We start from the raw sequence: 52500 nt of genomic DNA, 5'->3' as shown, positions 1-52500 counted from the left end.
TTACATCTTGGAACACGCCTTCAGGCATTTGATACGCCTATTCATTTAACGCGAGAAATATAAATGACACAAACAGACGTCATAACAACATATCTTTCGCTGATTTTGTCCTTTTCCTTTTACATACTTGTTATCATTAGAGCCTTGCTTCGGGGATGGGCCAAAGGCCTGTCCGAGCTTCGCTTGGTACTGACTATGTCTGGTGTAACATATCATAGCTTTGATGCCAATTAAAAAAAATGAATTTGCACAAAACATTCTTTTAAAATCAAAGGCAGAGGAAGAAATCCGGGTCTAGACCCGTGCCATAGTGAATTGAGTTGTAGAGATATTCCGACCGTGCATTTGTGTAAAATGATTTGTGCATCTATTGTTGAGAAGCGGATCACACGTGCAATATGGACAATCTAGGATTGCGCATCACAATGAAAGCTGGGAAATCTGGTGACATTTTTTAGGATGTCTAAAGTGGAAAAATCAAATAACTTTATACTGTATATACTGTGTTTGAAACATATGTAAAAGTTTGTTATTTCAAGTCACAAATGACACAGACGAAGTACATGTACGAGGTATTTCGGACGATTGGGTGACTTTTAGACCGGCGACACGAGCAAACATTGAGTGGAACCTTAGAGAATTTTTCAGTTACCTTGTCCGTTGACCTTATAACTAAATGAATGATCAGGAATTCAGATCTTTATATAATAACATTTATTGAAAAGAATATACACTCAAATTCCTCTACAGAAATGGATACTAGTACTTTTCCCTGCAAGGGACCTAGGCATTTCAACCTAGACAATCGATAGGTAACTTAGAATTCCTGAAAATCAGTTTTCATTTGAAAGGAAAGAAAATGTTCTTTAATCTTAAAAACAAAAACAAACGAAGAGTATATACACAGGTTTGCAACTGTATTCGATCTCATCTGGTCCACGCGTTCTTTGTAAGACCGGTTTGCACATCTAAACTCGTTGATTAATCTTAATTAATTAAGTCATCAATAATGTTGCTTAATTTGATAGGTTTCGTCGACTAAATTCCCCTGATAAGCTTACCAATAAGGCGACATTAAGTTCCTCCCTAAGCTGTTATGTCAAAAATGGGATCGCTTGTGTTGCACGCTGGCAACCTTAGCTTCTAACTATAAAACTCTTTGTTAAAGGTCTTTTACACGGAGATACTGTTCAAAACCAAACACATTAAAAATTATACCTGCTAATGATATCGAAATCTTGGAAAAAACTAGGAACCTATAACTATATTTCTTTCATTAATCTCCTGAATGATAACTACTCACATGTTTACATGTTGTACAGATTCCATATATATGTATACGTTTAAGTACCTCTTGTACCACATGCAGTGTATATTGTTTGTTAGGGATCAAATAAATGAATTTGAACTGGAGTTTTGATGACAACTACATATCTTAATTAAGGGTTCCGCTATTTTGAAAATGGTTGTCCCGTAATTAATAGATTCAGTAACGAAATAGTTCAAATCAGATAGTGGTGTGTTTAATTAAGTCTGTAAATATTCCTTTCCTTTCCTTCCTTTCATGCATGTCCCGTAGGGTTCCAGCCTAGCATAGGCCTAAACTTTGAAGCCCTTCACCAGCAATGGTGACGTCTTCATGTGAGTGAAAATCTCTCGAGCAATATCCAACCAACCAACCTTTCATATCGAAAAGAAAAGAAAAAGAAAGCGACCGTGACATCTCCTACATGATGTTTAAAGAAGGATTTGAAACACATCAATTAGATATACTTGTGATTTGACTCTCTAGGATACTTTATTTGTCCTTAGAGACAGTCGGTAGTGAAACACGAATATATAGACTCAGGTACGCTCACCATCTTTTCACAAAATAGAATCTCAACTGTTACGTCTCCTGGGTATGTGAAATTGAACGAAAAAAATAAATTAGAAAAAACCCACATGTTTCAGATTCTAGCTCAAAACTCTCAAGCATTATGATCCAGCTGAGGGTCATGCTTTGCAATCTGGTCATAAACAACCTTTGTACGAAAATGAGATTGACCTTGATAAAATGACCTTGGTCCAGCGGTACACTGCATTACACATCGTTAGGTCATAAAAATCCCATTGCAAAGTTAAGGCTTACTTTTCTTACTGTTTATATTTGGGTGGTTCATGATCATGGCACACTTAGCTGGGCTGATGGTAAATGTATTTATTACGAAATTGTGACTCAGAAATTGATACGTTGCCTCTGTGCATTGTTCTTATCCTGCGCATGTATATCACAGGAGTGAAGAGAATGCATTGCCGCTTATTTTGAACAGGAGTAAATCTTTTATAAATACACGGTAGATTTGTAGAATTGGCCGGGTAGTTTTAGAAAAAAATAATACTTGAATCTTAAGAGGTCACAAGAGAGCGAAATATTTAGTCAAATAAATTTTTCACTGTCACCTTATCCCGTCATTAAAAAAACCCACCTGTTTACTTGTAGACATTTTGTGTATCGGATATTCTATAATAATTTCTTTCTATTCCAGATTCTTAAGGTAGTCAATTATTTCAATTATAGAACACTATTTATAGAAATTGATATATTTTATCAAAGTTGTATACGATCATATTGTGAACTATTTTTTCGTTCAATGTTTTTACCATTGAGATGAATTACACCAATCAAATTCAACTAATTTAGTAAAGCGACCTCCACATTTCTTTGTGAAATTCAAAAGTGATGGCTTCAATCGAATAATTTTGAGGATAAAAATATTTCGTTGGAAAATCTCGTAGAGAATGACGTATTTCTGGGACAGTCTAAATCATTTTTTTTTTTTATTAAACATCCTTTGATATAACGTGCCACTTTCAACCGAATATTACGAAACTAATCTAACAAGAAATCCATGGGCAGCATCTCTTATCTGAGCAATTGCATTTTCTTATGTATAAGCTTATATTCAGTTTGAACCCTCCATTTCACCGGAAGCATTAGTGCGACCATACCTAATGTGTAATATGGAAAAGGTGAAGATCAATCTCACAGACCGTATAGAGAATACAATACTGAGAAATCAAGGACCCCTGGAGATGGGATCAGCTGGCCAGGAGAAATAAACATCTCTGTCGTCAGCCCTAGATATCTTGATCGGGTGAACGGAAGAACTCGTAGCCAAAATTAGTATGTAAAGAACGGTCTAACAGTTAATAGTGTAACACGTCCGAGGATTGTTGTATTGTTATTGATTTGAAGAATTATATCCTTGTGGCGCTATCAGAGACGGCGAAATATTTGAACCCCTAGTGTGGTCCCGGCCTGTCCCTTTGCGTCCTGAATCTACACTACATGAAGAAAGTTTGCATTTTGATTTGACAAATTGTACCCCTGTGTTCCTGAAGAATATTTGAATCTTATTTTAAATCCCCCTTGTTCTTCAAGTTTCTTTGTGAACAAATCTAAATCCACACTACAAAATGATGCTGCATATTTTGACAAAAACATACCTCTCTGGATTTTGAAAAGAATTCAATGCAAAAACATTAAACCTCGATTGTGGCGCACCCTGACCCTCAGGGGCCATGGTGTGAATAAAAGAAGGAGGGTACTTTGACATTAGTCATTTGACAATTGTGGCTCTTGCAAATATTTACAATGACATCTAGAATATACAATGCTACATGTTTCACCGGTTGTGGTGGTTCAGTGGTTAAACAAATTGCTTCATGATCTGGAGGTTGTAAGTTTGAGTCCTACTCGTAAAATCTAAAATCGAAGACGTAAAATACGTAGAGCAAACACTCCGCATTCGGAAGTGAAAGCCGCTGGACTTCCGGATGAAACCCGTGTCGCGGCGGGCGTTAACACGATATAAATCCATCGTTGTAACTGCTTTGGGCACCATGCATACGTCAAAATTTGTGGCACTTCACCTACCGTTGGTGACATTTCTATTGATTGAAATTTTGATAGCATCGTAAATTTTTATTTTAAAATCAAATCAAATAAATAATTACCTGAATTTCTCTTCTATATTTATGCTAGTGGGCGCCTGTCGTAGTTAGAGCGCTTCCATTCCCCACCCCAGCGAAGACGTTTATAAGCATATAGGTAGTGATTGATCTTTACCGGCATTACAATGACCATAAACATGGAGGTAACTTTTGACCTTGGTTATGTTCAAAATGTTATATTTTGAAGGGGAAAAAATCCTGGTAGTTAAAGCGTTTAAAAGAGTTTTATACAGACCCAGAAGGGTTGTTGCATCTTATAGCACATAGTCGTTTAAAACATTTTCGTGGGGTCATATTTTCCTGGTTTCAGAATAGAATACATTTTCGCTAGAACTGGTTTTCGTTTGTTGTTTTACGTCACATTTTAGATTATTTCACTCATATAGAGGCGTCACCAGTTTTACATCAAGTTTGAAAATTATGACTTCTGTATTGCGTTCTAGGCCGTAGCAGAGAGGATTATCTATGTTACCAACACCTACAGTGACACATAACCTCCGTTTTAAGGCCACGTCCGAAAGACCCATTGCTTTCACTTATAATGTCAGCAGGCTCTCCAGCGGCCCTTAAATTCGTTAAAAACCATTTTTTTTAAAAATAAAAAACCTTGCTAAAATTCCTTTATATTGAATTTTTAATGTCGATTCCTATTACTGCAGCAATTTTAAAAAGGCATTCATACTGCATATATATATATATATATATATATATATATATATATATATATATGGTGTGCAGATCTTTCTTGCATTTTCCTTTGTGAAGGTCCATTTAAATGTCTAAAACTGCCATATTTTGGGTGTAAAATTCCTAATTTTAGGTCCCGTGAGGATCAGGGTTAGAATAGTATCCCTTGCTTGTCGTAAAAGGCGATTAAATATGGCGGTTCTTCAGATGAGACCGTTAAAAATGAGGCCCCATGTCACAGTAGGTGTGACACGATAAAGTTCCCTCCCAGTTCAAGGACAGCAGGCGCCGAGCATAGGCCTAATTTTTCAGCCCTTCACCGACAATGATGACGTCTCCATATCAGTGAAATATTCTCGAGATAGACGTTAAATAGTATAAAGCCAAATCTAATTATAACCCTAATTTAAAAAAGAAATCCCCAATATTAGCCCAAAGTTTTTGGTTAAAAGTGCTGGATAGCCTGTATCAGACGCTTGACAAGGGAAGGTTTTATGTTTAACGTGGCGCCGGGTTGAGAAACTCAGGACCTCCTAGTTTCGAAGCGAACGACTTGACCACTAGGCTACTTGTGTTCTTGGATGGAGAGTTGCTATTTTTAATCGTAGATCAGTTTCTCTCATCGACGGTATGTACATATGAAACATCGAAAACAAACCTTCGCGAGATTTATTGATTTTGCAGTGTGGTAAACATTTACAGACAAACAACGGACAAATTTCCATCAACAAGCGGATTTGAGTTGCAGACGAGATGCAAATGTTGAATAATACGTTAGACACTATGGTTGTCCCAATTGTTATTTTTAGAAGAAAAACTACATATTGTATATCCTCGAAGTAAGGAATTAAATTATATAATTTGATATAAAAGAAAGCTAAAATTGATTAATTACATTGTGTAATCAATTCGATAGTCACCTCTGGTGTCCAGGGGTCCGTATTTGCCTTACTCGTACAAGAGTTGAAATTTATCACTGTTTATTATCTTCACTTTTTCATAGTATCCAGAAAATTCTCCAGAGGGACGTTAAAGAAGATGCAATCAATCATAATATCTAGTAGGATGCATTTGTGTCGAGTAACATATCTTGCGTATATGTACAAATGTACAGTATTTTAGTCACAAGTACAAATTCTCAAACACTCTGGATCATTGTGATTAGCTTCCCGCCATACCACTCTAGGTAAACACGTTTCGGAAACCGTACCAAGCTAAAATTCCTACGTCATAAGGAGTATACTAGTATATCTTTGTCGAAAGTAGATTTTTATGATTTTTAGTTTTTATAGGACCAACAATACACAGCTACTATTAAGCTATAAGCAGTTATTAAGCATGCAGCAATACCACAGAATCACTAAGCAGCTCCCAAATCTAGTACCACTAACTACACCCATGGACTTCCAAAAGTTGCACAAACTTATCCAACAATACTCAAGCAATGTCATGACAATTTCACACTATTATAATGTTAAAAAATACTCTCTTTGGGAAGAGGAGAATTTCTCCTATTTGGACTGGCACCAATCTGAAGATATTTTGTGCAACTTTATATGAATGTTTATTAACTACATCAACTTCAACTACAGTTTACAGTATAAATAGATCACTATCAATATCACAAGTGTTAGTAAAACATGTTAATACAAATAGAAAATTTTGTTGATCAGTTTAGTAACAAAGTTGCAGACATGAAATATAGAAATTACGAAAGTGTTTATCTTGAAATAAAAACACTAAAATCACAATAAATTTCTCACATAAGTAAAATCATTTATAAATAATTAAAAATAAAACACACATAACATTCGATGAGAAAATGAGCATTTGTTATGTCTATACTCTGTTGATCTTCAGGTAAGGGTACCCCTACCCCTTTTGCTTCTAAACAAGTCATGTCCACTGCTTTCTGCAATTACTTTAAGTAATTCCGCATCAGTTTCCTGATAATTTCATCCTGGTCTACATATTCTAGTATATATGGTGCCTGCATCAGGATACCAATACTTCCAAAAATGGTAACTGTCAAAAACACGATTAGAAGAAGACGATCCAGAACGCTGGCCACGAATTTCCAGTCATCCAGTACCTGTAAATCGGAATGAATGCATAAAGATGGCATGTCTTAGTTTTCGAGTAGGATAAAGCACTTTACTACTTATGAAATAGTTATGTATTAGTTTAATCTACCAGCTTACGACATGAACGTACCGTGTCATATTCGTCTTCAGCTTTCAAGTGCTCAGTAATAAATTTCAGAGCCTCAGTGGCTTCCCTCAATGCAGGGGTCATCTGAAAAGGTTTATTTTGGGGGGCATGGTCCATCAAATGATTGACAGTTTGACGTGTAAGCCCAAGTAGAGGGGATCCTTCTGGAATGTTTCTGTTTTGACGACGGCACCCCGGGCGATGTTGTTCAGTCAATTCCTGGTAGTTTGGCAGATCTGTGGAAAAGTTGTTGGATTTGATGACATTACTTTGATTAAAGACAACACTTCCATCTTGTTCTTCCACTTTTTGGGCTGGTTTTTGCCATCTTTCCATGTGATTGGGTCGGGTCATCAGAAGTAGGCGGGGTAGGTAGTTTAGAAAAACTAATCGGATCCAATTGGGCATTTGATGCGTCCTGGGAGTACGGAAGTTTTTGTTGATGACAAAGACGGTCAAACAAATAGCAAGAATGTTCATGATAAAGGTAAAAAGTAGGTAATGCGCGATCAGTGGAATTTGCAGCGATGGAGGCAAAATTTTGGAAATAAGCAACAAAAACACAACCAGAGCCAGCAAAATAGAAATGCAAAGCGTTATTTTCTCACATGCGTCAGCTGGAAGCAAAAAGACACAGACACTCACAAATGATATTAATATACATGGGATAATCAAGTTTACTGTATAAAACAGAGTTTTCCTGCGCAGATGAAACTCAAATATGACCATCGCTTTAGCCTGATTGGACCCTGGATCTATTTCTGTGGTAATACGTCCTGGTCCAGCAATAATATCCCACGTGCCACTTTTAAGATAATCCGTAAAATCCAGACTGTTCATATTATTGTAAAACGTGAAGTTCAGTTGTTTATCCGTGAACGTCCAGGATCCAAATTTCATCTCACATATCTGTTGATCAAATGGAAAGAACTGTACATCTATAGTACAAGAGCTTTTGTAAATGGCGGGCGGTATCCAATACACCAGACTGTTGTATGATAAGAGGATGTTGGACTCGTACGATACCTCGTATTTCCCATCAGCACTGTGAGAAAATAAAACATGACAAGTGATTATGTCACAAATAAAGCAAGGCTTACATCATGAACAAGTTGTTACGTCACATCATGACAACCTGTTAAATCAAGAAATATCAATCACATCACCTATGCAAAAAATATACATGTGTTAGTTTCCAAATTCACAATAACAGCGTCATGCAACGACACCAAGGCATGCAGCACGAAGTATATATATCATATATATGGTTATACCAACACCAGTGATACAGCATCTAGTAAACATGCCACTACCCGGGAAAATGCTTCATTTACTATCAACCGCCAGTATAATCTAAAAAATACCAACAATTTCATAGAAGGTACAAAAGAAAAAATTGAAATATAAGCGATATAAGGCAGTTTATTCACGTAGTTTTCACCACTTTTTTCAAGAACACAAATAGAATAGTATATACAACACTTTTTATTAACAAGGTGCATTTTGATATATTGTGGCTGGGGCCACGTGTCCTTCCTTATTGAGTTTGTATTTGTCCATTATTTTGCTTAGCAATTCGTCTTGATCAATATTTTCTAAAATATAAGGTGCCTGAACCAGGATCCCTATAGTTCCGCACACAGTTACAAGAAGGAATATATACAGTAACATTCGGTCCACCACACTGGCCATATACTTCCAATCATCGGTCACCTGTAAAGGAATCAAGAAATATTAGCGAACATATATGACGCTGTACAGCTGAGTGAAACGAGATTGATCACTGTTCGTTATCTTCACCTTTCATATAATGAATCACTTATGAGTTTCTTTACTATTTAACCACATGGACTTTATTTTTGCACATAAACATTCAGAACCTGCCGCTTCTGCTTACGATATTTTGTTTTTAAGTTCAGCATGTTTATTTTTATTTATCTATTTCATTTTATTTTTGAATGGTGCCAAAATCATAATCATTAATCATTTTCATATCATTTTTCAAATTACTTCCAAGCAGACTTGGGGATAATTCTTGATTTGGAAAAGGAGACTTTGTTGAAAATGTGCTGTTCAGCGATGACCGAGTTTAATGGTTTCCTTTCTAATGTCTATTGGCAATATTAATTCAGCCTCAGAAACCAAATCGAAAACGCACCGAATCATATCTGTCTTCCCACTTGAGATGTTCCGTGATAAACCCAATAGCTTCCGTGGCCTCCATCAATTCAGCGCTCAGTGGGGCATAGCCGACCTCTGTCGTCTCTGAGATGTTGTGTAGTTGACAATTTCTTGTATGTTTGTTGCACATTTCTACATGTCTCTTCATGTCTTCATCTAAATTTTCCTCCGAATATACCCTTAATGGACTTTTCCATCGATTATCATGATTAGGGCGCGTCATGAATAGGAACTTTGGCAAATATTTCAAGAAGACGATTCGAACCCACTCTGGCATTCGATGCGTTCTAGGAGTTCGATAGTTTCGGTTTATAATGAACACTGTTGAACCAATAGCGATGATGTTCATAATAAATGTAAACAACAAATATTTTGCAATCAGTGGTATTGTCTTCGACGGCGGCAGCAACTTCGAAATCAGTAGAAGAAACACGACTAAGGCCAATAGAATGGAAATAATCAATGTAATTTTTTCACCGGCATCGGCTGGTAGCATAAAGACACATATACTAACAAATGAAATCAACATACAGGGAATAATTAAGTTTACGGTGTAGAACAGAGTTTTCCTTCGGATGATGAACTTCGCAATGTACATGCTGATCCGCCGCTTAGTTTCGGGGTCTGTGCAGATCACTATTCGGGCTGGACAGTCCACTATGTCCCAAGTCCCACTCTTAAGGTAATCCGTCATGTCCAGCCCGTAAAACTTGTAGTAGGTGAAGTTCAACTGGTCCTCCTCAAATGTCCAGGACCCGAACTTCATTTCACATTCCTGCTCATCGAAAGGGAAATATTCTACGTTGATATCACATGAGCTTTTGTAGATGGCTGGTGGCACCTGGTAGATGTTGGCGGCACCATCAGGCTGCATTAGTACTACATTTGATTCATATGTTACTTCATATTTACCATCAGCACTAAAAGATCAAAAGTGCAAGCATTAAGGAAAAATTGTATGATAATTAACACATTAGAAACAAAAGTTTAGATAATAACAAGATGCGTCGAATTCAAAAATATTTATTCAATCAACAACCACCTCTAGGAAAAAGGGTAACCATGTTTTAATCTAGAGACAAAATGAAATGAAAGATAAAATATATATGCACTTGAGAAATTCACAATTGGAGCATAAAATCATCTGAAAATAAAAGTTTTAATAAAATGGAAATGTGTCTGAAAATACACAATTTTACCTTTAGCACTCCTGAAAATATGCACCACATCACTAGGAAGACAAGTAACTAGAACATCACAATGTCCTATTTATACGGTACAATATATAAAATTTAATATGGTAGGAGATTAAAAAGAAATCTTGCTTTTGATGGAAGACAAATTGAAAATTGTTCATATACTCTACAAATTCACAAAAACTCATTATACATGAACAACAAGTACCATATCAAACAATGCATAGACACAAAGGGATTATTAAAACCGTAGTTAGAATCAGCAGGGACATTTACGTCATCAAAATATGCAGTTTCATATGTCAGTTTTTAATACTGAGTGTTCGGTTGGCTCGCTGGCCGGAAGTTAATTAAGGGAAGACATGAGTTTTTCGATGATGGCGTCCTGATCAACGACAGAGAAAATGTTAGGGGCCTGGAGGAAAATTCCCAAGGTGCCCCCAACAGTGACTAGGAGGAAGATGACCAATAGGAGACGGTCAATCACGCTGGCCACATACTTCCAATCGTCAATGATCTGTACAATAGAAACACATGGTTTAAAATATACAGACACCCGCATGACAATTAATCATATCGAGGACGTGATATGTGTTTAATATACGAGGATCTCTCTGGTTATGCAATGTATATATAATCAAAACTAAGGACCATCATTACTTTTACTCGTTAAATGACTGTAAATAAATTTTCTTGTTAGTCCAAAGTGTAGAGTTCACTATCAGTTCTGACATGGATTAGATTCTTTATGATAATAAGGTACTTACAGTGTCGTAATGGTCATGCTTCAGGGTGTGCTGTCGTATAAACTTGAGCGCTTCAGAGGCTCTCTGGAAATCCTCCCCAAACACATCAAAAGACGTAATGGTATCGTTTTTCTCTGTCAAACTGTGATCATTTGCCTGTGCAAGGTGTATCTTTTTAATTTCTAACAGTTTTCGCTCGATTTCAGGTGTTCTCTGTAAAGTTTGCTTGGGAGTGGTTTTTCTTGAATTCTCAGTAGCGTCACTCAATGGTCGATCCTGCCATCTTGTTTCGTGTTCTGGTCTGGTCATGAAAAGGGCTTTAGGGAGGTAGTTAAGGAAGACAACTCGAATCCACCTCGGCATGGTGTGAGTTCGAGGAGTCCTGTGGTTCTTATTAAGTACAAACACCGTACAACCAATGGCTATAATGGTCATGATAAAGTTGAACAGGAGGTATTTGGCGATCAGAGGTATTGTCAAAGCAGGTGGCAATATCTTGGAAATGAGAAGAAGAAACACAACCAGAGCCAGGAGAATGGATATACACATGGTGATCTTCTCTCCACCGTCGCCTGGCAAGGCAAACGTACAGATACTAGCAAACGAAATCAATACACAAGGGACGATCAGATTTACAATGTAAAACAAAGTTTTCCTCCTGACGACAAACTTTACGATGTACATGTCTCTGATATCACCAGACACGGGATCTTTCTGCTCTTGAATCCAAGCTGGACTGTCGATGATATCCCAGGTTCCACTACGCAGATAGTCAGAAAAATCCAATGTCCTTCTATTGAGGTAATATGTGAAGTACAGTTGATTTTTTAGAAACGTCCAAGATCCAAATTTCATTTCGCATTCTTGCTGATCGAACGGGAAGTACTTTACATCAATGTCACATGACGATCGGTAAATGGCGGGAGGTATCCAGTAGGTCAGACCGTCATAGTTCATCACCACATTAGATTCGTAGCTCACTTGGTACTTTCCGTCAGCGCTAGTAAAATAAAAAACGCGCTGCAGATGATTTTCAAAAAATTCCCGCGTTTGTTTTTGATTGGTTGGTTGTTTGGACCCTTTACTTTCATTTGTTCGGTAGAAAAATGAGATGTATAGACAGAGACACACACAATAAATGAAGCGTTTACTTTTAAACACAGACATATAAACATAATACTTAAAAAACCCAGTTAGATACAGTTAAGACAGATATATTTCAGGCTGTAACTTATGTTTAGTTACAAGTGAAGTTTACTGTTGCATATAGAATATTTCAGTAATAAAGGATCAAAAGTAAGAAATTCCACAATATCTATTCAGTCAGGGAGTCAGACACAAACAAACAGAGAAAAAACTCACTTGTTGAATAGGACAATATCCGGTCTCCAGGCCTTGGAGTGGTTTATTCGAATCGTCTTTATCCCGCCATATTTCTCTGGGTTCCAGGTGAGTTGATAGTCATACCAGTACTGTAAAGATAAACACAAACCTATAGTACTGTAAAGATAAACACAAACCTATAGTACTGTAAAGGTAATCACAGGTAAAACAAACCTATAGTACTGTAAAGGTAAGCACAGATAAAACAAACCTATAGTACTGTAAAGGTAAGCACAAACCTATAGTATTGTAAAGGTACACGCAAACCTATAGTACTATAAAGGTAAACACAAACATATAGTATTGTAAAGGTAAACACAGGTAAACACAAACCTATTATACTGTAAAGGTTAAACTTAATCATTTAGTGTGATTGTGTGCACACATAGCATGAAATAAAGTTATCAATCAATCTATCATCTTCTCTTAAATTATGTATCATGATACTTACCATTTGTAGCCAAACATTTGTTTTCATTATTTGATTCTTTTCATCCTAAAAGAAAAACACAGCTTTGTAACCATGTCTACGAACATATGAACTCATTAATTGAAGATGTTACATATGTAAGTAAGTACGAGCGGTTGACTTTTCATTCATCACATCGATAACTGAGAGTTCAGACCCGGAGCTTCAGTTGACTTACCACTTTGATGACCTGGACTTTATTCTAGTGATTACCCGACTAACTTAATTCTACCTTTCTAAGCTTCCCAAAAATCTATATTAAAATCTAGTTTCTATGCTGTACTGTAATCAAATATAGCATCAAGTTTTACTGTAGTTATTAAAAATACCCAAGGTTTTTACTTTTGTGAATGGAAGTTATAGATAGTCCATAAAAGGTTCAAAGAATTTGTGAATACATGTATTTTATCATAGTAAATCAAAGTATTTAAACTTCTCACTTTAGCTATTAAGATTTGCAAACCTTAACGTATACTTTTTCCATAAAATCAAAGTTTTCCCCCTGCTATATAGCTTATTAAAGTATCAATGCTTTTACTAGATAGTCAATCAACATGCCAAGTTTATCACAGTAAACTAAAGTATTGTGGTAGTTCAAAGTATCAAAACCTATACAATAGAAAAATACACAATACGTAATTAAACAATAAAGTACTGCTGTATTTTTGTTAAAGTAGGTAAAGTGACCTGTCTGTATGACATATTATTATATGTTATATTATCATATGTTATATTATCATATGTTATATTATCATATGTTATATTATCATATGTTATATTATCATATGTTATATTATCATATGTTATATTATTATATGTTATATTATTATATGTTATATTATCATATGTTATATTATCATATGTTATATTATCATATGTTATATTATCATATGTTATATTATTATATGTTATATTATCATATGTTATATTATTATATGTTATATTATTATAGATAATAACGTAAGTGCAATGAGCGGTTTCAGAAAATGACTTCCTTGATAAGTAACTAGCTACACAAATATTACATATCTAACTGGGTTAATCGTAAGTTTAGTAAACCTACCACACTATTGTTCTGTCTACATTTAGTGACGAAATTTGACTGAGTTAAGCCTACATTTAGTGACGAAATTTGACAGAGTTGAACCTACATTTAGTGACGAAATTCGACTGAGTTAAGCCTAGATTTAGTGACGAAAATTCGACTGAGTTAAGCCTACATTTAGGGACAAAAATCCGAAGTTCTGGATGACCCTAAGGTTAATAACTTACCACACTGATAAGCTGGCTGAGGGCCAAGTTAAACTGGACCTCGATGGACTCATTAATGTTCTTGACAGGGCGGATCAGCGGGTTGTAGTTTTTGTCATCGAACAGGTACTTAATGAGATTCACCTCGTCATCACTCCCCAGACCTGTCGTACAAAAGCACAAATATCATTATTTTAGGAAGTACAGGGACAGTGAAAATTAAGATAGCGAGCCCTACCTACAACAACCAGAATTATATAGACATCACCTAGACCAACCACAATTATATAAACATTACCTAGACCAACCACAATTATATAAACATCACCTAGACCAACCACAATTATATAAACATCACCTAGACCAACCACAATTATATAGACATCACCTAGACCAACCACAATTATATAGACATCACCTAGACCAACCACAATTATATAAACATCACCTAGACCAACCACAATTATATAGACATCACCTAGACCAACCACAATTATATAAACATCACCTAGAGAAAACACAATTATATAAACATCACCTAGACCAACCAGAATTACAAACACATTAAACCAGAAGTATACAGACATCGCAGAGACCAATCTAAATTATATACATATTACACATACTAGAATATTATATAGACAATACGTAGACCAACTAGAATTACAGAGACATTACACAGAGCAACCACTGAGATACTGAGCATTAGGAAGACCAGCCAGAAGTAAAAAGACAGTTAACATTATGAAGACATCCCAAACGTACATAGACAGTGAACATTACAAAAGTCAACCATAATTACATATATACCGTACACAGGCCAACCAGATATATATATATATACAGTGAACATTACAAAGGTCAACCAGAATTACATAGATACCGTACACAGGCCAACCAGATATATATAGACAGTTAACATCATACAGAACCAGAAATATAAAGACAGTTAACATTACACAGAACCAGAAATATAAAGACAGTTAACATTACACAGAACCAGGAATATGTAGACAGTTAACATTATACAGAATCAGGAATATATAGACAGTTAACATTATACAGAACCAGAAATATATAGACAGTTAACATTACACAGAACCAGAAATATAAAGACAGTTAACATTAGACAGAACCAGAAATATATAGAGAGTTAACATTATACAGAACCAGAAATATATAGACAGTTAACATTACACAGAACCAGAAATATATAGACAGTTAACATTATACAGAACCAGGATTATATAGACAGTTAACATTAGACAGAACCAGAAATATATAGACAGTTAACATTATACAGAACCAGGATTATATAGACAGTTAACATTAGACAGAACCAGAAATATATAGACAGTTAACATTATACAGAACCAGGATTATATAGACAGTTAACATTAGACAGAACCAGAAATATATAGACAGTTAACATTATACAGAACCAGGATTATATAGACAGTTAACATTAGACAGAACCAGAAATATATAGACAGTTAACATTACACAGAACCAGGATTATATAGACAGTTAACATTACACAGAACCAGAAATATATAAACAGTTAACATTATACAGAACCAGAAATATAAAGACAGTTAACATTAGACAGAACCAGAAATATATAGACAGTTAACATTACACAGAACCAGGAATATATAGACAGTTAACATTAGACAGAACCAGAAATATATAGACAGTTAACATTATACAGAACCAGGAATATATAGACAGTTAACATTATACAGAACCAGAAATATATAGACAGTTAACATTATACAGAACCAGAAATATATAGACAGTTAATATTATACAGAACCAGAAATATATAAACAGTTAACATTACACAGAACCAGAAATATAGAGAGTTAACATTAAACAGAACCAGAAATATATAGACAGTTGGCATTATACAAAACCACCAAAGTTCGGTGCTTACACAGATCAACCAGAGTACAAAGATAATGAGTATATGAACCATTTTTCATCGCCCCTTGAACCTACCGGGCATACAAAAAAATAGTAAACGCACTGCATGTTCTTGAAACCATAGTCGTATTCTGTACGCGATCTGGTGGAAGTAGACCCATCAATGTGTTGATAGTAGTGTAATAAAGCTTAGTAGCAACGTGGAAGTTAACGTCAATATCGAGAATTTGTATCATCTCCTACTAAATGGCTAAGATGATTCAATATACATGGGCCGCAGTTATCTTTGAGATTCATCTGAATCTCCAAATAATGCCCCCATATTTTGTGTTGTATCTCAAAAATGATAATTCTTGACTTCCAATCTTCTGTTTTATTAGTCAATATAACATAAAGTGCTCCATCATTTCCTTTGTATTTTGATCCTTCTGGGGAAAGAACTTTGACAGGGGGATTGAACCTTACCGGGGCATTCACTTTACGCAAAACAGACGACAGCAGATACATTGACATACGGGCAATTTATAATACAGAAGTGAATACGAAGGACTAGAAATCTCGTACAATGTACATCTATTATTTATAACATTCAAATACCGTACAAATATTAAACGTTATAGTGACAATGCCACTAGATACCAATGACAAACTACGACAGAATCATATTGTACTAATGCTTTAATACAGATGTCCAAGTCAGTTATAGTGATTGTATTTCTCTTCATGCACAGCTGTTTGATATTACTTGTATGTTCTCTGTCAATCCATTCCTCAAGAACAAGAATTTAACGGCAGGCTACATGCATAAATATTTCGATAGTTTACAGGGTTTATCTATTTTCATAATTCTGTGTCCTTTTTATGAATCAAAATTGATCTTTGTCTTAGTTGATTTTTAAAAAATTCCAAAATGCATTTACATCATGAGCACGGTTTTTTCTACCTGCATAATGTAAGCGTATGAATACATGTTTACTTAATTCAGTTATAAATAAAGATCAGTACACCGTTCTCCCTGTTAGTAAAGAAGCTAATCTGAATGCTGATAGTAAACACACATATTACACCGGCTCATCCTCACAGACTAACCTTCTACAAGCCAGAGACAGCTAAACCAGAAGAACGGCTTTAACATTAACTTTGAGATACACTCTAATTCTTGCATTAACACACATAAATCTCCATAAATTTTACATCATAAAGACGACATCTTTTGAACAAAGCAAAAAATTTCCTCAGATCTGCAACAGGAATGCCATTCATTGACCATAAACTCAATTCTTATTTCATCACGTTTTCCATACACAAGATGCTCTTCAATGCAGCCATGTGCTGGTTACGAGAAGTATCGAGATTCACGCGAGAAATCAAAGCGAACACCTTGATAATAAAGATCCTCATGTGTTTGTTTTATTTAAGTGTATCTGTCAGATATTTCTACAGTACACACTTAGTTTGGATGAACTCTTCAAACAAACACATTAAATCAATGGTTTGTAAGGACCTACCAGAGAGAACTCGGGAGCAAGAGCCTGACGGGGAGAAGACACGAAATTAAACAGGCAATACAACGGAGCGACCAACTACCCACAATAAACCTTGATTGAACCATGTGCCATCAGTTGATGACTGCAATTAATACAGCATGCAGGCGTCTCGATTTCAAGTTAAAACAATTCCATAAAATTACTTCTGCAGTGAATTTTTGGAGACATTTAATGAACATGGAGGTATAACCCACACGTACTTGATCATATGAGTATTAATCCTATCTTTATCATTATAGTACTCACCAGGGTCTATCGGAGACCCAACGACACCCCACACCAGGCCCATCAGGACCATGGACTGACTGGCAAACATCACATCAGCAACGACGGGGCCGAGGACTTGCGGGAAGTAGGAACGATCGCATTGTGACGTTAATTGTGGAGATCTTTACTTCCTATTGATAAATATTCTGTGTTCGCTGATCGATTTGAGTGGCATTATGAACATTTCTACTCTGTGTAGCATTGAGTTCCAAAATGTTATGTAAATATATCTACACAGAGGTCTCTCAATATAACCGATATTTGACAATTCTTGTCGATGCACTCTCGTTTTTAAAACATCTTGTTCACGCTCCCTACACCGCATTGGAATAAGAAACACTTATTCACCGATTATTTACCTTAAGAATCAGAGGAACTATTACAAAAGAATTTATTTAGCCAATCCCTAAAGAGACAAAAATACATATAAATTATGGCAACCACCATCTAAGATATCGAACACGGACTACTATAAGGTAAAAATCAGCCCAACATTGGTTAAGTTATATTGAGAGTGTACTAGGAACATGCTATGCTGTCATATGGATAATACATGAGATTAAAATTCATGGTATATTCATATACATGTATGTGAAGGATATCGGACTTGTTCATTACAATTTTTGACATAAAAAGGTGCTGATCCTTCTTGTCATGCCACCAAATTTGTATAATCTAAATCTTTCGTTTTTCTATTTATCAGGTAGAGGTACTTACAATAAATAACATTTTTCTGTAGATTCATTTAATTATTGTGCATGTTACCTGTTAATTCTCATATTACATATACTGTAATACCGTTAGGAGAGGGACTAGCAAGTTGTTCCTTTTGATTGACCACTAAATATGTTCAAAACAAATCTTCATAAAGAGCCCTATGATGCTGATTACCTGACTACACTATATCGCCTTGTCTCGCAATATCATGATTGGTTGTAGGGGGCGCTTTCTATTAGAGAGGACAACACATTAACAAAAAGTCATGATCCACTCTCTTCCTATTCTATATTGCATACTCCCGCTCACCATTACAATCGGCTTAAGATGACATTAGTGTAAATTGTCTGACACGCTTAAAGGATATTCTACTTTTCGTGGATCAGTTTAATGTACTAATAAAACAATAAATGTTGATGATATTTGACCTCTCTGAAATTTACACTAAACATTGACCTCACAAGGTCAAATACACACACGTTGTAAATGAATCCACAGTGTACGTACTTAGTTGAGAATCAAGGCTTTTAAGTAATTTATAACTAGAAATTTATATGTACGAACTTTCTACAGGACATGGTGGGGAAGACCCATGAGAGAAATATAAATGCTAAGATAATCACGAAAATTAGCATAATATTGTAAAAAAAAAAAAAAAAAAAAAAAAAAAAAAAATTCTAAGTATTACCCTAGATATCTTTTGGTGATGAAAGAATTGTGATATCAACATGCAACAAGAAGACTGCACATTCAAATGAAATACATTATTGTGATAAAATATACATGTAAATACGACCTACTGAAATATTTACACATCCAATGTTTTTGCCTTCAACATATCTACAAATTATAATGATAGCCATTTCATCATAAACACGTTGCAGTTATAAAGAATGCAAGTATATGAAAATATATACTAGTATTTATGTAACCATATTCTATAATCGCCTGTATATAATGTTTATGTCTCATCTGATTCGATACGCAAGAGTATGTTCTCCGTATGATCAGTGCAGGCTACTGACAAATGAATTGATGTTACAGGGATTTCAGCTGCCTCGTTTAAAGTCAGCATTTGGCAATATCTATGGTCGTTATAATGATCTAATTTTGTAAATACAAACTAATACTGGGTCAAATGCTGTATGCCTTGTTTCATACTAATTATTAGACCGTTCTTTTCATACTGGTTTTGACCACATATTACTCATTTTACCTGATCAAGATATAGGATTCATAAGCGAGTGGGACCGGTCAACAGGGGATGCTAACTTCTCCTAAGGACCTTATTCCACCTCTGGTATATCTGGGATTCGTGTTTGCTTGTCTCTTAATTTTGGATTTTTTATGGAATTTATGAGATTGATCACTTTTGATTTGAACATATTTTATTGTATATACTATATACAAAAGGATTAGAAACAATTCTTGCAACTTACGAGTTCTTCTCACTTTTCGTTATCTTCATTTATATACAAGGATACATATAAAAATAAAGTATTATATTTCAACGGCCAAGAATTCCAAGAGAAATAAAAAGCAGAATGTAAATATACAAAATGAGCTTCATTTTTGAAAATACTTGAGGGTATGAACTACACCGCTTCACGCCGCCATACTTTTCATGATGCGCTAACGCGCTTCGTGAAGTACGCCGGCGTGAAGCGTCGCATTTCATACCCTCAAGTATTTTCAAAAATGAAATTCACTTTTTAGACATGCAATCGTTCAAAAGGTCTCTATGTCGTTTTCGATTATATACATGTATTTTGAATAAGGATAGGAAGGTATGCAAAATCTATTTGACTGTTTATCCCAATTCAGCTTAAAACATGAAAGACAACTTCTTTACTAGGAAGGGAGGGGACTACACCAAAGCGATACAGGTACCTCCAAGATTCCAGACATAGATGGGGCAAGTGAACAACATTTACTAGTATACATTCACAAATTTCAAATTATGATAAATACCGGCCACCAATGTATGGATGTGTCCATTTTAGGACAGGACTAAGTATCCTTTAATTTGGACACGCAAACTGAGTATAACGACCACAGGACATCGATCACATGACCGCTGACCGTATTTGTACAGATGGCGCTGTTCACAGCATGTTGCCCGTATCTAATCTCTTCTTTTGTTTATATCCCGATATGTTACCGTAACGGTTTGCTTTATGAATCTGAGGTTTGAAATTTGACCTTGCTCATGTTGTGGAAGAAACAGTTATCAAGTCAAAGCACGTATTGATAAAAAAGTTTAACGCATTGATCTTTCTATTCAGCCATACTATATCATAGGGTTAATGAAATTTATACAAAAAGTTTTGTTTTTCTGTTTCTGAGTAAGATTACAAAAGTACATTTCAGTAGTCACATATTGATGACGATCTACTTATTGAAGCTAAAGATCTTCACTAAAAAACCGTTTTGCATTTATAAATGTTAGATTACTGCCAATTTGGCTGCATCATATAGGCTACTCGATTTATTTTATTGATATATGCAAAATTAATGAAGATGAACCATGCAAATAACTGAGTGCTCTTCGACAAAGATATCCGCTCCATCTCTCATTGTTTCCGTGTTTTGCTAAGATTCGGAGATTTATTGTAACCGGCTCGCATTTAGTTTCCAGCACAATGTCACGAAAGACGACCAGTGAGTGCATTTTGCAATACGAACGAATATCTTAAACCAGTGCCTTGATTTAGCTTTAAGATAGCACGGGGCCACATCTAATTTGATTTAAAGCCATTGGTTTTGATCTGATGACAACATAACGCAGACTAGGATTGAAATGACGTTGTATGCAAGACGTACGGAGATCGGAAATGTTAGAGTCACGAATGCTTACTTTGAGCCCAAAACCTAAACATCACAAAACCGATGTTATGACAAGGCTCCTAAATGATACATGTATACGTTGGTATCTAATTTACTGAAACCAGAGTTTACCTCTCGCTAGTGTTTCCTCCGATAAGTCTGTTGCAATTAGTAGCAAAAACACGAGACCTGGCAGCCATGTTGTCCATCCGCACGTCATAGTGCATGCTCCTACACAGAACCTGGTAACATCCTTTACCTCCGTATACCACTTAAAACCTATTAATACTCCCCCCAAAAAGGTTTTTTTTTTTTTTTTTTTTTATGTATTATCACTTTTCCGTTAGATGCAAGTCGCCATCACAGTAAATCACGCATGCGTAGTGCATCTCTCAAACTCTGTAATTTTTCCAGCGTCTTCAGCATATGTTACACCGTTCATCTACACGTGCTGTTGATGAAGCGACAATTTGCGGGTGCTTTCTATAATCCCAGCATTAGAATGTTTACATGGCGTTAGAACGCCCGACTCCGGCTCAGATACCTTGGTACTGCACGATTGATCAGGTGTGGAATTTTCTCACACAAATGACGGCTTCACATACATATATTACATTCCGAGGGTTTACTTTTACAGCCGAGATATTTAAAGAACAACTTCTTTCTCTCTTTTCTCGACAAACTGCTCATTAATTTTGTTTGATTGTGAACTCGCTCAAGTGCATGTTTATTCACCAATCGTCATGTCTGGCCACGCATATAACATTCTTATTAAGAGAACATGGGAACAACCAGAAACAAGTGCCCGTAGACATTTAATTAAGATGTGGTTAAGATTCATTTAAATTGAGATCGATTTGTTCTGAAAATGCCAAACAATTGCTAGTCTGTTGGCTGCGTTCGATTTACTGCTCAACAAGAAAATCTAATAGTCATGAATTTAAATGATTGTGTCCAATATTTCCAAATAACCTCACACGTCGACTTTCGATTAATCGCTCGCTATGACCTAATTAATAATTTCCTTAATTTCCACAACTTTTCTTTAATTATTTTTAAATAAAAGTTTTGCTTTGTTGTATTATTCTATAAGTGTAAAAAAAAAAATGTGTTACAAGTATAAATCCACACTGTGTGTGTGTTTGTGTGTGTGTGTGTTTTTTTTCCAATTTCTATTCCAAATAATGGCTTTCAAGCTTAAATGCCCTTTCTGTTTTCATTTCATCAATTCCAATAAGTTCCATCTTAAGAACATACATGTAGGTTACCTAAAAATATTGTTATAGAATTTCGTGAAATTATTTGCAAATGTTATAATATTGCTGAAAATTCATATTTACCATGTTCCTATGAAACCACCTTTATTTTTGCATTAATCACAAATCTTTACTTGAAAATTCAATGTAAAAATATTACTTTTTAAATTGAAATCCTTCGTAAATGTCGTTTTATTGGTGTATTTCATATATTGATGACCGATTTAAAGTTGTTTATCAAATAATATAAAATCTCATTTGAAACAGCAAAATCCTACTCCAATTGATGCGTCCAAAATCTTGGGTATCCCATATTCATTTGCATCGTAGTATTGTAAAATTATAGTACATCTTTATATCAAAGTAATTTTTGTACCAGTACAAGTATCCTTTTGGCAAAAATAAACTATCATAGTACAATTCAATGCATTCTCTTCAAATTGTTTTAGGGATGAGTGGGTTTGTTTTATATATACATGTATATATATATATATATATATATATATATATATATATATATATATATATATATATGTGTGTGTGTGTGTGTGCGTGTGTGTGTGTGTGTGTGTGTGTGTGTGATAAATAGTTTTTTCTTCAAATTTAGCGAGGCATAACGAAAGTTCATTCTTAATTGAATAATGTTTCGCGTTGATCGCAGTGATAAATAGTATTTTTCCTGATTTAAAGATTGAATCATAAATGACATAATATAGATAATCTCTTGTGATTATTCGTTCTCCGTCTGCCTTATGTGTTTACATACATCGATGACTTTGGAGATAAGACAGTTAGTTGTTTTTCTGACCTAGGTGAAATGAAGTTATTTGGTCAGCGGAATCCAATCAATTCATTCGATCAAGATACTATCGCAGAGTACAATAGACAAGGAGATAAACAAGCATATGTTTCAATGACACTCATTTTTTCTAGGGCTCTTATGAAAATAAGCAGAAATTTTAGTTCTTAATGGAATGAAGTATTTCCTTTAACTCACATTCGCACCTAAAGTTAGCTGCAGAACCATAGGCGTAGCTTGGGTTCGAATATTACCGAGGCAGGGGGTCTGGGGGGCTCTTTTACCGAGGCAGCTGCCTCGGTTGCCTCAATGGAAGTTACGCCACTGACTGAACTGTAGCTCTCTGAAAAAATATTGTGACGGATCAGAGAGCTACAGATCCACCCCTTATAAAAACCTTCGATTTATGGCGCACAAAAGAATGCGCACGGTTGAGGTCTCATATTGTTATATTCTTATATTGCCGTCTCATAAATTTACTATAAAACAATTCCTAACATATTTTCCTTCTACACTTGTGTCCAAACATACCTTCAAATATTCATTAAAGCCCCATACAACCCGAAAACTCGGAGCTTTTAATGGTTTCGTTCTTTGACGTGCCATATTTTGTACCCAGTCAATTCAAATCCCGGTTCATTCCCATACTTCCACAAAACGTCTAAATGTGAACTAGCTAATGTCCCCACAAATATTTTTCGTTAAATATTTAAAATAATAAATCATCCCAGTTCGGTTGAATAATGATTATTCAAATAGGTAAACTCAAAGCTACGCGGCTTTCATTAGCTGGTGCGGTCTCTATCCCCGCCACACGAGTATGAGGGATTAAACTCGGCTTTTGTAGCATTTTCAATTATCAAGAGCTTATTTTACCCTTAAATAAACTATATTTTTAATTTCTATTAGCTATTTGTATTTGTGATAAATCAAGACCGAATACATAACTTTTAACGAATATTAAAAAACCAATAACAACAAAATTGACTGGCTAACTAACGTGGTTACGTCAACAAACGAAATCCTTGAAAGCTGTGAGTCCTCGGGTCGTATGAGGCTTTAATGAATATTTGAAGGTATGTTTGGACACAAGTGTAGTAAGAAAATATGCTAAGATTTTTTTTACATAAAATTTATGAGATGGCAATATAAGAATATAGTGATATTAGGCCTCAACCGTGCGCAGCTTTTTGTGCGCCGTAAATCGAAGGTTTTTATAAGGGGTGGATCTGTAGCTCTCTGATCCGTCACAATATTTTCCCCAGAGAACTGCAGTTCTGTAGCTAACCCTAAAGTCGGTTTCCTAAATCACTGAATTTCTATATAAATCTTATTGTTATGTTTGTTGTAGAAGCATAGCTAGTTGTACGAGAAGAAAGCATTGTCAAGTTTGTACAAATGTGTAATTGATCATTCTAGAAAATGTGATGAAAACATGCGCGTATTTTTAAAGATTCAATATCTTATAAGTATGCAATACTCATAATTTTCAAACAAACAAAAAGTAATTGCAATATCACAAAGAATGCAAATACACCAAATAAATGGCTCAAATTTGACGTTAGTGTATGTAATCAAGGAGAACAATGCCAATGCCCCAAGAAATAAAACATTTTTCTATGGCTTCTAGAGGTAAATACTACATGAAACCTTTTCGTTAAAGATTATTAGAAAAGGGATTTCTTATATGAAACAACAATTCAGTTTATTGAAGGGGAAATCTTAATCGAAAGACGATATTGTGTCATTTTCATTATGATATTTTTGCTTCATTAAAGTTAATATTTATGTTTCTTCATCTTAAAGAAACCCATTACAACACACAAAACTCCAATCTGCCCTCCATTGAATTTTAAAGAAAATACTAGTACTTTAGTAATACCGGGGTTTAAAGCATTTGAAAAATTAATGTCTCTTTACTGAAATTCAATTGATTCTATTTTCATTACTTAAGAATACTGCTTAAGAATCGAGCCGATTGGCAGATGTCTTTCCGATTTTCATATACTGGTATAACTCAGATACCGATACTGCAATGGTATAACTGAAGATATTGACACTGCAGTAGTTTAGAACCTGTGGAAAAAATCAGGTCAATTTAGCCGAGGCTGAATTTTATGTATCAAAATGCCAAGTCTTTATTTTTCGTCTGTCAAGCTGAAATTTTGACTTGTATGCATTGGATTTATTTAGCATTTGAAACATGAATTATTCACGAATCATAAACTAAGAGAGATAACTCGTATTTACTTTGTTCAAAGCAATGTGACCGTAGCATAATATTTGATCTCTAACCGATGTCAAAATATTTTAGGAAATCCGATCATGACAAATTCTGATTTCTGTTGTGTATCAGCAGCAGATTGAGGGACACTGCATGTAGTCTCAAAAACCCTACCCAACCTTCCTACTTCGTTACAATAATCTTCTCTAATTAAACTTTGGAGTCTCAAATCAAACATGGCCCCGTCGTATCATTCCGTTTTTTAAATACAATATATGATTATCATTTACCTCAGTAGATGAGCGAAAAGAAATATAAGCTTAAGTATTGTTGCGGAGTTTTGAATCAGAATATTTTGGGATTAGATTTTCCATTTATTAAAAGTAGCACAAAAAGATTATGTCAAAAATCTAATTCACATTTCATTAAAACAAGAAATTATATAAACCTTTTAAAAGGACACTTTATTTCTATTCATTTATTTCCACTTCACGTTATTTAAAATTTACATATATACCATTTACAAAAAAATTGATTCGTTATTTTATTTTTCAAAGAGATCTTCATTAAAAAGAGAAAAAAAAACCCGGGGTTCCTGAAAATAACTGAAGAAAGTTATTTCAAAATTTTAGAAACCCCATCTTTGATGAAAGTAGATGACACCAAATAATTCATATCGCCAAGATCGGGGAGAGACAGAAACTTGTGCACAAGGCTGAGGGAGCTGATTAGCATCGTTAAAAACTGTACTTAACCAACGAAAAGGTATATGTAGCACGTAGTGGTAGAAATTTCAACGAAAGGACAGTGTAGTTGAATTCTGGACGAGTGTTCTAACGCTGACCTAGGGCAACACCGAAAATCAATGCAGCGAGATCTGACACCAAGGACCATCTACTCATAACAGGAAAACACAAAAGAACATCAATAATACAGACCCAGAAATATATATATATATGGAACATATGGGCATGACAAAGAAGCCACGATGCAGGGGAGGTAATGAGGAAATATTCACCGTATCATTACTATTCATAATATTCAGACGAAGCAACCTTACACACAAACATACTAACGAGATACCAAACACACTCAAAAGACAATGAACTGTTCTTAGTACGCTGTTACCGACAACTGCATAAAAGATTTCACTTGGTAGTATGCGTTATCAAACTGTATGCTTAAACTATTGATTGGTTTTAAAGAAGGCGTCAGAATAAACATTTATAAAGATATATAAAAAAGGCAACTCACTCTGTGCTGAGCCAAACAAAACTGTCAGTAGGAAAAGCATGGTTAGGGGGTGCCGCCAGGCGTTTCCTGGGAACTCAAGCCGGCGGATGTGGTGATGATGAGGACATATTTTCTCTTTCCCATGAATTTGACCGAGTCCTGTGTTTCTACATCACTATCGATCCCAGGCAGTCGGTAGACAGCGCGCGGCAAAAGTCGTTAGAATCAAACGAAAAAACACATCACAAGGATACATCAGGAATAGCTTGGAAAACAGACTTTTTTAAAGAATGTAGCGTTTGAACTGAAAGAATCGAAAATGTGCCTTCCATGAATTTTTCTAATACGAATTAGGACTCTGGTTATTGATCGGCGATTCCTTTAGCTTACAGCAAAATGATGTCTTGTATTGTACTGAGGAAAGGGGAAATATAAAAAAGAAAGAACATGTGTAGATACAATCTTATTTTGGGTTTCGGTCGTGCTTTCCTTTCAGTGATACATTTAGATTTTGGCTATTTTTATCCAACGCAGAACAATAGCGTAACCATCGTGTGACGTCATGGCTGTCATGGCGATGCTTGGAGGTCTCCTAACTGAAGTGCATGCTCTACACCCCTCGTCCTAAGGAGCCAAGAATCAGGGAAATTCTCCGTGTCAAAGATGCATGTTAAATAAGTGGTAGAGATAATGATCTTACTAATGAAGAAGACCATTACTCACCTCGATATCAGTTGCTAACATGTTAATTATATTTTAAAAGATTATCCAGTTAATATTCATGGTTTTGTTATCTTCTGTTACTAGATTTTAATTATTTATTTAATGCAGGTACGTGTATAGTGTGGCGTTTCTCTACTGCAGCCCGCCCATTCATATCTTGCTAAATTATATGTTGTTCACGAAACGTAAAAATTAGATTACTATTTCAAGAATTATTTACACCATTCGTGTACTATGCATTTTTCACGTTTCTACAATATTTCACTTGAGTATATTCCACCAACTGCAAAATTTTCAAACCATTAGGGATTATTTCAGGTTAAGATAGCAATGGTCGAGACAAAACATAAAAGGTAATACATATACAGGTTTATTAGAATGTTATGGTTCTCGGGAGTAAATAAAAATTATAATTTGTTATCACTAACTCCCTGTGTCGTTCATACAATATACGCTTACAGGCTAAATTGCAGATAGTTGATCATTGTCTTCAGGGACTACATGTATATATTCAAATTGTCCTTTCAATAATCAAGTAAGAACAAAATGCGTTATAATTGACAACTGTAAAGACTTGATGGGACACTTTAATGTCCGCTGTAGTACTCTAGTAATCGTGATTGATGAGACTTGTATAGATAATGACATTGTTAAGTTCTATAGTACTCTAGTAATCGTGATTGATGAGACTTGTATAGATAATGACATTGTTATGTTCTATAGTACTCTAGTAATCGTGATGGATGAGACTTGTATAGATAATGACATTGTTATGTTCTATAGTACTCTAGTAATCGTGATGGATGAGACTTGTATAGATAATGACATTGTTATGTTCTATAGTACTCTAGTAATCGTGATGGATGAGACTTGTATAGATAATGACATTGTTATGTTCTATAGTACTCTAGTAATCGTGATGGATGAGACTTGTATAGATAATGACATTGTTAAGTTCTATAGTACTCTAGTAATCGTGATTGATGAGACTTGTATAGATAATGACATTGTTATGTTCTATAGTACTCTAGTAATCGTGATGGATGAGACTTGTATAGATAATGACATTGTTATGTTCTATAGTACTCTAGTAATCGTGATGGATGAGACTTGTATAGATAATGACACTTATGTTCTACGTATGCACTTGCTGCATCGCCAAAAGAAGTAATCTACATGTGCACCTCTGACATCGAAAGAAAGGAATTTCAAATAACACACCTTGGCTGAAAAAAGAAAAGAAAAAGAAATTTGATACAGGTTTTATAAAATGAGTTTTACCCCCGAAGAAAGTTTTCAGGGGAATTATCGCAATATCTCTGACAATTTTACCAAAAATATAGTTAATCGAGTTATGTCTCTTTCTATATGATTTCGTTCAATAGCACTGTGAGGGAGTGGAAGGCAATTACTTGATATATCAACATGAATATTATTTCCTTCGGTACTTGAATAGGATTGGCTATGCCATTTATGTGTTATAGAATAGAGGAGGGAATTACAATACGCAACTTCTTATTTGCCCTCTATTGTTTGTTTCCTTTAGTTGAACCCTTCTTGGGTATGATATGGAGCTATAACACAATTATATCTTAACATTTTAGATTTCGCAATTCCATTAAAACATTTTTATTTTAACATTTTTGCTTCAGTTCATTTTGTGGGTTTTACATAGCTTGCAATTTTAGTTCTAAATGAATTAACAAATCTATATTTATATTAAGAAATCATCTATAAAAACAGAAATAAATCCGAACGTAAAACAATTCATATATACTGTAACCGTTTGCCATGTTGATATTAATTTTCAATTAATTAAATAAAGGTGAGGCTGGACATCTAGTTTCACTTTCAGTTTACGACTACCGACTGCAAGCACAGGGGCTAAGCCCGTTTTGGGTCCGAACCCTGTGATACCATAAATATAGACTTAGCCCCTGTGACTGCAAGGGATAGACCCAGATGCGTGTTGTGGTGAGGAACTTGGGATGTATAATTATTTTTACATTGTAAAACTCTAGCTTACTTTGATTGCACGATGGCATGACATCACCTTTACACAGCTTTGTACAAACTGAAAACAATTCCTGTAAAAGGAAAGCTGATCTGAAAAAAGTATAAAAATTTTTTATTGAAAAACACAATGTCTCCGGTGGCAACAAAGAAACGCTTTAAGGTCAAAAGACTAAAACAGTGGGATCAAAAGATATATTTTGTCACAAGGAATGCATATATGAAATATTACCTCTAAAGTCACTCAAAGTTATGAGCAACATTAAAGTTTCGGACAGACAGACAAACAGGCGAACAAATAAGACGAAAACGTAACTGTTGTTGAGTGTGTGGTAGTTGTTCAAGGAATGTGTATTTTTGTGTCCGGTCACATAAACCTGGAGATTATTAGGGATATTTCAATCTCTCATTTTTGTACAAGAGCTTTGCGGACGCTAGTGTTCGTCAATCGAGGTAAGTTGCAGGCTAGTTGTGTATTGATTATTACGTCGTGGGATATGAAAAGATAAACGTCACGTGATATGAAAGATAGAAATATCTGTCATACCTTTCTTTCATAGAATATCTGTATCTTACATACGTAGATATGAGAGAAAAAGGCAATAAATATGCAATATCGGAGAGAAAAACATTGATTTTCAAAACTTTATTTCAATTAAATAAGACTAGAGACATGGATTTGAATTCGGGATCTGCGGGTCAATAACCCGATATCTTATCCACCGAGCTACACAGATTTACAAACAAGTGATCACTTTGGCCCCACCCTGATAACAAAACCCTGACCCATGAGATCATCAAATTTACAAATTTTGGTAAAGAGTTGCCTACTCTTTCTAAATATCCATTTAGTTTCAATTCAGTATCGATAACACTAAAGAAGATGCTTTTAAAATGCTTTACACATATATACTGTATACCAAGTTTGGCCCCGCCCTGGAGTCATAACCTCTGCCCCGGGAATCACAAAATTTACAATTTTCGTAGAGGTTTTCCTGCTCTACACACTATGAATTTAGTTGTTCTTAAGATGTGCGGTTGTAGAGAAGAAGAGTTTTGAAAATTGGTCAAATTTTGACAGTTTTGCTCCGCCCTGAAGGCCCCATGGGTGCAAGAGTCCTCAAATTTACAAATTATGGCATCCGTATTTCATTGATGCTTCATACTAAATCTGAAAAGAATTGGAATGGTAGTCATCAAGAAGTTAAACATTTCAATTGTTAACACATTTAATCACTGACGATTTTGGCCCAACCCTAATACCAAAACCCCTACCCTTGGGATCACGAATTTTACAATTTTGATAAATGACTACCTGCTATTTTTAAATATCTATTTAGTTTCAATTTAGTGTCGATAGCTCTAAAGGAGATGTTATTTAAATGTTTTACACATTAACACTATATGCAAAGTTTGGCCCCGGCCTTGAGTCAGAACCTCGACACTGGGGATTATGAAATTTACAATTTTGGTAGAGGTCTTCCTGTTCTACATCACTATGCATTTATAATTTTTCATACCTGTAGATGTGCGGTTGAAGAAAAGAAGATTTTTGAAAATTGGTCCATATTTGCGCAGCCCCTAATGCCCAGGAGTGCAGGATTTGCAATTTCTGTCCGCCTTGTTTCAAAGATGCTTCATACTAAATTTGAAAAGGATTGGAATAGTAGTTTTCAAAAAGAAGTTAAAAATGTTCAATTGTTAACGCCCTATAAATCATTTCCCATATGGAAAATATTTTGGTGGTTTTACAGCATTATTTTGCACACATGTAATGGAAGTTTTAATGGAACATTGTTTTAATAATGAGTGTGCTTCACTTTACTACAGTATCAGAAATAAAAGTTTGTTGAATATTTCTAACCTGCATTTTGGCTATGAATAATTTAAAGAATTTCGAGTAAATATTCCGAAACATTACTTATTATTATTATTAGGTACTATATTTTGGAGGTAAATAGGTACTGAATTATTATGTATTTTGTACATTGTTATGAGCTTAGCTCTATCTTAGTTCCCAATCTGTTTCTAAGTATAGTGACTTTCTAGAGGAAATTACTGTAAAACTTGTAACTATTCTTGCAGCGAATAACTGAACTGTTTCTAATTTTTCTGTATCTACTTTTGTATACCCAGATCATACTTCAACAGCATACTGTAAACCGCGAGCGAGAATTTTTCGCTAGAATGGCGAGAACCAAATCATCGCGAATATTTCTTTCCACGTACCAGTCATTAAATGTCTTTTGTATTTCTTTCAGATAATCTCATTCGCGAAAATTAGTCACCGTGAGCCAGTCTATCACTGGTAAATCGCGAAATAAAGTAATCGCGAATAAAAGTTGGTTTATAGTATTCGAGTTATGTCTAATGATTGATTAATTGATGGATGGATGTTTTCCGCCACACTCAACAATTTTTCAGTTATATGGTGGCGCTCAGTTTTTTATTGGTGGAAGAGAGAACCCAGATACAATGTACCTAGGAAGAGACCATCGACCTTCCGCAAGTAAACTGGGAAACTTTCTCACTTACCGGTGCGAGCGGGATTCGAACCCGCGCCCAGCAGATGTGAGAGGCCGTGTTATAGTCTAATGAAAGATATATGCATTTCGGATAGAATATACCATAAAACAGATTTTTTTTTATTTTTTAAGTAATCCGAATTTTCTGTATGCTTTCTTCACAATGTCATCAATGTAGTCAGATCACTCTAGTTTTGAGGCCAACAGGAACCCATTTAGCATAATGGCCGTATTCACACCTATGTTTAATAATTGACCCGGTTCTCTGGCCGTATTCACACCTATGTTCGTATTCACACCTATGTTCGTATTCACACCTATGTTTTAACCAGGTTTACCCGTAAGAAGGGCTCACATTTTATAAACCTGTTTCACACCTGCTTTTCATGAGTGAGCTCATCTCAGAAATTAGGTGTAAACCTAAACCTGGTCTAGGGTAGGTTTAAATGTTAAAGGTAGTGTTATTCTAACTATGGAAGACCACATAGATGGAGTAGAAAGTGGATATTATCGACCAACTGTTTAAAACGACCTAGAACTATCCGTGATATGTTAGATCCATTTCTTTTTTATGATAGGAGGATTTTCGTATGGGATTCCGTTTTAGTAAACGTGATACTCTCAGTATAACGGACATGCTTAGAAATGATCTAGAATCAAATGCGAGAAAACCTTTTTTGACCCTACTGAATCAATAAGGGTACACTTTCTAGTTCTGTTGAATTTGGACCTTTCTTCCCAGCTATTGTAATACCAAATGAAAAAAAAGCAAACAGAACAGGGGTTCAGGTAACACCAGTTTTATTTTAAGTGTGAAACACAGGTAAGGTTTATGTGAACTCATTTCAAATGGAATTTAAACCCGGTTTACCTGAACTAGACTCACTCCATAAATCTAGCTTACCTAAGACACAGGTGTGAATATGGGCAAACTTTAAGTTCTTGAAACGTTCCAGTGATCAACTAGATTTTAAACATAATCCGACTTAACTCGCTTATGAGTTAAGTCGTGTTATTGAGATGAATTGAGCAAGACCAAGAAGGATAACTCGTAGGCATTCCTATTAGTTTCGCTTCGGTAAATGTCGTCACTTTCCGCAACCCTGGTTGCCACGAAGCATGCGCAAAACCTCCTTCCTTTTGGAAAATTCTAGAACAACGTAGAACAAGCAATTCGGAAGACCAGCTACTCAATCCAATATCATATCCTTTTTATTCTGTACATCAGTGCAGATTTTGGCTAAGTAATTTTACGTTCAATTGCGGTGAGTATTTACTTCCATTTATTTTCAATATTTTCTACTCAGATGACAGATGTTGCATATTTATGTCCGTGAGTAATTTATGCAAATCATGTAAACGGTTTAAAAATGTATATATATTTATTACATATATATAACGGCTCTTTATCTAGCTCATTCATACAATAAAACAGTGTCAACGCAGTAACATTTTACGCGATATAAATTGTTGAGACCAGTGAGTCCACTTAGCTTGCCTTTACCTGTGAGCATTTAGATCTAGGCCTTTGCGTTTTTATAACGAAATGTGCCTGTGGGGTTAATTTATGAATATATATTATTTTAACACCTGCATATCTCATTCCAGGGAAATTGATATATCAATATATATAATAATTAAATCTGCATATCGCATATCTTATTCCAAGGAAATGCTGCGCGCTAAATCAAAACGGAAGACGGCATCACCATATGCACACCAAGGGACTAGAACAAAGAGGACCTACCAACAGATAACTACAAGTACCACACAGGATCCAAGCGCATCCTATCCTTCCCATACAATGGCCTCCGGATCAACTGCCACAATGGTCTCCAGTTCTGCTGCGAGGTCTACTCCTGAGACATTCAGTACATCAGGTGCTGCTTCTCTTGCAACAAACGTGGCAATATCTGTCTCACCCTTAGACAATCCAATTCCTCTCATCAGTGTGTCAGATGAGTTGGGACTTCACGTGCCCCAAACAATTAAAGACAAAATATGGGGGAAAGAGTATATAGAACTAGCAAAGGTTTTAGAGTCCGAGTTAGACTCGGAGAGGGGTCAAAAATTTTCTATTGTCGAAGGACAATTAGTTATGCAACCAAAGAGTAATACTTAAAAAATTACGTCGATTGATTCGTGGACCGACGCCTTCCTAGTTTTTGTGAGTATATACCTGTCAAGACACCCTGCAGACATACAGGGCATTCTAAAATATGTATAAACCATTCGCCTTGGAGCTAGTCGTAACCCAACCTGTGCATGGTTGGAATACGACAAACAGTTCAGATTAAAAATCTCAAAAAAACACGTTTATAGCGTGGGGGTCAATCGATGCAGAATTGTGGTTACTTTATATGTCAAACCACCAAATCTCACAACCAACTCAGTCGACACCCAAATGCTATGACTATAATTATAAGGGCTCGTGTGCAAAAAATCCTTGCTTATATCAGCATGTGTGCATGTACTGTCACAAAAATCATCCACGCATACACTGCTGGTCAAATCAAACCATAGCATCATCTAACTAGCTACACTATTTGCATCTGCATTTGAATTGGCAATTTTTGGGTTACTTAGAGTTAGTGAATTGACAGTTTCTAGCAAGAAGGCAACAGTGCTATCATTTCGTGATGTCAGAGTATCCAATTCTGAAATTCAGTTGCTCTTAAAGGGTTCCAAAACGCATCAACTGTGCAAAGGTGCAACAATACAAATTGCATTCAGTAGTGAAACATCTCCCTTATTTAATCACATGCACCAATATTTCTCTGTAAGGCCCCATGATGAAGGTCCGTTTTTCTGCCATCTCAATGGTAACCTCTTACTTCATATCAGTTTACTGCAATTCTACACAAATCAATCAAATTTATTGGGCTCGACACTTCGACTTTTAAATCACATTCGTTCAGAATAGGTGGGGCTACTCATTTGTACCTAACGGGGGTTCCTGAAGAAGACATTAAGATCAAAGGTAGATGGAAATCAAACGCAATGTATTCTTACATACGGATATAATTGTTGTTTGTATAATGCACCTAGCGACGTCAAAATACTTTATGCTAACAAGTATACAAAGTTTGCAGGTGCAAATATCAAAGTATGGATAATTGCATCATCCTTAATTCATTACGCACATCATCATGCTTTCATCATTTATGCGGACCAGCACTTGCATCTACAGGCCCACAACATCTCATTAAAATGGCTTGGTAAGAGAGGCATGATTTGGGAGGACGTGGAGCCCAAGTTACGTGAACTCATTGGTCAGTTTGGATATCCCAATGTTTTAATGTTACATTGTGGGGGGAATAGCATTGGTACTAGTGATGGACAATCGGACCAAAAACCATAATCGATTATCGACAATAATCGGACACAAGTAATCGATTAATAATCGATTATAATCGGAATTGGCATTTAAGTGTTTTCCCCTCAAATTAGATGTAACAGAATCATTAAATGTATGGAAACAACATTTGAATTCTTTTTTGTTTCATTTGTTCACAGGTAAGTAAATCAGGATTCCAATATATAGGAATTTATCTATAATCTCAATGTATCAAAGATATCAGAGATAGGCTCCTTTATTTGACTGTTGAATGTCATTGTTTTTACCGTCCTTCATATCTCCCGCCATTTTGTTTGCTTATTTTTGATCGGGTTTGACATACAGAAAATAAAATTTGAACAAAGTTGAAGTGATTTCCGGATTTTGTTTAGTCAACGATGTCAGCGACTTTTATTTTGTAATCGATTAGTAGCATCGTAGGTCTCTGAACGACCGATAATCGATCATCGGCGACAATCGTTTCATCACTAATTGGTACTATGTCATTGCGCCATCTCCAAAGTTCATGAAACTTACAATTGTCAATATTCAAAACATGCTACCTAATTGTAGAATAATATGGTCTCAAATCCTTCCCAGAAAATATTATAGACATATGTTTTCACGTGAAGCTGCTGAAAAAGCACGGGCTCGAATAAACACTTCCCTGTCAAATTTCATTTTGGCAAGAAATGCAGGTTATATTAATTACCCAGACTTAAAGCAATGTACACTAAAATTGTTTCCAGATGGTACCCATTTGTCTGATGTAGCACAAACTCTATTTTTGAATGGCATACAGGGTGGCTTGTACGTATTATTTGTAAAAACGTCCAGATTTACCCACCCCCTTTGTAATGCAGTTTTGTCGTGGCATGGGCAAAATTTGCCCGCTTTTGGCGGATGTCTTCATGCATCTTTGCTACTGCTGCAGTTGCATGTCGACATATGGCCGAATTTTGCTTGAAGCGCCGCTGCAGGTTCTGTTATCTTCCAGGGTCTGCGGCCAATAATTGTGCTTCCGTCATTGTTTCATTGTCATTGAACATTCTACATCATATACTATTGATAAAGTCGATGTAGACCATTGTGTGTGAACTCGTTAATGATCATTGATATTTGCGTCTCAACTGCATGTTGACAATTTTATTCCTATACAGTATTGAACCATTGAACAGTCATTGATCATTGTATATATTCATTGCATTGTACCACTGAACAGTCATTGATACTTGTATGCATTGTATTATTATTATTTTCTCAATTTATCTCAAAGTAAAGCCATGACAAAAACTGCCAAAACATTGTTGCTTTATTCTATCGAAATAATCCGACTTAACTCGCTTATGAGTTAAGTCGTGTTATTGAGATGAATTGAGCAAGACCAAGAAGGATAACTCGTAGGCATTCCTATTAGTTTCGCTTCGGTAAATGTCGTCACTTTCCGCAACCCTGGTTGCCACGAAGCATGCGCAAAACCTCCATCCTTTTGGAAAATTCTAGAACAACGTAGAACAAGCAATCCCTCCCTCCCACCCAATTTTACTATAATTGCAGTTTTTGAATAATTTTCACGTATTTATCTTTTGGTTTGTTTCTGCTGTTTCCTTTTATATTTTTTAGGATGATGTTCAACTCCTGTACCATGTTAACGACATCGAAGTCCCAAGTTATGGCTTTACTCATTGTGCTGTTTGGCGGTGTCTGCCGAATTTTGCTTGAAGCGCCGCTGCAGGTTCTGTTATCTTCCAGGGTCTGCGGCCAATAATTGTGCTTCCGTCATTGTTTCATTGTCATTGAACATTCTACATCATATACTATTGATAAAGTCGATGTAGACCATTGTGTGTGAACTCGTTGATGATCATTGATATTTGCGTCTCAACTGCATGTTGACAATTTTATTCCTATACAGTATTGAACCATTGAACAGTCATTGATCATTGTATATATTCATTGCATTGTACCACTGAACAGTCATTGATACTTGTATGCATTGTATTATTATTATTTTCTCAATTTATCTCAAAGTAAAGCCATGACAAAAACTGCCAAAACATTGTTGCTTTATTCTATCGAAATAATCGCTGAACTTAAGAAAGGGAATTCTGTTGGGGGTTTCCCATTCATACACGCAGTAAATAATTTCTCAAACGGGTGACTAAATTTAGGTCAGGGTCGAATATGTCACAAGAGTGGGGATATAAACTGAAATGGAAATTCCAGAAAGGTACTATTCGTGACTGACGTGGGTTTTACCCCGTGTAGGACAAACGACTAACTAATATATGTGATAAGAGCTCTATTTGTCCTGCATAATTAACACTTGTGCTAATGTTTCAAAATTAAGCTAGTTTTTCGTGATATAAAATATCTATTTTTCACAGTTTTACTTTTAGGAGACATGAAGCGCAGATTTAAAAAGAAATATCGACACAGGCTAATACGTTACAATCTTATACAAATCTGCATTTATACGTGAAAATCTTGATTTATATTTGATGATTATGTTATTAATATGTGAAATCTTGATTTATATTCGATAAATCGTGATGTATACTATAGTATTCAATAATCTTGTTATTTATATGCGAAAATGTTAATGTATATTCGAGACATCTTGATTTATATTCGATAAATCTAAATTTTTATTCAATAAACCTATGTATATTCAATAAATATTGATGCATATTCGATATATCTTGATTTATATACGATAAATCTTGATTTATATTCAATTAACCGATGTATATTCAATAAATCTTAATGTATATTCAATGAATTTCGTTATATATTCGATAATATTGTTATTTATCTTGATTTATATTCAATAAATCTTAATGTATATTCAATGAATTTCGTTATATATTCGATAATATTGTTATTTATGTATTGACAATAACAATAAGGGAGCCAGGCATCAATTATTGCCTTTCTGGCATCCCAGAACAATACAAGCATGAACAGGTGGGCCCTGGGCACAGATGGTCACTTGTTTGATCACCTAGTATGGCAAAATTCAATCATTTAAACACAAAGTCAAATAGGAAAACAAGCTGTTGAGCGCTACTGGTGAGCCAAAATAGCCGCCTTGACCATAAGCTGTTCCAGGCGCAGAAATGTTTCCAGCCGTGACGATTGGGATATTGGCATGTAAGGGAGAAATCCAACTGCTTATCTGAAATTGACACAAGAAAACAAAACGAGAAGCGGCAGTAATGTTCGATAAAAACGATCTAGCATTAAAATGGGGTGTGGTAGGGAGGGTTGGATTTGTTTGCAGACGACTGACGACTTTGCGTACGATGTCACATTTTTTGCTGTGTTCGGCTAATATCCTGAAAATCGTGACGTGGATGACTCTAAGAACCCGAGGTTGTGCCCTTGGGATGCCGGAAAATAGCACAGTAATAAAAAATAAAAGCTCCGTATCACTTTGATAAATGGATTTAACCTCTAGTGGTTAAATCACATTATAAAAAGATGCACTGAACCCAGACTTGCATATCCTCATGCACAAAATAAAATTGAAGAAATGGCATAATGTACCTTGAAAAACTTTTATTTGGCGATATTGGCCACGGCTGCAATTTACAATAACAATAAGGGAGCCAGGCATCAATTATTGCCTTTCTGGCATCCCTGAACAATACAAGCATGAACAGGTGGGCCCTGGGCACAGATGGTCACTTGTTTGATCACTTAGTATGGCAAAATTCAATCATTTAAACACAAAGTCAAATAGGAAAACAAGCTGTTGAGCGCTACTGGTGAGCCAAAATAGCCGCCTTGACCATAAGCTGTTCCAGGCGCAGAAATGTTTCCAGCCGTGACGATTGGGATATTGGCATGTAAGGGAGAAATCCAACTGCTTATCTGAAATTGACACAAGAAAACAAAACGAGAAGCGGCAGTAATGTTCGATAAAAACGATCTAACATTAAAATGGGGTGTGGTAGGGAGGGTTGGATTTGTTTGCAGACGACTGACGACTTTGCGTATGATGTCACATTTTTTGCTGTGTTCGGCTAATATCCTGAAAATTGTGACGTGGATGACTCTAAGAACCCGAGGTTGTGCCCTTGAGATGCCGGAAAATAGCACAGTAATAAAAAATATAAATCAAGATTTTCGCTTATGAATAACAAGATTATGGAATTTATAAAAAGATGCACTGAGCCCAGACTTGCATATCCTCATGCACAAAATAAAATTGAAGAAATGGCATAATGTACCTTGAAAAACTTTTATTTGGCGATATTGGCCACGGCTGCAATTTACAATAACAATAAGGGAGCCAGGCATCAATTATTGCCTTTCTGGCATCCCTGAACAATACAAGCATGAACAGGTGGGCCCTGGGCACAGATGGTCACTTGTTTGATCACCTAGTATGGCAAAATTCAATCATTTAAACACAAAGTCAAAGAGGAAAACAAGCTGTTGAGCGCTACTGGTGAGACAAAATAGCCGCCACGAGACTATGCTCAGGCATAGGCTGTGCCACCAGTAGGGCAACCCGTACGATACTACACGGTTACGAATAACATATCAGAGTGTGCTTGACACGATGAGGCAATATTAAATAATCACTCTAGCCCATATGTGGATTTAAATTTTAATCCCCCTGCCACCTTCAACACCAATTAATATCCATGTCAATCGAGTACTGGGTGAAAAATCATCAAGTCAATCAATAACGCCAAAAATGACTAGGTGATACTAATTGTCAATACAGAAATCATAGACCTGCAATAGTCTATAAATGGTCAATATAAATGTAGGAAAATAAAAAAAACTATGACTAAAAGAATGATCAATCAGTCAGCGCAGCCATGGCCCGTTTTCGCCAAGTCTCGGGGAAACCTGAACGGAATTATCCTTAAAAAAGGCGTGCAATGCCTGTTGCAATCTAAACAAAAACAAGTTATTGTCCATGTCGGAAAGGTGGACTTTATCCTTAAAGAACATGCCCGTGTTGACGCGATGTAACTCTGGATACCTGATGTACTTTCCCCCTGACCTAAGCATATAAGTAGCCACATGGCTGTTACACGAATTCTTATTCTTTCCATGACAGCTTGGTTTATTCCCCCCTACAGTGAAGGCGTGGCAGTATCTGAGTCCAAATCAATATTGTTGATGGTAGTAATGCTGTTGATTTTTTCAACACAGCCTTTAGCCTGAAACGCAAGTCAGCTGATTTCTCCCCTTTGTCCATTGGGATGTTGTTGCCCCCACAATGTATAACTAGCATGTGAGGGGCATCTTCTACCTTCAGCAGTGTCCTAACTTAAGGGTAAATCTTTTCCAGTCTCATGCCCCCTTTGCCTTGCCAAAATATGGTAGCATTATGGCGGGCTAACTCTAGGTTGGCATCGAATGAAGATGTTCTAGCATAGCAAAAAGCATGCTTAATTATGGACGACCCAATGATCCAAATTCTTTTTGGACCTACAATGTGAATATTTTGTATTTTTTAATCATTATACTTTAGCCCCCCCCCCCCCTCTGAGCTCGAGGCACTACAACATAGTGAATCTTATTTCCGAATGTACTTGAACAAACAACGAGATTTCCACCGGCCCTTACTAGCAATATCTTGTTCGCTAGTTCCCATGACCCAAGCAGAGGAAGCTGCCCCGATGCGGAAGGAATGGGTTTTGTATACTCGGTTGTCTAATCCTAAATTACTTATAGCCATGTTAAAAACAGACGCTACTTGGTACCTAGTCACTGGTCTGCCCGAGAGGTGACAAAAAATGGTCCTGGGATTTTGGGTCTTAAATGCATGAATGATAGCATAGTGCGCACTGGGCATGTATAGACTGAAGCGTAGAGGATAGCGTTATAGTTACCCCCTTTCCCACCTGGTCAGTCTTTGAGTGTCTGAGGAAAATGGGGACTGTATTATTGTGTTCTAGGTAGATTTCGTCCCTAGCTTGGATGGCATGGCCAGGGTCATGCACTGAATTTTGAACCAGTTCTCCCATTCTGAAATACCCGAAGAAAGCGGTTGTGAATATGGCCGAGAATAGCGCAGATTCATATGGGGATTTGCAAATTGTAGGCAGCAAGCGAAGTATACTCGACAATATATCCAATGTAAGTGGTTTCCTGTCGTCAACACGCAGGTTTTTACGGGTCATTCCGACCAGAACTTTTCTGAGTAAAACCGATTGAGTAGAATCATGGACATTGTGTAGCTTGCAAAAATATGATAACCCAGATATGTAAGATTTAATTGTGTTGGGAGAAAATTGCTTATATGATAGGTACGACACGAAATTTACTAATTCGTAGGAATGAGGAGGCCACTTTTCTTCGTGGTAGTAAGCCTTGCGAAAGATGTTAAAAACATTCAGTGCCGTGTCATACAACTTCCTAGTATTGTCGGAAATGGAGTAACTCAAGAGCTCTTGAGATCTACGTTGTAGATCAATTGCAGAAAAGACTGGGGAATTGCTATTGCCTGTTCCTCTGAGTCCGGGAAGCTGGCCCGGAAACGTGACCATTGCTGTCGAGAAAGAGAATCAGCTTTAACATTATGCTGGCCTGCGATATGGGACGCCTTAAACTGAATATTGTACACCAACCCTTGGAGAACTAACTTCCTCAGCAAATGCATGACCCTTTTTGATTTTGATGTTTTGGAATTGAGAATGGATACAAGGGCTAGATTATCCGTATGAAGGATTACTCGCCTGCCAGCTAGTTTCTTGCCCCAAATATCGAAAGCCATAGTTATTGGTACTAACTCCAGAAAAGTAATATATTTAATAATTTCTTACCCTTTCCACTGAGCTGGCCAGCGCATAAATGCCCATTGCTGGCCTAATATAGCACCACAACCTAATTGCACACTTCCTGCACTATCAGTAAACAACTCCAATTCAAAATCATTTGTCCAATCTACTGTTCTGTATGATGTGACTCCATTAAAGCACTCTAAAAACATTAGCCAAATTTCAATGTCTGCCCTCATTTCTAAACTGACTCTGTGCTTGTGATGTGGTCTTGACAGTCCACAAGTAGCATCATATAGCCTTCTAACGAAAGCCCTACCATATGGAATGGCCCTAATACAAAAATTCAACAAACCTGTAAGGGATTGGAGCTCTTTCAGCGTGACTTTGCGTTTCGATAGTATGCATAGTAACTGAGTCTTAAGCTGTTGCAATTTGTCCAGGGGTATTCTGATTGTCATATTGGCAGTGTCGATTTCTAACCCGAGAAAGACTAAGTTGTTGGTAGGACCAAGAGTTTTTTCGTGGGCCAATGGGACCCCAAGATCGGAAAAGATGGAACAGAAAATTGACATTAACCTCGCGCAATCTTCAGTACCCTCTCTACCTGCCATTAGAAAGTCGTCTAGATAATGCACCACATCAAGGCTATTGGCTTGCTGCTTAAGTGCCCACTCTAAAAATGTTGAAAATTTCTTTAAGTTTGCGCAGCTCACCGAACATCCGAAAGGTAGACACTTATCCACAAATATCATTCCCTTAATTTTGAAGCCCAGTAATTGAAAATCGGATTTGTGGACTTGCAACAACCTCAATGCATTTTTTTTTTATATCTAGACGTTCTACTAGGGCTCTTATATCTAGACGTGCTACTAGGGCTCCTGGACCCAACCTTGCGAGCATGTCTAATGCTTCGTCAAAAGATGAGTATTTCACGGAACAATACTTTGTATCTATATGATCGTTGATATTATTTCCAGGGGGATGGGATAAATGGTTAATTAATCTATAGGAACCCCCTTCTTGGGCACCATGCCCACTGGGGATCATCTAAGGTTCTGCAGAAGGGGGTGGTCAAATGGGCCTGCAACTCTACCCAATGAAATCTCCTTAACAACTAATTGAATCGCTTGATAATTTAAACCAGCCATGGATTTAAGATTTTAACAATCAGTGGAAACACGTGGTCCTTGATAACAAAGCTTAAACCCATAAGTAAAACCTTGCAACAATTCTAAAGCCATCGAAACGAGTGGGTAATTGGTCAAGAATTTGTTCAACATGCGCACCTTGACTGGGCTTGTTGCGATATTAGTGAGGTCTAAATGAGTGGGCATGAGGGGCTCTACTAGTTGAGCTTGGTTGTGTGGATCTCTTGGGTTGCTGAGGTCGCCAAGTTGCTTGCATATCACCAGACCTAAAATTTAAACTGGTGCCTGAGGATGTTTTATGCCTGATGTAGGGGTGATTTTGTGAATATGATATGCATTCATGTTTATATTGGCACCGAGATTTGCTACATTGCCCCTTGTAATTAAAATCATAACACTTTATGAGCGATGCCTGGCTGTAGGAAGACTGGGTGGTTGTTGTACTGTACATGTACAGGGGCCATAGCTGTTGGTCAACAACAGCAAATGAAAGGGAAGGGTTAGCCTCCTTCTTCAACCTAAATTGAACATCATAATCGCGCCATCCTAATGGTATGGATATATTTAAATAGTTGGGCCCTGCTCTCAGGATGTGCTGAAGCATATATTGACGCATAGATGAGGAAAGCATCAGTCCAAACCTGTATATCGGTGAAACGTTCCAGTGATCAACTAGATTTTAAACATAATCGCTGAACTTAAAATTCTGTTGGGGGGTTTCCCTTTCATACACGCAGTAAATAATTTCTCAAACGGATGACTAAATTTAGGTCAGGGTCGAATATGTCACAAGAGTGGGGATATAAACTGAAATGGAAATTCCAGAAAGGTACTATTCGTGACTGACGTGGGTTTTACCCCGTGTAGGACAAACGACTAACTAATATATGTGATAAGAACTCTATTTGTCCTGCATAATTAACACTTGTGCTAATGTTTCAAAATTAAGCTAGTTTTTCGTGATATAAAATATCTATTTTTCACAGTTTTACTTTTAGGAGACATGAAGCCCAGATTTAAAAAGAAATATCGACACAAGCTAATACGTCACAATCTTATACACATCTGCATTTATACGTGAAAATCTTGATTTATATTTGATGATTATGTTATAATATGTGAAATCTTGATTTATATTCGATAAATCGTGATGTATACTATAGTATTCAATAATCTTGTTATTTATATGCGAAAATGGTGATGTATATTCGAGACATCTTGATTTATATTCGATAAATCTAGATTTTTATTCAATAAACCTATGTATATTCAATAAATATTGATGCATATTCGATATATCTTGATTTATATACGATAAATCTTCATTTATATTCAATTAACCGATGTATATTCAATAAATCTTAATGTATATTCAATGAATTTCGTTATATATTCGATAATATTGTTATTGATGTATAATCAATAAATCTTGATTTATATGCGACAAATCTTGATTTATATTGATTTCGATAAATCTTGATGTATATTCGATAAATCTGTTTACAAGATTACTGAATATGAATCAAGATTTAGAGAGCATACATTAAGAATTTCAAATACAAGTGACAAGGTTATCAAATATAAATCAAGATTTTCGCTTATGAATAACAAGATTATGGAATATAAATCAAGATTTTCGCTTATGAATAACAAGATTATGGAATATAAATCAAGATTTTCGCTTATGAATAACAAGATTATGGAATATAAATCAAGATTTTCGCTTATGAATAACAAGATTATCGAATATAAATCAAGATTTTTGCATATAAATCAAGATTTGCAGAATATTGTAGCGTTTTACACGCCATAGGCTATAATTGATTATACTTTTGACTGTAGACATTTACATCTACTATAGAACCGTGCATATCGGTATGATTTGATTTAAACGTATTTTATTGTCTATAATATATATACAGAAGGATCAGAAGGAAGATCGTACAACTTACGAGTTCTTCTCCTTATAACAGTGTATAACCTAATACATGTAACTCACAATTGTCATTAAAAATAATATACAGAGAATACAAAAATTGTAAGTGTTCGATAGATAAACAATGCAATATGATCATCTGCTAAATCTTTTAGTTTCATCAATATAAGATACAATTACATGTACAATTATTTAGTTCGGTAACAAAACATTCTATTACATCGCCTTTCGCCTCTGCGAGGATATCACATAGCATTACCTGGTATCTCCGATTGTGCCATAGTTTGGCGTGCTTTCTTTTGTTGCAAGTGTGGGTTATCTGTACATAACCAACAATATCATATGGGGTAACTACTACGTGCAGCAAGGCGTACAAGGAGTACGGATGGGGTAAGTTTATGTTAGTCTGGTACCCGAGGCCTTCCGATGTTCAAAGAACCTCGGGTACCAGGCTAAATACAAGAGGAATGAAGCGTATACACACCTGTGTTTAGTGGTGTTTAAACCATTCTTTTTCTCTGAGCGGCGTGAGTGTTTACGTGCAAGACAGGTGTATCGCTACTATCAAAGGTATTATTAGAAACTTAGAACGTTGTTCAAGTTTTTATTGGTGGTGTTTTTTGTCAGCTGTAAAACAGCTAAATTATTTAATAATTTTTTGAAAGCTAAGTTAATTTTGTGTGAGCAGGCAGAGAATCAGGACGATGTCCTATTTCTCATGAGTAGCGACCATGATCATTATTCCGATATTGAGGATTTATTTGGAGATAAGCCTCGTACATGTACAAGGAGTACGGATGGGGTAAGTAAGAAAACAAGAAACGCAGACCTCAACTTGTTCAACAAGTTCTAATGCACCGCCGACACGGGCGTGTAAACAAAGTAAAATCTCTAAAAGCCAGTCAGAATCTGTTCAAGAGATAAATGTCCAAGAACTGAAAAATCAGCTTGGCATCGATAAGATCTTACAATCGATATCGTCTCTTACAGATAGTAGTAGTAGTAGTAGTTTATTTATGTCTCATACTATTTCCTTTTCAAGAGGACAGCTCACCGAAGCTTGTTTTTGCTTTAAAAATCAACACTGTAAAACTGTATGAGAATGAAATATGTTATTTATTTTAGACAACAAATGACGAAGATAAAGGTTCATATAAAAAAGGGGGGGGGGATCAGCGATCCACGAACACTGTCATATTCTTGCACAATATGTCAACCCATCATTTCTGATTTCCCCCATATAGATAATTTCACAAATAAATATGGTACTGACCAGTTCAAACAGGGGAAAATCAGTAGATACATACAATGTAATACTAAAGTTCCGAGTTCCCCAAGAGTTATTTCCCTTTGTCGAACTCTTCCGTAAATTATGACGTAAAATATGATGACAGTGGGTACATTTGCTAATTACTATCGTTGTATTATTTCTTAAAAGATGATATCCAGAGTTTCTGAGACCATCCTATCTCAGGGAAAGTGCAACTTTAGTGAGTTTATGAGTATTGAATGGCTCAAACAAATATTGTTAATTGCCATCTTTCTTTGATAAAAGCGTCACTCAAGTAGAAGAGGAAAGGAATAATGATTCAATAGCCAATTTGATGATCTTATTCAAACAAATTATGCTTGATATGGCCAGAATATGCATACCAGTGATTGATATAAACAAAAGTTACGCTTTTATTACATTAATCGTACGTAATCGTTATGTACAATGCCAGTCTACGATATAATGTATACATTGTGTACCCACCATACGTCATAAAATGCGAAAGAGTTCGACAAAGGGAAATAACTTTTGGGTAACTCGGAACTTGCGTATTACATAGGATTTCAACACATCTGTCCTGATTTTCCCCATACATGATTATCACAAATAACAAACAATGACTAGTTAAAATACAGACCTTGGAAACTTGTTTCAAAGTGTACAACAAGCAAAAAGATGGCGAACAAAAAGGGCCAAAGATATGATTAACTAATCATATTCAGAGCCATCCAAGGTGAGCTGTCTTGTAACTTGTGTAACAAAATCAGCACGCAAACATGCCTAAAACAGGTACTTTAAAGTGGGAAGGGAAATGGATTGGAGGTTTTTCCACAGCAGTTAAACACTGACCTGCATGGTAACCCCGTTGTTGCAGCAGTTAACACTGACCTGTATGGTAACCCCGTTGTTGCAGCAGTTAACACTGACCTGTATGGTAACCCCGTTGTTGCAGCAGTTAAACACTGACCTGCATAATGACCTCATAATCGCGACACTTAAACACGTGACTTGCATGGTAAACCCCATTTTTAGGGAAGTAAAACATTGGCATCTTTGGTAAAAGTTATAATATGGTGAAAAATGGGCCTGCATAGAAAGATACCGGATACAGCCAATGAGTGAAATAAGCCAACAACTTGATGCAGCAGTTAAAGACTGACCTGCATAAAATATTTGAACTTCACCAACGAATGAGCTGATTCGGGAGAGGTGAAGTGATCAAAGAGAGAGTGTAGGGATGCGAATATAGTGTTTCAAGGCATTAGATTTCCAGCAACCTTATTGTTGGATATACTTCTGCGAGTACCCTTTTTGTGCTGCATATGTTGCTGCCCCAATGCGAAAACTGTGACCTTTGTATAGTGCAGGATTGAGACCCACATACTTAATGATGTTTGAAAGTTCTTTGGAAACATAATTGTACGTAATCGGAGAACCATCTCTATATTGAAAAAGTGGACCGGATGTATGACCTGAATGCGACAGATAACGGTGTAATGTTTTGACGGGACAATGGTCCAGTGCGAGGGAGCTCTCTACATAAATTGTGACAGGCTTATTCATTTTTTGGGTTTTGAAATAGCGCAATACTAATTGCACTCTAGAGGGAGTTGAACCATTGTATTGAAACTCTACATCTTGAAGGTGAATGACTTAATCTGATGTAATGCCTCGTTTCACTGTGACCTCACCAAGTCTAAGGAAAGCATGAAAACAAATAGAAAAAAGGGCCTGTAACATGATATGATAATCCAAAACAGAAATGGTGTGGGGTATAACCTTGATAATCTGAAGCAAGATATCTCGGGTAATTGGCAGGCGTGAATCAACTGTGGGAGACAACCTGTGACAACCCCTTAGTATCTTTTTCACAATAAACATCTGTGTTGGGTCCGGTAATGCAAGTATCTTGTGTACATAGCCTATGGCAGAAATATGGGAAGAAATTGTACTTGCACTAAAATGGGATGCATGCGAATGGGCTATAATGTTGCATATGTCAACCACACGCAAGGGTAAAGCTCTCTGACCTTGAAATGTTTGAAGGAGTTGCCATGATCGCCGGTACGCTAATTGAGTTGATAATGCCAAGGATACAGATAAAAGTGACCATTCCCCATGTGCTAAATGTGTAGAAGAGAGTGTGGAATGGTTGTCTGACATTCCTCCAGATACGGTGCTAGCTGCCGAGCTGCCTGGAATTGAAAACGAGATAACTTGTTTGGCTTTGAAGTGAATATTGTTGTAAAGGCAAGCAAGCACAAACCTCCTGATAAGTCTCATGATAGTTTTGTCTTTGCTAGATTGTTAATGATTTGTACTATTGCCATGTTGTCGGTTAGAAAAAGAATCCTTCTATTTTGTAGTTGTCCTCCCCATATTTCTAAAGCTAAGACAATGGGAAAGAGTTCCTTAATTGCAATCTGGAAATTAGATGCTGTCATGAGACAGTAATACCCGATTGACCCTGACGCATCCGTGTACAGACTTATGTAATCAGAGGAGTCCCATTGTTGAGGGAGGAAAACTGATTTTCCATTGAAGTGTGAGATGAACTGGATATTATTTATAGTGACATGTGTATATTAACAAACATTATGTTAACAGACAGTGTAAAAATATATCAAACACCCGGCCCATCGGGCCTATATGCCATTTTAAACACAAAATACATAAAGAAAAAGAAGAAGCACAGCGTTAAGAAATAAAGGAAAAAACAAACATGAAAACATACATATATGTTGTAAGTAAATACCTGCAGTACATCAATGTGTTTTATGAGATAATGGGAAAAGTATAAAACCATATGTATTTAGACATTGATACATATACACATAATTTACATTCTTAATTTTTGAAAATAACTGACCGTCTACGCATTAATGAAGAATACTTTGCAACCTGGCGAGGATAATTTGAAATTCGCATGCATACTACATCCATATCTGACCTTCATAACATTTGGTTAAATCCAGTGTTTTCAAAAAGTTTTGATCGATACTCGTAGTACAGAGGACAGTGCAATAGAAAATGAATTTCGTCTTTTACACTATTTTCGTAACAAAGGGTATATGTACAAATTTGTTCTTCAACAGATTCGCCATGATACCTACCAGTCTCTATTCGTAATGGTAAAATTCCACATCTAAATTGTGCCAAAACTGAACGTAAATATTTAGGCATATCCAGAACTACATAATTTTCCCTATGATATGATTTTGAACTGTTTTTCTATAACAATAAATCACATGTTTTGTATTGATTGATATTAATATACAGTACAATATAAGTTGCATAACTTTGTCTTGATTTCTTTATTTAATTTTATGCCCTTTTATGAGATTTATTGATATTAGGAACGCTTTATTTACTCTATCCGATCATATGGAGTCACTTAGTGATCAATTTTCCATGATTGTCGGTTTGTTTGTGACTAACACTTTAAATATGCTATATGATAACCTCACAGAGCCAAACGGCGATATGTAATAGAATGGGCCCTCCTCCAAGCATCCTTTAAGATGTAAAGGATGAGGGGCATTCTATGTAGTGAGCCTTGGGCTCAAGAGGGTATCATATACCCTTCCCCGATTTTTCTGATGATTTATTAGGCTTTTAATTTCCCACCCTTAAACGTTTTAGTTGTCACAAACAGCTTTCAAGAATGACTTCGGTACGTAGAGCTGTGGTATATATACCACTAAACACAGGTGTGTATACGTCACACTGGTCATTTTTTAACTTCTTTTAAGTGAAATACGCCTCGCTGCACTCGGAGATAATGCTATATGATACCCTCTTGAGCCTCAGGCTCATTACATAGAATGACCCTCATCCTTTAAAGGATGCTTGGAGGAGGGCCCATTATCACCCCAAAGTAGAAGATGTGTATCAATAATAACAATTACATATTCACTTGTTCCTTGGGACTTTTTCAGACTTTCCAAACAACTGCCACCTGAATTTGGAGGACGATATATGCAACATAAAAAGTAATTACAGGTAAGGTTATCTATTTCTAACCAAATACACTCGGTATTGGGGGGGGGGGGGGTTCAAATTGAAATCGGTGATTTGCCCTAAACATATTGGACAACTAAATCATAACCACGCCATCAAAGGAATTTCTGTCTTTGCGTAAAATGCAATTAAATCCATCCAAAAATAAAGCCTCATTAGGAATTACATTGTCTAGATGAGTTTCGGTAAAACGTAGAATATCAAAGTCATGCACAGAGGTATTTAAATAGGCTATTTTGTTCCTAACGCTGACAACGTTTAAAAGAACAATGTCAAGAACATTTTCTGTATTTAGGTCCCGGATTGACCTCAATATCACCACTAACAAATAAAGTCAGTACAAAAAACTAAGTAGAAATGATGAAAATCGAGTTGCATCGTATGTATCTCACAGCTAAGGTAAAGAGACTAACTGGTGACTTTAATAGTTTGTATAAAAATGAAAAATAGAAAAACCCATTGACTATAACAGATTTGGACACACTTAAGAAATAAGATATCATTTGTGAGTGTTATTAGGATAACACTCAAAAATAATATCTTATTTTTTGATATTTATATTTTCTATTTTGATTTGTGTTCTTACCGAGCTTCCATGATTATGTAGCAGATGACTGAAATAACGATCGTACAACACACAATATAGTTCGTAAGAGTTTTTCCAAAAAAAATAATTAGGAACAATATCTAAGATAATATAAGCTATATATATTGAATTAAGAAGGTTAAAAAAAGAAGAAGAAACAGGTGTCAAATAAAGGTAATTTAGAGCGTAAAGTCAACTGAATTGAAGAGCGGAGTAAACTACATCCGTTATGTGATTTGGTCGCGATCAGCGATGGAGAAACTGGCGTTGGTCTAGCCTACTAAGCTGAAAACGCAATTGTTGAACACAGATTTCGATAGAAATTCAAAGGATCAGAGAGATTTGATGGAGGATATGATTGGTCAAGTTAACGTTAAGCTCTTAGTCAGGGTTTTGGAAAGAAACAACGACATGTTCATCGTTAGGACTCGCGGTTGTCGCCATGTAGGAGGCGCTCCGGGACAGTAAGACATATTAAACGAAGTACAGGTAGGTACGGTAGTTTGGTTCTTTTATTTTCCTTCAGTGTGGGTAAGGGAAAATGAAAACGAACTGACGGAGTTTTTGTTCACTTGAGATATTTCTGTTGTAGTATTTTAATGAAGACTCGCACCGATACCCTGACATGAACATAATTTTTCGAGCCTCGAAACCAGCTTCGCTCATGCCGAGTCATGTCCGTGATGAACATGACAATTGGGTTTTTGTTGTTCAAATAAAGAACCAACTATAAAACAAAAATAAAGAAGGTAAATAAGTATGTATGGTTGCTTAGTAGCAATATGAAAAGCAGAAGTCAAAAAATAAAAACTGAGACATGGTAACACATATGAATAGTGTGTTGTAAAGTAGTAGGAGAATACCGAGTACATAATATACTCAAGTAAATGAGAACAAAAAAACTATATATACAGAGAGTTGTCATTAAGTACAAAAAGGTAGCAAAAAGATGAATATGTACAAAAATGTGTGGAAAAAAGCAGTGGATTTCGGTGAGATATGAATACTATAATACAAATATGGACTGTTTACTTATTCATTTAAGTATTGATGATTCTAGCCCACCAGAAGTTACCAAAGAGGATGAGATCCGCCTCGTCGCGAATAAAATGCACTCGAATTTCAAAGTCAAACGATTTGATTTTGCCGTTTGAAGAGGAATACCTTTAAGTGCACGATTCCTGAGAATTTTGATAGATCCTCGTTAATATGGACTGAGGCGGTGGCTGTATTGTTTTTAGCTCACCTGAACCGAAGGTTCAAGTGAGCTATTCT

At 35.9% G+C, this 52500-nt stretch overlaps 2 protein-coding genes, 1 long non-coding RNA gene and 1 pseudogene across 12 annotated transcripts in view; 2 read left to right on the top strand and 2 right to left on the bottom strand.

Annotated features, from left to right (window-relative positions):
* Positions 1–6223: 6223 nt before the first annotated feature.
* Positions 6224–27688, bottom strand: LOC125650850 (acetylcholine receptor subunit beta-like 1). 9 transcript variants are annotated; one of them, XM_048879401.2, is made up of 6 exons: positions 26937–27688; positions 14142–14284; positions 12852–12896; positions 12380–12489; positions 6898–7939; positions 6224–6775 (listed from the first exon to the last, which is right to left on the bottom strand). In XM_048879401.2, exons 1-6 carry the CDS (start codon positions 26974–26976, stop codon positions 6602–6604), a joined length of 1554 nt encoding a protein of 517 aa, XP_048735358.1. In that variant the 5' UTR covers positions 26977–27688; the 3' UTR covers positions 6224–6601. The 9 variants fall into 9 exon arrangements, with proteins under 9 accessions (XP_048735358.1, XP_048735355.1, XP_048735356.1 ...); XM_048879398.2 differs by lacking the exon at positions 26937–27688 and adding an exon at positions 21536–22153; XM_048879399.2 differs by lacking the exon at positions 26937–27688 and adding an exon at positions 17840–18280.
* A 5477-nt stretch (positions 27689–33165) lies between these two features.
* Positions 33166–38315, top strand: LOC125651419 (uncharacterized). The gene is made up of 2 exons (XR_007361239.2): positions 33166–33441; positions 33846–38315. It is a non-coding gene; the product is annotated as an uncharacterized LOC125651419 (long non-coding RNA).
* A 2284-nt stretch (positions 38316–40599) lies between these two features.
* On the bottom strand, positions 40600–42125 carry LOC130054971 (uncharacterized; annotated as a pseudogene).
* A 3661-nt stretch (positions 42126–45786) lies between these two features.
* Positions 45787–52500, top strand: part of LOC125649206 (toll-like receptor 4) — a 31103-nt gene continuing 24389 nt past the window's right edge. Inside the window, exons 1-2 of one of the 2 annotated variants that reach the window (XM_056164910.1) lie at positions 45787–45916; positions 50558–50621. The gene's annotated coding sequence lies outside the window, so the exon portion shown is untranslated. The other variant, XM_056164911.1, reaches the window with a different exon arrangement.

This window comes from Ostrea edulis, chromosome 5, assembly GCF_947568905.1.
Source record: "Ostrea edulis chromosome 5, xbOstEdul1.1, whole genome shotgun sequence".
NCBI lineage: Eukaryota > Metazoa > Mollusca > Bivalvia > Ostreida > Ostreidae > Ostrea > Ostrea edulis.
This window is presented reverse-complemented; position numbering and strand designations above follow the sequence as displayed.

What these genes read in the sequence shown, in the direction of transcription:
- LOC125650850 (XM_048879398.2), bottom strand. Translation starts at nt 21,623, where the DNA reads ATGACGTGCGGATGGACAACATGGCTGCCAGGTCTCGTGTTTTTGCTA. An exon ending in TCAGCCAGCTTATCAGTGTG is followed by an intron (nt 12,897 to 14,141) that starts GTAAGTTATTAA and finishes TTTTTCTTTTAG; the next exon opens with GATGAAAAGAATCAAATAAT. An exon ending in GATATTGTCCTATTCAACAA is followed by an intron (nt 7,940 to 12,379) that starts GTGAGTTTTTTC and finishes ATTTTCTCACAG; the next exon opens with TGCTGATGGGAAATACGAGG.